We start from the raw sequence: 72,089 nt of genomic DNA, 5'->3' as shown, positions 1-72,089 counted from the left end.
CAAAGGTGGATCATTTATCAGACAGAATTTTGTCAAATTCAAGTTGGGTTAAGTATCTTGTTAAGTTGTTTAGAAATTGGTCGTTTATTATAAGGAATGTTATATCCAAAAAAGCCAAGAAGCTAAGTAATAACTTAAACGTATTTCACTCAATGTCAAGACTAAAGTGAAGTTACAATCCTTCTCGTTTGAGTTTTATGATAATTTATTAAGTCATGACAAATCATTCAAACGTGCACCCGTAAGATTAAGATCAGGGCGATAAAATGACTCGCATTTGGGGAAGATCGTATGTGTTTAGCATCGGGGACAAAAAATTAACTAAACTGTGTGTGAATATACTTTTTTCTTTGACACAAAATACTATTTATAGCCTTGTAAGGAATTGTGTCTTGTCAAATAGTCGTAAATCTATGGCATCATTCCAATGTACTGTTCGTTTGTCTTCTTTGAACTGACATATTTGAAATTACAACTGTAATAGCAATAACGTGTTGTTATGCAGCCAGATAATTTACAATTTCTTCCAACGCATTTCACATTTGCATCATGCATCTCCGGATACAAAAGCATTATCGGGGTACTAAGAACTCCATGTTTCATTTCCTGCTTAACAATGCGTAAACACTGGAAAGGGTGACCATGGAATTAAAGAAAATATAAATGAGAAGACAAGTGAAACACGCCCAGTCGCTCGATTGAGTGATATAATGAGAACAGAGCCTCTCTTCTACTCGATCTTCGACGAGCCTAAGGGGGATTTTTTAACCACAGGCATTATGGATATGAGTGTTCCGCCATGTCTGTGATCACGAGCCACGGTGTCAATATATCATTGTTTCATGTTTGTCACTTGTTATAACGTTCAGCCTGCGTTCTCCTTGTTCAATACGCTACGGAAATGACATCTGCGACGACGAACGGGGATCTGTTCGGGATCGGTGAGGTATGCGAACATATTCCTACAACTGGTTCTGTCTTAACGTTTATAAAACTCAGTAACAAATAATATTTAAATTTCAAACTGATTTAAATCTATTTCAAATTTGTTTTCTGAAGAAAAGGCAATATTTATTCAGTTTATTAAATGTTAGGAAGAGGTTAGGTATTTAATCTTCAATATGATATTGATAGGATCATATTTTGTTATGGGAATAACAGACTGATGTTGACAGTGGAACCTTCTGTGTGCACACCGTCATGGCCACCATGTGTATTAGGGGTTCCAAAAGTGCCCGAGTGTTTGTCACAAACCATGTTCCCGATTGGGTTGTTATGGAAATAACAATGAAATGGGTATGAAGTTACACTTAATCAGCCAGATCACCCTTCAGAGGTTCGGGTGAACATCAAAGTAGGACTAACCATCGTCCGTTTTTGTTTCCGCACCACGACAAAGGCGCAATACCACTTTCAAACACTCTCAGTCGACTTGAGATTACGTTTACGGTGATCTAGACTTAGTGGAGTCCAGGGCTCACTTGCACAAAGCGATCTTAGAGCTAAGATGATTGTAACTCCCATACTTTAACATAGGCTTACAATAGTCTTTGCGCTAAGATCGCTTTGTGCAAGTGGGCCCAGAGCAGTAAGGGCTTCTGCACACCATACCCGTTGATTTTTCTCAAGCTCTCAGCCAGATGTGTGCTTGGCCTATGCTCAATTATTTATCCCTTGCTGTGATATGACTGGACTACTGTGGCGTAAAATAACATTTATTCACTACTCTTCATTTTTAATCTGGAAGTCGCTTTCCTTGATGTGGTGTTCACCTGTTTGTTCAAAGGCTCAACTCTCCTCAACCCCATCTATTGTCTTGCTAGACAACATTTGGGAAAGTCCATATTGGAACCAAATCCACACACATGGTTTTTCACATTTAATTCCACAATCAATAATGAATTGTTCTGTTTTAATTTCCTTAACATCAAAGATAATTCTGATTTTTATTTGCATATACTTAATTTGTTTTGCCACTGTGTCGCGATGCCCAAGTAGAACCGAGCATCAGTTAATACATTGGAATGCAACTGCCCCATTGCTACCAGTAAGCCTCAGCTGCGCTAAGCCTCTGTAACGGAGCGGCCTTTATATGAAAAAGTGAGTGAGTGAGTGAGTGAGTATGGTTTAACGTCGCTTTTAACAGTATTCCAGTTATATCACAAGGTGTCAGCTTAATGTGGGAGGAAAGCCCGAAGTGATGCAGGTCTCAGATATTTACCACTTCGGTGAAACCCACGGGCACTGGTATGGTGCTGACAAACCTAGGAACATAATCGGGTCGAACAGGGATTCGAACCCCCAACATATGTTTCTGGCATGCCCAAGGGACGCAAATCTGCACAGCGAATCGCACCGCCTTAGACGACTGGGCCACCCGTGTCCCCTTATATGAAAGGACGCATTATGGAAATAACTATGACTGAGTAGCCTGTCGTCGCAAATCATCACATGTGATGCATGATAGTAAAAATACAAACTGTCACTTGCCGCACCCCCTACATATTCCCGGCAGTCACCTTCATCGTGAGGCCTCCCTCGTTGACAGTACTCCAGGGGCCGTCAAGCTTACCCTGGTTCCTTTGATTATTGGATATTTCAGTTGGAAGGGCACGGTCACTTTTGACGAGTTTCATTGTGTGATGTATTGCGAGTATTCATTATTATTATGCCAGGTTTTCAGGTGTGCGGTATATATACAATTCGTGTCACGATAATCACATAAGATCGCATCTACCCTTTAAAAGAATGAAGTATACATTAAACTGTGTTGATTTCAAACTGTTCATGTTTTCAAACATATTGTACATGGAAATCAAACTTGTTATTCTTCATCGACATTTTTAAATATATGTGTCATATTGAATGCCTAGGTGGGTGAAGAAATCAAAACTTTATCTCCGAGAGAATATTTTTATTCAACTACATACAAAGTACTGAGTAATTAAGAATAGACTTTCAAACGTAAAAACAGGTCTTCCCACATTGAATTTTAACCTTTACAACTCCATAAACGCAAAAAAAAGTATTGAAATCAATTCATATAAATAAATACGTCAACGATAATAACTTCACAAAATGCTTATTTAATCATCAACACAAACAACTGTAGAAAATTATGTCAGTGACATATTTCAGCACAATAACGGGGCACAAGCCCCATCCATTTTGTAGTCAGCTGATCAGGAAACAATAGTTCGTTAGTTAGGCGTGGCCTTTCTTTTCAGTATTTAGAAACATAAACGCTAAAACAACTGCTTAGTTAGTAAATCAGTTGTCACGGAATGACATGCAATTTATTTGTTTAATCTTATCACAGATTTTGCCTCTTCGTAAGAATGTGACCCCACCTGCTCAAAATTGATATAACATTATGCTTATGGTTGATGTACCTTGTAGATACAAACATGAGATCAGCTCCAAGAACAAGATTGGAGAACGTTTCCGTCATGGATCCGTAAGAGACTGTTGCGATTCGATGAATGGATTATGTGTCAGATTAATTAAATGCCACAGTTATCAAAATCCCTGCTATTATACCAGCAACGATGATGAAGTACACTAGTCTGAATGTGTCAGAAAAGTAGACATGTGACTTCGCAGACGTGTGCTTCTAATCGATTTGTCGATACATGTCAGCCAATTACAGAGGCGTTCAATGTCATTCGGAGTCAAAATATTGTATGTGAGTGAATTTGAGTGAGTTTGAGTTTACTGAGCTTTTAGAAATATTCCACCCACGTCATCACGGGGGACACCAAGAATGGGGTTCTCATAGTGTCGTCACTATATACACTAAGGGTACATCAATTATGAGTGAGTGAGTGATTCTACACCGTTTAAGCAATGTCACAGCGGGGGAACCCTCACAAAAAGAATCATAATACCAGATCCTGGAGACCTATATGCCAGATTTACGCTCTACAAAGTCCACAGGTTATTGTTGTAAGGCAATAAACAAAATCAATCATTTGAAATAGTTATCTCCCCTTTAGTAGAACGACATTTCGGATCGTATAGGCATTGTCTTATTTTGGACCTTTTGTATTAGCTTTCGAAAGTAAAACTTGTAATTGTTTGACTATAGACGATATTGGGAATATGCGCAGCACGTATGTTCGTGGGATAAGCAACTATTGGTTCTGCGTGTCATGCTTCTGTTCATTGAGTGAGTAAATTTGGATTAACTCTGCTTTAAACATTATTTCAGCTAAATGGGGGACGATAGCCCAAATAGGTCTTGATGAACAGTCGAGAATGGATCTGACAAACCAAGAATCACAAGGGGGAATCCTTTTGAGAACAATTTGATTGTTTAGGGATTGAATGAGCATTTTGTTGACATTTGCTCATAGCCAATATTGGATGTATAGACAAATGAAATCATATCTTCTTGTCACACCCTACACATCAGATTGGTTACGGTAAGCACAGCATTCGAAGGTGGCAGCATCCTCGGACCAACATTATTAACGACACAAGGGAAATGTGAAAACTAAACAAACCAAAGTGCGCATGATCTATGACAGTCAATACATCTGGCTCACATTTGATTCTTTTTATAGATACTTTTCGGAAATAAAGTGCAGGGCAAAAGAAGTATACACTTGCAAATTGGATTTGAAAAAATACATACAAACGTTATCAAGACGGTAGAAGGCTGAAACCAGTCACCGAAACGATGCAAAACTTAAGGCGCAAAGCACAAATATGATACCGGTACCAAATACATCGAATAACCATTTCTTGATTATTTCATTTTAGCCGCTATGAAGCATGGATGTATACTTTCTTTTGCCCGGTGTCTTATTCAGATATCAAATTTGCTAAAGGGAATATTTTATTCTATTTTGCAGGTACCCTACAAAGGCCGAGTCAGGATGAACAAATCCTCTGTGTTGAAGATACTCCTATCACTATCTGTGCTTCTAAACTTGGCGTTGATTGGATTCTTGCTCTGGACTCGATTTATGCCCTTTGACTATTGGTCAAAGGATGACCAACAAGTGTCACAAACCAAGCCTGTGATTGGTCTGAATGGTCATTCTTCTTCCACACCTCCATCAGTTGATCCGAACCCCAACGACGCCCATACAGTGCCTACAGCCCCGCCGTGTGGAGGGAACTCCAGCTCCAGGTTAAAGCCACCTTCATACAGTAATATATTCCAAGATCTGAGATCACAAGAGATCAAATCTGTGGAGCAATACTTATTCAAAATCAAAGATTTTGAATTAGTGGAGGCTTTTAAAGCAGAGTTAACTAGTAATTTTATCTTCAGTATTGAGTTACAAACGCCAAACAAATCTTCCGCCTTGCACTTTCTGGACAACAAGGGGAAGCCACCCGCACGCGAAGCTCTTGCTGTGCTGTTCCTGCCTTCCTTCAACCCGCCAGTCGTGGAGGAATATGTGGTGGGACCGCTACCCAAACCAACCTATCACTATCGAAACCCCAGGAGAGACAAGTCAATAGATTTCAGGATCCGTCAGTTTAACAATGTGGAGATGGGCCATGCTATTAGAACTGTTCAGCAAGCATTAGGAGCTAAGATTGAGCAATTCCTTCAAAAACATTATGGAGCACATTTTTTCGGTTGTGTTGAACAGTGTTTGACATTTACTAGCTCTGCTGTAAGTTCAGTCTTCTCGAAGGAGAGACGGCTGTGGATTAATGCTATGTACATGGTGGAATTCTCCACGTTACACGCCCTTGGATTCCAGTTCCTTCTTACCATGGTTGGTCTTGATTCTTCTAAATGGTACATTGAGAAGGTTTGGTACGCAGACAAACTATACGACTCTTTTGATGATCTGATTGACAAATACGAACGAGGAGAAACCCCTAAGATCAATCTTAGGTTTCCAAAAGTCCAGGTAGGAGAGGATAGCCTCGGCGGGTCCCTCAACATCAAAGGCAAGCAGTTCCCACAGGTTCCTCAGGCTGGACCCCGCCAGTATGAGCCCCATGGTCACCGATACACAGTCCAGGATGAACACGTGGAGTATCTTCAGCAGTGGTCCTTTAATTATAGGATGTCTTACGCCAGTGCTATTCAGCTTTATGATGTAAAATTTGGAGGACAGAGAATTGCATATGAGATAAGTCTGCAAGAAATTATAGTGTTATATGCTGGAGCTAATCCAGCCACCATGCACTCCCAATTGGCTGACAGTGCCTTCGGCCTGAGTCGGAATGCCCATGGTCTGGTTCCAGGAGTTGATTGTCCGGACCATGCCACGTTTTTGCCTGTGACCTTGTTTGGGGCTGACCATCCCGATCCGTTCAACTACCCAAACAGTGTTTGCATCTTTGAACATAACAACAATGTTCCTGCGCGACGACACAAGGCCCATAGCTACCGCAGCGGCTCATACTACCAAGGCCTCGTCGACAATGTCCTCATACTTAGAACAGTGTACGTCATGTACAACTATGACTACATCTTAGACTTTATATTTCACCAAAGCGGCGCCCTGGAGATTAAGGTGTTATCAACTGGTTACATCCTCAGCGCCTTCTATACAAATGAGGAAAAACCGTTTGGGTTCCGAGTGCTTGATGACACGCTGGGTTCCATTCATCATCATATGTTCAACTTCAAAATCGACGTTGATATCCTTGGTACAAATAACCGATACGAGACCTTGAACTTTAAAGTGGACAACGTCACCAGGAGCTGGTATGACAACGGACAACCCATTCCCCAACTATCGTTTGAACGTGACCTCAAACACACGGAGCAAGATGCAGCGTACAAGTTCAATTTCGATACCCCTAGATACCACGTGATCTACAACAATAACATGGAGAACAAGTTTTCGGGGAAGAGAGGGTATAGACTGCACGCGCATGGCTTCTCAAAACAGATGCTTCCTGAGGATAGTGGCGCCCTGAACACATACACGTGGTCACGTTATCAGATGGCCGTCACCAAACGTAAAGACGAGGAGCAGGTCAGCAGCTCCATGCACGCTATATTCGACAGTGGTGACCCTGTTGTGAACTTGCAGTCATTTATTGATGATAATGAAAATATTGTTGACCAGGTAATATTTTTTGTTGTTAAACAATCATTTATTTTTGGATAAGTTTACAATGGAGCCTTGTTTGTCTAAAATATTTACTCTCGCTAAATAATATTGAATAATACTGTTCATCAGGCGCGATTTATGACTGTCACCTCAGTTCATTAAGCATTGATTCATGGAGTCCTAGTGGTCTAAGTCGCGGTAACTCCGTATACAAAGTTGCATCTCTTCGAGGTACCAAAGTCTTTATGTTTTACACACCAAAACACCTTCTTAGTCACCAAATTTTTTCGCGTGTTAAAGGGACATGTGAAGTCATAAAATCACCCCCTTTATAAAGCATATAATAAAACAGCAAATATCTGTAAAGTAAACAAATCACCTATCAACTGCGAGAGCCAACACCACAGTGTCATTAACATAATATGGGGAAACCCCATGTGTGTATATGTCCGCATATGGTCATGTATATGTAAACATATCCAGGTATCAGGCGCGTAGGAAACTCAGGTAATAAACAAGACTTTAAGCAGTTTTTTTCTCAATCAACAAAATAATCAATATATACAGATGGAAACGAATAAGGGAAAATGAAAAATAAGGGGAAATATGCTTTACTGTCAGTACTTCGCACCAAATTCAACACGTCACAATCAATTGTTGAGATGTGTTTGTGTGCATTATTTACAACGCGTGTTTGGGAGACAAAGCTGGGGACACACGGTAGCATCTGATCTAAGCTGGTTACATACCAACTGTGGTTTACATGTGATCCATTTTTACCGGTTTCAAATCTCCAGGTTGCGTTGCAACATATTCAAAACACAATATGCGAATCCCTTATTAGCCTATAAATGACAACGGCTATTGAAACAATTATTTGTAAGAATTACTCATATCACCAGGTTATCCCTACAGACAAAACTTTCATAATGACGTCACAAATGCCTGAAATAGTTCCACTGGAAGGTTTGAACATTGACCGGGGGCTCAGATTGGCTAATCGTGAGCTTTAGCGCGAACGTCAGAGAAGACAGCTGCTGCGGGCTTTAATGAGAGTTATCTCCTCATGGGCATCATTTACGGTTAATCATTTGTTTGTCTAAGGAAGTCCCTCTGATACAGTGTCTCTGTTGTCAAGTACAATTATCCACCTCAGAACATAGTAAATCTACAAATAGCCACCTATGTCGTCTCCCCAAGCGAAATTAGAAGCAAATTTAGTCGACACACTTCTGCCCCAAATGTCGCTGACCAAACCAGTGGTGTGATGTGTATTGTCAACGCAGCTATTGAAGGGTAAAGTGTAAAACTATTGAAGCCGCGCTCACATCCCCAGACGTCTGAGACCACAGATGATGAACGTATTTTGCGTTATTAATTGCGACACTTGTGTCGAACCTCATTAAAAGTAGCAGATGATAAGAGCCATTTGAAACGGTGCGTCGAGTATCAGGCGGCAGTACATCCACTGCAGGGACATAGTAATACATTGTTGTAATTGTTGCCGGGAATCTAAACGCCAAACGCACAACGCACAACGCACAACGCACAACTTTACAGCGATTATAGTTTAACCCCAACTGTGGTGCTTTTAGGATAAAGCGTATCTAGAGGTGTTTAATTAATCCCAGCCTGATTGCAAGGAAAATGGTTAATTCTCGAATCATCCGTTTAAAAGATTACTCCATTCCCGAATCATTTTTATCTGTCAGTTTGAGGGTAATGGCATGATTTATTACGCCCTTCGGAGGGATCAGCTTTATCCCTTTAATGTGACAGGAATATATAGGATTCACAGTTCAAATGTTGTGTTCTTTAGTGTATCAAACTGATACCGAAGTACAGATTAATTTATCAACTTTTCAATGTAAAGGACGTCGTATGTTTTATGGAAGGAGCGGTTCTGCGACGAATATGCCATTCTTTCAGAGATGTTAAAACACCTAAGGGTATGTTAATCGGATCTGCTTCCGAACCAACTGCCATACCTCCGCGTGTGTCCGTCCGTGACGTGGCATATAGCGTACGTTTAGGAAGACGACTAAAATTTGTCAACAAACATGTCAAACAAAACAAGTATATTCGGTGTCATAGCAATGGTTCATAGCCAAAGCCGAAAAGATAGGCATGCAGCTACCGTTGATGACGTCAGAGTGACGAAAAAAACATAGTGGTCCGCATGCAACTTTTTCATACACGCTATTGTAACGACAGTCGCGCTTAAGTGTACCCTCATCATGTATATATGACCCTAACAACGCGTGTAACCTCCCCACGGCTGGTTGCAAGCACTCACTCGCCACATGACGAGGCCACCAGTCTTCTTATGACGTTATTAGGCATACGTCGCCATTGCTTTCCAAGACTCAGCTGTTGTCTTCTGTTAGGGAGGGTGTGGTCTGCGTCGAGCACGTCGATCCACATAATCCCAATGTTGTTGGGTCTGATACCCACTGGCCGCAGTCTCCTTGCAACTGTTTGTGGGCTCTGATACCCACTGGCCGCAGTCTCCTTGCAACTGTCTGTCGGCTCTGATACCCACTGGCCACAGTCTCCTGGCAACTGTCTGTCGGCTCTGATACCCACTGGCCGCAGTCTCCTTGCAACTGTCTGTCGGCTCTGATACCAACTGGCCGCAGTCTCCTGGCAACTGTCTGTCGGCTCTGATACCCACTGGCCGCAGTCTCCTGGCAACTGTTTGTGGGCTCTGATACCCACTGGCCAGTCTCCTGGCAACTGTCTGTCGGCTCAGATACCCACTGGCCGCAGTCTGTGGGCAACTGTTTGTGGTCTCTGATACCCACTGGCCACAGTCTCCTGGCAACTGTCTGTCGGTTCTGATACCCAATGGCCGCAGTCTGTGGGCAACTGTTTGTGGGCTCTGATACCCACTGGCCACAGTCTCCTGGCAACTGTTTGTGTGCTCTGATACCCACTGGCCACAGTCTCCTGGCAACTGTTTGTGGGCTCTGATACCCACTGGCCACAGTCTCCTGGCAACTGTCTGTCGGTTCTGATACCCACTGGCCGCAGTCTCCTGGCAACTGTCTGTCGGTTCTGATACCCACTGGCCACAGTCTCCTGGCAACTGTCTGTCGGTTCTGATACCCAATGGCCGCAGTCTGTGGGCAACTGTTTGTGTGCTCTGATACCCACTGGCCACAGTCTCCTGGCAACTGTTTGTGGACTCTGATACCCACTGGCCGCAGTCTCCTGGCAACTGTTTGTGGGCTCCGATACCTACTGGCCACAGTCTCCTGGCAACTGTTTGTGGACTCTGATACCCACTGGCCGCAGTCTCCTGGCAACTGTTTGTGTGCTCTGATACCCACTGGCCGCAGTCTCCTGGCAACTGTTTGTGGACTCTGATACCCACTGGCCGCAGTCTCCTGGCAACTGTTTGTGGACTCTGATACCCACTGGCCACAGTCTCCTGGCAACTCTCTGTCGGCTCTGATACCCAATGGCCGCAGTCTCCTGGCAACTGTTTGTGTGCTCCGATACCCAATGGCCACAGTCTCCTGGCAACTGTTTGTGAGCTCCGATACCCACTGGCCACAGTCTCCTGGCAACTGTTTGTGTGCTCCGATACCCACTGGCCACAGTCTCCTGGCAACTGTTTGTGGGCTCTGATACCCACTGGCCGCAGTCTCCTGGCAACTGTTTGTGGACTCTGATACCTACTGGCCACAGTCTCCTGGCAACTGTTTGTGTGCTCCGATACCCACTGGCCACAGTCTCCTGGCAACTGTTTGTGGGCTCTGATACCTACTGGCCGCAGTCTCCTGGCAACTGTTTGTGGGCTCTGATACCCACTGGCCACAGTCTCCTGGCAACTGTTTGTGTGCTCCGATACCCACTGGCCACAGTCTCCTGACAGCTGTTTGTGTGCTCTGATACCCAATGGCCGCAGTCTCCTGACAGCTGTTTGTGGGCTCTGATACCCACTGGCCGCAGTCTCCTGGCAACTGTTTGTGTGCTCCGATACCCACTGGCCACAGTCTCCTGGCAACTGTTTGTGGGCTCTGATACCCACTGGCCGCAGTCTCCTGGCAACTGTTTGTGGGCTCTGATACCTACTGGCCGCAGTCTCCTGGCAACTGTTTGTGGGCTCTGATACCCACTGGCCGCAGTCTCCTGGCAACTGTTTGTGGGCTCTGATACCTACTGGCCGCAGTCTCCTGGCAACTGTTTGTGGGCTCTGATACCCACTGGCCACAGTCTCCTGGCAACTGTCTGTCGACTCTGATACCCACTGGCCGCAGTCACCTGGCAACTGTCTGTCGGCTCTGATACCCAATGGCCACAGTCTCCTGGCAACTGTCTGTCGACTCTGATACCACTGGCCGCAGTCACCTGGCAACTTTTTGTCGGCTCTGATACCCACTGGCCGCAGTCTCCTGGCAACTGTCTGTCGGCTCAGATACCCACTGGCCGCAGTCACCTGGCAACTGATATCTGATATGCCGGCTCTGATATCAACAGATATCTGTAATTACTTGCCATTTAGAGATATCACAAATTCGACTGTACTATATCAATTAATGATTTGTTGATATCACACAAATGCAGATCTGAAATATTGCCGATGTGACGTTAAAATGTTTAACTTACTCACACATGCAGATTAAATATAAAACGGCGTCTCTTAAATACCCAAGCCAGTGACGCACAGGCTTACTTAACTGACAGAATAAAAGTGTCACTAAAATACTCGATCCGATAACCATTTATTTCGATTTTGTTACAGGATCTGGTTGCTTGGGCAACGGTTGGAATGCTCCACATTCCCCACACAGAGGATATCCCGAACACCCCTACAACTGGAACGGAAGCTACCATCACACTACTTCCCTACAACTACTTCCAGGAGTGTCCCTCCATGGGAGCACGTGACGCGGTCCGCATTGATGGACAGCCGGACTTTAGAGTGAATAATCACGGAATCCCACAGGATGTCAGTTGTGTTCCGAGTCATTTGACTAGCGAGGATATCTCTAAACAAAAGGACAGTATATTTATGGCAGCTGGGTGAATTTAGCGGATCGTGATAAAAAAAATCATCGTTCGTGTAAATATCAACATCATTTTTGTACATTTGTCACGTCAGTTTGGTATCGGTTCTGTTATGTTCAATTTTTTATCATTATTAAAGTGGTACTTGTATTTGGACTTCATTACACCTGTTTTCAGTTCGTGTGGTTGTGGCGTGTCTTCTGGAGTAAGTGAATTTGGTTTGACGCCGCTTTATATGTGGCAACAAAACCAAAAGTGATGCAGGCTCTAGGCGTTCACCACTTCGATGGAACCCACGAGTACGGGAATGGTGCTGACAAACATAACAACATACTCAGGACGAATCTGGGCTTCGAACCAACCATCAGAGATGTTTGGCATTCCAAAGAGAACCGCCAGAAACCTATAATTATGGGTTCGAATCCCGGTTCGCCCCGATTATGTTTCTAGGTTTGTCAGCACCATACCCGTGCTCGTGGGTTTTACCGAGGTGGTTAACGTCTGAGACCTGCATCACTTCGGGCTTTCCTCCCACATTAAGCTGACACGCCGTGATATGACTGGAATACTGTTAAAAGCGACGTTAAACCCTACTCACTCACTCCAAAGTGAACACACGTGTGTGTCTTAAAGGGATCGTTATTCCAATGTGCATGCGTGCCGGAATCAAACTGTGACACTTCATCCCTTTTATATTAGTGAAACTCACATTCAAACTGTGTCTCACAGGTGAGGTGAAATGGGGTTTAACGTCGCTTCCAAGATTATTGCACTTATATAGCGACGTGCTTGTACGTGTGTGTTTGTGTGGCTGCTTGTACTAGTCCGGACTGATGCCGATTTATGGTGCTAGCTCACTGAGATACCATGCCGCAGTTTAACATGAATATCCCACTCAGACATAGTATACTGACTTCGATCCGACCAGTCCTTGTTTTAGCCCCTTAATGCCGAGCGCCAGACAGGGGAACAACAGGTTCCATCTTTTAACGTATTTTGGTATGACGAGACCGGGGATCGAACCCCGGACCTTCCACTCTCCGGGCGGGCGCTCTACTACTAGACCACTGAGGCGATCGTGTCTCACAAAGGCTGGACAAGCTGTTAGTTGTGGTGTATATATTATAGAAAAAGTCTAGTCTCGACAGTGTTAGATGGAACTTTTTTACACTGCACACAGACAATCAATCATTTTGGAAAGAACATTGTTCAAGTTGAACAACGAAAAACTATTCTCTTCAATAAATAATTGGACAATGCAAACGTTGCAACATTTTGAAGGTGATGTTGTTAACAGTCTGTGGCGGTAAGACCAGCAAATCTACATGTTCTTTTTAAAGTTGTTTGTTTCATCAGACGATGTCATATGAGATTTATGACATTACTTTATCTGCAGTTAAATGTAAGCCCTTTCAACAAACATGCCTTGGATAATGAGGGAATGAAGTAAAACATTATAATGTATTTAAATGTTGATAATAAGAGTTAGCGTGAGGAGCAATTAGCAACCTTTCAAACAGTGGTCACATTCAGTGTTACCTGGAAGGAATTAATCCGGGATGAATATTCCCAAATGCAACATATTCTCGATTGAATGTACCCAAACACAACATATTCTCGATTGAATGTACCCAAACATAACATATTCCCGTTTGAATGTACCCAAACACAACATATTCCTGTTTGAATGTACCCAAACACAACATATTCCCGATTGAATGTACCCAAACACAACATATTCCCGATTGAATGTACCCAAACACAACATATTCCCGATTGAATGTACCCAAACACAACATATTCCCGTTTGAATGTACCCAAACACGACATATTGCCGTTTGAATGTACCCAAACACAACATATTCCCGATTGAATGTACCCAAACACAACATATTCCCGTTTGAATGTACCTAAACACAACATAGTCCCGTTTGAATGTACCCAAATACAACATAGTCCCGTTTGAATGTACCCAAACGCAACATATTTCCGTTTGATTGTACCCAAACGCAACATATTCCTGATTGAATGTACCCAAACACAACATATTCCCGATTGAATTTATCCAAACGCAACATACTCTCGATTGAATGTACCGAAACGCAACATATTCCTGATGGAATGTACCTAAACGAAAGCAATTCCCTACTGAATGTACCGAAATACAACATATTCCCAGGCACTGGGTATTTTTAGGTCAGGGAACTCTTTCGAGAGTTTGTTAATGATCGCGATCTATCAGTTAGTGTTAATTCAACATCTTGAAAATTGGGCCTTCATGCACAGACGATGCCATGCAGTTTATCTTGAATATTGGACCTTCATGCACAGACGATGTCAGGCAGTTTATCTTGAATATTGGACCTTCGTGCGCAGACGATGTCGGGCAGTTTATCTTGAATATTGGACCTTCGTGCACAGACGATGTCAGGTAGTTTATCTTGAATATTGGACCTTCGTGCACAGACGATGTCGGGCAGTTTATCTTGAATATTGGACCTTCGTGCACAGACGATGTCGGGCAGTTTATCTTGAATATTGGACCTTCGTGCACAGACGATGTCAGGTAGTTTATCTTGAATATTGGACCTTCGTGCACAGACGAAGTCGGGCAGTTTAATTTATCTTTAATATTGGACCTTCGTGCACAGACGATGTCAGGTAGTTTATCTTGAATATTGGACCTTCGTGCACAGACGAAGTCGGGCAGTTTAATTTATCTTTAATATTGGACCTTCGTGCACAGACGATGTCAGGTAGTTTATCTTGAATATTGGACCTTCGTGCACAGACGAAGTCGGACAGTTTAATTTATCTTGAATATTGGACCTTCGTGCACAGACGATGTCAGGTAGTTTATCTTGAATATTGGACCTTCGTGCACAGACAATGTCAGGCAGTTTATCCTGAATATTGGACCTTCGTGCACAGACGAAGTCGGGAAGTTTAATTTATCTTGAATATTGGACCTTCGTGCACAGACGATGTCAGGTAGTTTATCTTGAATATTGGACCGTATTGACATTATTTCACTCTCGGTGTTACACCCTTCACGTTGAAGTGGTAAACGTCTACGACCTGCGTCACTTCGGGCTTTCCTCCCACATTAAACTGAGATGCGGTGTTATAACTGAAATACTGTTCAAAGCGGAGTTAATATACATTGTCAATGCAAGAGAATAACCATCCTAGATTTTCTGACGAAACAGATTCCACTGGGAGTAAAGGGCAAATAGCTGTGGAAATACTCCTGCCGTACGACACTCACACACTCACACACTCACTCACGCATTCACTCACTACTCACCCACTCAGTCCTTGATGTTAGGTAAGCATGATGCAGAAACGACATGATATTCTACTCATGCAATGACTTATTTTCTCCATACGTATACCTCATGTTTCCTTCTTGCTCTTGGTTAGTCTTTTTGAAATGAGTGAGTGAGTGAGTGAGTGAGTGAGTGAGTGAGTACTTTGGACAGTATTTCAGAAATGTAACGGCGTAACAGCTTAATTTCAGAGGATATCCCCAAGTGTTGTTTACCACTGTGGTCAAACCTACGAGGACCACATGACGCTGACAAACCAAGAATCACAATCAAGTAAATCCTGGCATGGTTGCCCGAGGACTCAGCACAGCACTATTTGCGGCGCCTCAGCTGACCCAAAGTGACAGTGAAGATGATCTAGACGAGAGCTCACATCACAAAGTCTATCCTGACTCAGTTAATACAATTCGCCACGTTGATAATTAATTGAAGTTTCCTGTGTATATTCTGCTGGTGTCAAGATCCGTCTTTACAGATGAGATGCAGCAGACTACAAGCTTTGAACAGGAAACACATATCACGGTAAATACAATACCGAGTTAATGAATCCATGCTACCATACACTGCAGTCAGCAGTACTTTACTCTCAACGATAGGAATGCATCAGCTATATCAGAGCGGCATGTAAATAAATAATAGTCTGGATAATGTAGATAGCTGTAGATAGAATGAACAGCGGTCCATATTATGTCTTGCTACGATCTATTAGACCACACTGTGTCATTGTGACCATTCGACCTTCGTTTAACTTTCTGACCAGCATCGGTATTCCGGACCCACTCTGATCACAGTCCTGACGAAGTCCCATAACTCAGTGAGTGTGTATGGTTTTACGACGCATTTGGCAATATTCCAGCAATATCACGGCGGGGACACAGGAAATGGGCTTCACACATTGTACCTATGTCGGGTACACCACACCACCACACTTTACAAAGCCGCTTCTATCGTGTGTGACCACCACACTTTACAAAGCCTCCTCTACTGTGTGTGACCACCACACTTTACAAAGCCGCTTCCACCGTGTTTGACCACCACACTTTACAAAGCCGCTTCTACCGTGTGTGACCACCACACTTTACAAAGCCGCTTCCACCGTGTTTGACCACCACACTTTACAAAGCCGCTTCCACCGTGTTTGACCACCACACTTAACAAAGCTGCTTCCACCGTGTTTGACCACCACACTTTACAAAGTCGCTTCCACCGTGTGTGACCACCACACTTAACAAAGCTGCTTCCACCGTGTTTGACCACCACACTTTACAAAGCCGCTTCTATCGTGTGTGACCACCCCACTTTACAAAGCCGCTTCTACCGTGTGTGACCACCACACTTTACAAAGCTGCTTCTTTCGTGTGTGACCAGCCCACTTTACAAAGCCGCTTCTATCGTGTGTGACCACCACACTTTACAAAGCCGCTTCTACCGTGTGTGACCACCCCACTTTACAAAGCCGTTTCTATCGTGTGTGACCACTACACTTTACAAAGCCGCTTCTATCGTGTGTGACCACCACACTTTACAAAGCCGCTTCCACCGTGTTTGACCACCACACTTTACAAAGCCGCTTCCATCGTGTGTGACCACCACACTTTACAAAGCCGCTTCCACCGTGTGTGACCACCACACTTTACAAAGCCGCTTCCAACGTGTGTGACTACCACACTTTACATAGCTGCTTCCAACGTGTGTGACCACCACACTTTACAAAGCCGCTTCAATCGTGTGTGACCACCTTTTTTCCAAGCCGCTTCTATCGTGTGTGACCACCACACTTTACAAAGCCGCTTCCAACGTGTGTGACCACCACACTTTACAAAGCCGCTTCTACCGTGTGTGACCACCACACTTAACAAAGCCGCTTCCAACGTGTGTGACCACCACACTTTACAAAGCCGCTTCTAACGTGTGTGACCACCGAACTTAACAAAGCCGATCCTACCGTATGTGACCACCACACTTAACAAAGCCGCTTCTATCGTGTGTGACCACCACACTTTACAAAGCCGCTTCTACCGTGTGTGACCACAACACTTAACAAGCCTCTACCGTGTGTGACCACCACACTTTACAAAGCCGCTTCTATCGTATGTGACCACCACACTTTACAAAGCCGCTTCTATCGTGTGTGACCACCACACTTTACTAAGGACAATCGACAAAGTCGGTATACACGTATGTGACTTGCAATGTTTTTAAGGTCAACATTGCCGACATCAAATTGATTTATATAATATAAGATTAATTACATTTTAGAGATTGTCACAATGTTCGGTTTTCGAAACAGATATTAATTTTAATTTTAATAGATGTGTATACGTGCAGGGTGTTCGGCAATCTCGAGAGTTCCGTACACGATTACCGACATTGTCTCATTCAAGGGAACATTTATTGCAGCCGTAAGCTAAACAAGCTAACATCACAAGCCTCCAACACAGTTTATTGGCTATGTCGCTTGAGTGCATTAGAAAAACAGCTCGGGTCATTCTGTACAAACTGACATGTTGCTGTTGGAGTATTTAATCATTTTGATAATAAGATCAATGGCTCCGTGGCTATCTTCAATTTTACAAGGGCAATAACTGCAGAGGGTGGCTTTTGATTGGATCGAATGGTTACGGATTGGATAGATTAGCTATGGACCGGTAAGAATGACTGTGGATTGAAAAGAGTAGCTACGGATTGGATAGAACGGTTTCGGATTTGATAGAGTAGCTAAGATTGGATAGAATTACTTCGGATTGGATAGAGTAGCTATGGATCAGATAGAGAAGGTAAGGATCGGATAGAATAGCTATGAATTGGATAGAGTAGCTAAGGATTGGATAGAGTAGCTAAGGATTGGATAGAAAGGCTTCGGATTGGACGGAGTAGCTACGGATTGGATATAATGACTATGGATTGGATAGAATGGCTACGGTTTGGGTTGAGCAGCTATGGATTGGATAGAATGACTTCGGACCGGATAGTGTAGCTATGGATCAGATAGAGAAGCTAAGGATTGGATAGAGTAGCTACGGATTGGATAGAATGGCTTCGGATTTGACGGAGTAGCTACGGATTGGATATAATGACTATGGATTGGATAGAATGACTTCGGACCGGATAGTGTAGCTATGGATCAGATAGAGAACCTAAGGATCGGATAGAGTAGCTTTAGACTGGATAGAGTAGCTACGGATTGGATAGAATGGCTTCGGATTGGATTGAGTAGCTATGTATTGGATAGAATGACTTCGGATCGGATTGTGTAGCTATGGACCGGTAGGAATGACTGTGGATTGAAAAGAGTAGCTACGGATTGGATAGAACGGTTTCGGATTTGACAGAGTAGTTGGGGATTGCATAGAGTAGCTAGGGATTGGCTAGAAATGCTATGGGTTGGATGGGGTAGCTACGGATTGGATAGAATGGCTATGGATTGGATAGAGTAGCTATGGATTGGATAGAGTAGCTACGGATGTGAAAGAATGATATGGATTGGATAGAAAGGTTACGGATCGGATAGAGTAGCTATGGATTGGATAGAATGGCTATGAATTGGATAGAGTAGCAATGGATTGGATAGAGTAGCTGCGGATTAGATAGAGTAGCTATGGATTGGATAGAGCAGCTATGGATTGGATAGAATAGCTATGAATTGGATACAATGTATATGAATTAGATAGAATGACTTCGGATTTGATGGAGTAGCTAGGGCTTGGAAAGAGTATCTACGGATTGGCTAGAAAGGCTATGGGTTGGATAGAGTAGCTACGGATTGGATAGGAAAGCTTCGGATTTGGCAGAGTAGCTATGGATTGGATAGAGAGTAGCTATCGATTGGATGGAGTAGCTACGGATTGGATAGAAAGACTTCGGATTGGATAGAGTAGCTATGGATCAGATAGAGAAGCTATGGATCGGATAGAGTAGCTATGGATTGGATAGAGTAGCTATGGATTAGATAGAGTAGCTGTGGAGCAGATATGGATTGAATTAGTACCTACGGAATGGATAGAATGACTTCGGATTTGACGAAGGAGCTACAGATTTAATACAATGTCTATTGGTTGGATACAGTAGCTACGGATTTGGAAGAATTACTATGGATTGGATAGAATGGCTATAAATTGGATAGAGTAGCTATGAATTGGATAGAATGGATATGGATTGGAAAGAATAACTTCGGATTTAATAGAGTAGCTATGGATTGGATAGAGTAGCTATGGATTACAATAGAGTATCTATGGATTGGATAGAGTAGCTACGGATTGGATATAATGGCTACGGATGGGTAGAGTAGTTATGGGACGTATAGAGTAGCTAAGGATTGGATAAAGTGGCCACGGATTTGATAGAGTAGCTATGGACTGGATAGAGTAGCTACGGATTGGATAGAATGACTTCGGATTGGATGGAGTAGCTACGAATTGGAAAGTATGACTTCAGATATTATAGAGTAGCTATTGATCGGATAGAGTAGCTATGGATTGGATAAAATGATTTCGGATTGGACACAGTAGCTATGGATAACAATAGAGTAGCTACGGATTGCATGGAGTAGCCTCGGATTGGATATAATGGCTACGAATTGGTAGAGTAGCTATGGGTTGGATAGAGTAGCTACGGATTTATCATAATGGCTAGGGAGTCAGAATAGCTACGGATTGGTCAGAATAGCTACGGATTGGATAGAGTAACTACGGATTGGATAGAGTAGATATGTATTGGATAGAGCAGCCATGGTTTAGATAGAGTAGCTATGGATTGGATAGAGTAACTATGGATAGGATAGTGTAGCTATGGATTGGGTAGAGTTGCTATGGATTGGGTAGAATAGCTATGGATTGGATACAGTAGCTACGGTTTGAATAGAGTAGCTACGGATTGGATAGAGTAGCTATGGATTGGATAGAATGACTTCGGATTGGATGGAGTAGCTACGAATTGGAAAGAATGACTTCAGATGTTATAGAGTAGCTATTGATCGGATAGAGTAGCTATGGATTGGATAGAGTAGCTACCGATTTGATAGAGCTTTCGATGGGATGAAATACATGTAGCTCTGGGTTTGATGGGGTGGCTATGAATTGTTAGAGTGGTTATATGATGGCTACGTATCGGATACAGTAGCTATGGTATGGATAGAATTACTTCGGATTTTATAGAGTAGCCGCGGATTAGATAGAGTAGCTATGGATTGGATAGAGTAGCTGCGGATTAGATAGAGTAGCTATGGATTTGATAGAGTAGCTATTGATCGGATAGAGTAGCTATGGATCGGATCGGGTAAAAGGGCTCTGGATTGATGAGGTGGCTATAGATTGGATAGAATGGATTGGATAGAGTAGCTGCGGATTAGATAGAGTAGCTATGGATTTGATAGAGTAGCTATGGATCGGATAGAGTAGCTATGGATCGGATCGGGTAAAAGGGCTCTGGATTGATGAGGTGGCTATAGATTGGATAGAATTGCCCTGGGTTTAATGAGGTGGCTATGGATTGGTTATGGTGGTTATAAAATTGATTGGTGGCTATAGTTTGATTAGGGTGGTTATAAATGTATGGGTCGACAATTTTGAGCAATTTTCTTTCGCGTGTTGGCGTATCCAAAACATGTTTGTGCAACAAAATTACAAATATTGTATGTGCGCTTCGTTAGATTTCGCCGATTACATGTTACATGGAGAAATTTGAATTTGAAAAGTTTTCACTTTTATAATGGATAATGAAACCATATATATATATACTGAACAACAAAAGTTCCTGTGACATTGAATAAGATTTAATGCAAAGTTATGTTTTCTTACCAAATCTGAAACAATTTCGGTTTGCAACAGATAAAAGACTCCTGTAAGTGTTCAAATGGTTTAGGTTGCCGTACTGGCTTCAGAAAATGCGTGATTTCATTAAAAAAAACATGAACATGCCAAAATGTTAATTTACAAATCACTACCGTGTGTGTCCATCTGTGGTTGCGATGCAAACAACACATCTTCGTCTCACGGAATGGACCAGGCGTTGCACAAAGTCCCGTGGGATATCTGTCCACATTTGCTGGAGCATGTTTCCTGGAGTGTCTGCTGAACACGTGGCTGACGTCGAAGGCGCCGATCCATCTGATCCCACACGTGCTCGATTGGTGAGAGATCAGGGGAGCTAGCCGGCCAGGAGATGACATTCACGTTGTTTTGTTGAAGAGAATCTTGAACAAGTCGAGCACTATGAGGCCGGGCTTTGTCATGTTGAAAGGTAATGCCTGGGCTATGACGACGCAAAAACGGTAGAACAACAGGGCCGATGATCTCGTCGCGGTAGCGTTGTCCATTGAGATTTCCCTCTACCACTATCAAACGGGTCCTCTGTCTTGCTGTAATCCCACCCCATACCATAACGCTGCCGCCCCCAAACCGATCTTCTTCCATGACACAATGAATGACATAACGTTCACCTCGACGTCGGTTCACTCGAATCCGTCCATCGCTGTGGCTGAGGTGAAAACGAGACTCGTCAGTGAATAGAACTTGTCCCCACTGCATGGCCGTCCAACGTAGACGCTGTCTGCACCACTGTAGACGTGCTTGGCGGTGGTTTCCTGTAAAAAGGGGACGTCTGGCGGGTCTTCTGGCGACAATCCCTGCACATCTGAGGCGACGACTCCGGTTTGTGAAGATATTTTTCGAAGACCAGGGATGCTTCTTGCAGTCACTATTGCTCGCTGGAATTGATTCCGTAGGTGTGTTGTTCGAATCATGTTGTCTTGTCGATTATTGGTGACGCGTTGCCTGCCACTCCGAGGATGGTCTCTGACTGCATTCATTGCCAACGTTGCCATAAACACCAAATGGTGTTTCTGTGGACGTTGAATTGTCTTGCAACATCACGTTGACTCGATCTTGCTACAAGCATACCAATGGCTCGCAGACGCTCATTTTCGGACCGGCGTGGCATTTCGTAATGTTGAATAATTGCGTAATTTTGTTGTTTTTCTGAGTGGTTGTTGTCAGCACGATGATATATATATCAGGTGATAACATTAATATGTGTAGTGAAACGTGATGGACTTTGTGATATCCTTGTAATGGACGCACGTGTTTCAGCTAATGTGTTTTACACAAACAAGTACGCTGTATGAGCGGCCTCTATCTGTTCTTCTTTACGAGAGTGAGTGTGAGTGAGTGAGTTGGGTTTAACGCCGCTTTATACAGTATTCAAGTGATGTCATGGCGTGTCAGCTTAATGTGGGAAAAAAGCCTGAAGTGATGCAGGTGACCTACGAGCACGGGTATGGTGCTGACAAACCTAGAAACTAAATCGGATCGGATAGAGTAGCTATGGATTGGATAGAATATTATGAACTATATAGAGTAGCTATGGATTTGATATAATGGCTTTGAATTGGATAGAGTAGCTAGGGATTGGATAGAATGAGCAGGCGCCGCTTTAAACAGTAATCCAGTTATATCACAGCGTGTCAGCTTGATGTGGGAGGAAAGCCAGAAGTGATGCAGGTGTCAGACGTTTACCACTTCGGTGAAACCCACGAGCACGGGTATGGCGTTGATAAACCTTGAAACATTATCGGGGAGGACCGGGATTCGAACACACAATCATAGGTTTCCGGCGTGCCCAAGGGATGCAACTCTGCACAACGAATTACGGCGCCTTCGACGACTAGACTAGGATGAAGTAATTGAATATTAATAATGATAATTATCTGTAAGTACGTGCGTGCGTGTGTAAGTGCGAGCAAGAGGAGAGAGTAGGGAGAGAAAGGTTGTTAGTTAACGAAGAGGTGTGGGCAGGGTGTTAGTCCATAATTTTACGGTTATGTAACGGCCAATGCATATTCAATCCTGAACCAGACAAAGTAAAGGTTGTCAACACTTGCATAAATCCACACCGTCGGGATGTAGCGACACAGTCAGATCACACAACGTAGCCACCTGCTCCATGAAATTAGTCACTGGATTATCTGGTCCAGACTTGATTTTTTACAGACCGCCCTTATATAGCTGGAATATTGCTGGGTGCGGCGGAAAACAACAAACCGCCCGAAACCGACCACATGTAATTCTTTCATTTTTCTGCAAAATAAAAACAAATACGCATTTTATTATCACCCAGCAAATCCGTCATGAGTGAGCATTACCTGAAACAGTTATAAAGATACACGCTTTTAGTCATAATAATTTCACACATGTGTTCATGTGAAAATAGCTGGAATCAAATTTGTCATTGTAAAACCAGTGATTTTGCGCAGCCTGCTGTCTTCCACATAAATAACACCTGCAGACTGAAGCTGATCTGACTTAAGTACAAACGTCGTCCTACCCGTGCATAGAGTCCGAATAGAGTTCTGACTGGTCCGTTCACAACGCCTGATGCCACCCTAAGCGTGAGTCGCGCCACCTGTCATACGATCATGTGACCCTGAACGGAAAATTAAGACTATTCCTAATCAGTCGCCACGGCTGCGCAGTGCGGAATGTAAATGTGAGGTCGTTTTATCCTGAACGATTACTTGGGTATTTTAAATATAATTGTATTCAGATAATTTCAACGATGACAGAAAGTAAGATTTGATGGTGTAATACGATGTGGTCTTCACCTTTTCAACTAGTTAGCCATTTTACTTATATCTACTGAGGGTTTACCCACTCTCGGTCGTTTTACGACAGAGGTGAATACTGACACAGTGCATCTCATGGTATTATTAATTCGTCAGTTTTGATTTCATCATTGCTGAATGTTGTAGGTAAACAGTTTTTATCAAATGTTTGTATATAGTCTCTTCAGCCAAAACAGATAACAATAGCGGGGGAAACTATTTCAATAAGACACAATACGCTACACGATTGCAAACAATTTGTGAGTATTATCCTTCGATAAGTACATGCACAAAGGTATCAATTTGGGGTTAGTGTTGTTTGGGTCCAACATAATTATGTTACGTTTGTAAATGATGCACGAACGTTTTGATAAATGACTTTTATACCTAATGAAGACACCGTAAAATATGTTTGCAAAATTCCCTGACATGTAATTGAGAAACAAAAGTTACTCTACCCCATGTCTAGTGCTTTGCTTTGAAAAATTATAGTTAAAGCACGAGGAAGCGTGATGTGGGGTGTGGGGTGTGGGGTGTGGGGGTGTGTGGGGGGGTGTGGGGTGTGGGGGGCAGATACAGCTGCAGTAACCTTATTACCGTATTGTGCACGATGACATGCACGAACCAGGGTGAAGGTGTGAATATACATACAGACTACCGTTATCCCCACATCTAAAGTACACCTCTCTACTACCACGAAGAACAATCACGGGCACTCAATTCGAGTGCATGATGAGGCTGTTGAGATAAGCGGCTGTCACCCCACGTAATCAAGAACGCACGTAGGGCAAGCTGTCGATGTTTGTAATCAACACGCCTGTTGACAAGATTGCAATTATATGTGTCCACACGTCGTGGGAACCTTTGAGCCCTGTCACATCATGAAAAATTTAAAAAAATTTATTTCAACATGGTATCGTATGATTTGTGGGGTTTTATCATATATTTTTTCGTAATTGATGAAGTAGCTATACATATATCGTTGATTTGTTTATATCTGTTGGTACTATGCGTGTTCTATTTCTACTAAGGGCGGTCGGGTAGCCTAGTGATTAAAGCGTTCTCTCGTCACGCCGAAGACCCGGGTTCGATTCCCGACATGGGTACAATGTGTGAAGCCCATTTCTAGTGTCCCCCGCCGTGATATTGCTGAAATATCGCTAAAAGCGACGTAAAACCATACTCACTCACTCACTCTATTTCTACTATGAGGGGATTAGGGGGCAAGGATGGCCCAGTCGTCTAAGGCGCCGCAATTCGCTGTGCAGAGTTGCGTCCCTTGGGCACGAAAGAGACTTTTGATCGTGGGTTCGAATGCCGGTTCGACCCAATTATGTTTCTCGGTTTACCAGCACCATACCCGTGCTCGTGGGTTTCACCAAAGTGGTAAACGTCTGAGATCTTCATTACTTCAGGCTTTCCACATTAAGCTAACACGTGGTGACATACTGGACACTGTTCAAGGCGGCGTTAAACCCAACTCACTTACTCGTGGGGAATAATATACCCGCGTAGAATTAGTCCCATTAGTCTATGATTGTCGGCCAAAAGCGGATCGAATGAGGAGACACTGTGACTTGACTTGTCTTCTGTATGATGCGTATTTATTTACCCCGTCGGAAGTCCGAGTTAGAATAGGTCCCTCGCAACCTGTGCTTGTCGTAAGAGGCGACAAAAATGCATCGGATCAGCCAGGCTCGGTGACATGGTTCATTGTGTATCGTCGTGCTCTGATGGCGTGGGTTGGTGTTCACACTTTGGATTCACTGGATTGTCTGGACCAGACCTGTTTTGTTACAGACCGCCGCAAGAGACAGAGCTGGAACATTGCTGACAGCGGCGTTAAACAGCACTTACTCACATTTAGGGCTAAAGAGGAGAGAGGGATCGACCCCTGATGAACTATCGATCTGAAAATAACGGACAATATCGCTCGAGACAGTTCAAAACATGCAACTCGAACATATAAAATGTTTGGATAGTACAACAAGAATAATATCTTCATCAATCATTAACGTTAAACCAGTTTTACAAAATGCCTGATAAATATTAGCCACAAACCCTTTCCGTATTCACAAGAAATCTCTACTACAAGCAAAGTCGATTGTACGATTCCGACATTATCATGACCATGTGTTTAGCAGGTGTTCGCGAAAGGGTGAGTGGATCCTGCTCATATCACAAACACATGCAAAAGCAAGCCAATTGTAAACCTAAAAAATCACCTTGATACGTCACACAAATTGAAAATGTATTCCACAAATAGATTTACCACTATAGATAAAACTAATTGAAAACACAGCTATAGACCTCGATCTAATTATGCATAGTTCATTGACCATAGTTATTTGTTAATCAAGCCTGTATCACAATATTCACAAGTTCACAATATAGGACAGTTGTCGACAAAGCAATAAAAAAGACCACCTTCTTCGAATACACAAAATTTGAATTATGTTTCAATTTTGTTTACGATTGATGATTGTTTGTTTGTTTAACGCCGCACACAGCAATATTCCAGCTATATGACGGTGGTCTGTATATAATCGATTCTGGACCAGACAATCCAGTGATTGACATTATGAGAATCGATCCACCAACAGGGATACAATGACATGCATCAACCAAATCAGCGAGCCTGACAACCGATCCCGTTAGTCGCCTCTTACGACAAGCATAGTCGCCTTTTACGGCAAGCATGGGCAAGGCCGATTCTACCCGGGATCTTCACGGGTCGATTGACGAGGGAGTGTGTGGGTGAGTGAGTGAGTGCCTGTGATAATACCGGCTTTTTCGATAACAAATGTTAGCAATACAAAGAGCAGAGGTCACCAGCGAATAAATGGTCACATTGTAGTGGACTGTCGATCGCAGTCTAAGTCTACTGAAAACAATGACCTTGAACTAGAGCAAAAATTGGTCTGCTTAAATTTAGTATGGGTCAGGATAAGAGATTTCATCCTGTGGCGGTAGAGGTGTAGTGCGTCACTAACTGGGTAAATACAGAACAGGCGACTCAGAACGCCTACAGACCTGTAGATGTCTGTCTTATCGCTACCTCGTGTACGGTCTACTAACAGTTGTACTCGATTGAAGACAACCTCGCTCGCTTTGAATGTACATGTACCTCGTTCAGTTTGATCTGACTTGAAACGGAAAGCGAGTTGGAAAGGTTACGTCGATGTTACTGATTCTCATTTAGCAGATTATTTAAACGCTTGAGACGACCCACATACCCCAGTGGTCACATATCTCGAAGGGTCAATGACATCTGGTGACTCGATATCTTTCCACTTTCGAAAAGACCTACTTAACAACGACTAGTGTTGATATGCCGATCGTTGCAAGTCATGCTGACCTGCAGGTTGTCCACAGAGCGGTCGTCCTGGGTTAGTCCTGCACCATGACTGCAATATATTTATTTTATGAAAATACAACCAATCTAAAAGGTTAACACCATCTAAAATCAAGTTCAGCCAGCTCTAGCCAGCTCTATTGCACAAACCAGCTTCAGGAAAATCATATTGTTTTAAGTTAAGAGGAGAAAAATGAAGTGTGTAATAAAAGATTTCATAGACTATGTGTTATAAACTAATCTGGGGCACGCCGGCACAGTCGTAGTGATTCATTGTACAGAGTTGCGTCCCTTAGGCGTGCCCGGATCCAGGATCCTAGTTTCGCGCTGATCATGTTTCCAGGTTTTAAAGAGGCGATACACCAAACTGACTGATTCATCCACGGGTGAAGCATACCTTGTATGGTTGAGTTGAACGAGTCCTCTTTGCCGCGTCTTTCTCTGCTTGGAATTTGTTGTGAAAGTTACACCATAACACGGTGATGAGGTGAACTGGGAATTGACGTCGCGTTCAAGAGTATTGCACTTATATAGCGACGCGTAAGCATGTGTGTGTGTGTGTGTGTGTGTGTGTGTGTGTGTGTGTGTGTGTGTGTGTGTGCGTGTGTGTGTGTGCCCGCGTGCGTGCGTGCGTGCGTACGTGCGTGCGTGTGTGTGTGTCGTTGCTTGTAATAGCCCTGACTAATGCCGTTTTTCAAGCGCTAGCCCACTGAGATACTATGCCGCACTTTAACATGAATACTCACAGTACACTGACTCCAAGTCAACCAGTCGTTGATTTAGCCCCTTAACGCTAAACGCCAGGCGGGGTAACAACAAGTGCCATCGTTTAACGTCGTTTGGTATGACGAACCCCCGACCTTCCGCTCTCCGGGTGGACGGCTCTACCACGAAAGCGGTCCGGTTAGTACGGGGTACGCTGAAGACAATGTGCTGGCGGTGTCCAAGGAATGAACTCACAACTCAAGGTGACGAGGTGCATTTCACTGAACCAAGGACTGCGTGATTAAGGTATTCTCCGGTATTTCAATCAATGTCAGACAAGTCTGTGTGTCAAGCTGTTCATAAACAGGGGAAGACAAAACGACATAAGGTTAAGGCTGCCCGACAGTTGAATATGTGTATCTACAGGGCATAAGACACTGGGTCATGCAACAAAGATTGAACGTTGAACTAGATTTGCGTAATCTTCGTTGGTCTCTCACAAAACCTTGGCATGTCCAGATGTTTGAAACTAGAGAGAATCTCTGCGCTCCTTCTATCACATAGAACAGACCATTTTACCAAACAAACCCTTGAACAACTATTTTTATTTGAGAGACTTCCTGTTGAGCTAACTCTTCTTAAGAAACGTCAGAATTTCATGATTTAAAATGCATGCAAAATGGCATGTGTTTCTAGATATATGTTAGTGAGTGAGTGAGTATGGTTTTACGCCGCTTTTAGCAATATTCCAGCAATATCACGGCGGGGGACACCAGAAATGGGCTTCACACATTGTACCCATGTCGGTAATCGAACCCAGGTCTTCGGCGTGACGAGCGAACGCTTTAACCACTAGGCTACCCGACCGTCCCAGATATATTTCAATAACACGACGGAGATCTATGAATATGCATGATCCAAACGTTATGCTGATAAACATGCATGACGTCACAAAAAGGTGGAGGCATATATTCATTACCCTGACGTTATGCCGATAGACATGTATGACGTCACAAAAAGGCGAAGACATAATTATATACATGGGCCTATTGTTATGCTGATAGACATGAATGAGGTCACAAACAACGTTCATACAATGTTTGACCCTCACTCTATGAAGATTCATACTCCAATGAACTCACACAAAGTGAAAGTCAATTCTTATATTTTTTTATTCGCTATTTTTACCTCAAAGGATGTGAACCTAGATCTATACACAGTTATATTTAGGCCTAGTACGTGTGACTTCATGTTTACACTGACAGCCATATAACAAGCAGCTACGAGGGCTGGCTGAAAAGTTCTAAGCCTAACTGTGAAAGAACCGTTCCAAGTTGATGGTTTTCATTTATTTCTCCACATAGCCCCCTTCCAGGTTTACACACTTTTGCCAGCGATGCTGCAAGTTCTGGATGCCGATCAAGAAGAAATTTTCTTCAGCCACCCTAAAAAAGTCATTCACAGCGGAAATGACGTCATCATTACTAGGAAAATGGCGACCGGATTGTTCCTTTTTCATTTTGGGAAACAGGTGGAAGTCTGACGGGGCCAAATCGGGTGAATAAGGGGGATGGCCAATGAGTTCGAAGCCACAATCATAGATCGCTGACATGGCAACCACCGATTTGTGAACAGGAGCATTGTCTTGGTGGAACAGGACTCCTTTAGTGAGCATTCCCCGTTGCTTAGCTTTGATAGCTTCACGCAACTGTCTCAGTAGGTCAGCATAATATCTTCCATTGATAGTCTGGCCTTTTTCAAGATAGTCAATCAGCAGAATACCCTTGGAATCCCAAAAGACTGAAGCCATCACCTTTCCAGCAGAAGGAACCGACTTGGCTTTTTGGGGGGCTGGTGATTCCGGATGCTTCCATTGTTTAGACTGAATTTTGGTTTGTGGTCGAAAGTGATGAATCCAGGTCTCATCCATCGTTACAAATTGGGCCAAAAAATCATCGGGATCTGTTTCAAAACGGCATAAATTGTCACAGGACGTCAGGAATCTGACACATTTCTGATCCACTGTCAAGAGCTTTGGCACCCATCTTTAGCAATATTCCAGCAATATCACGGCGGGCACCAGAAATGGGCTTCACACAATGTACCCATGTGGGGAATCGAACCCGGCGTGACGAGCGAATGCTTAAACCACCAGCTACATCACCGCCCCAAGTTGTTAATGAACCTGTGGCTAATACAGGTGTCAGACATTATTGGTCAATTTGCCGATCATTGAAAGGTGATTGTAAAGATGTGTCAAATAGATATTGAGGGAAATTCATAGATTGCTGTAGACTGGCAATGTAGTCTAGACACGGATCGAGTTGATACTACGATAGATTGGAGGTTCGGTTTTTTTTTCCTTTCTTCTCTTTCGAAGTTCAAGATTAAAGGGTCTAAATAGTGAGAAACAACGCTTCTGCATTCATTCTATTTATGCTTGAGAATTCCCAGGGGTTTCACCAGGAATGTGGAAGTAGTCCGTCAGTGTTAACGTCATTTTAAGAATACAGTCACGAGAAAAACGTATGAACGTCAAAATGTGTCGTTTATACACTTCAGTTTCGCGGTCACGTGACCAACCTCTCGCCCAATGGAAGGCCGTATATCGTGTAAACTTCACAAATTATATATACATGACCCTATTCACAAAAAGACGCAGACATATATCCTAACGTTATGCTGAGACATGTGAAGGAGTAAGCATATACTCCGAAACGTTGTGTTCCTCATAATAGAGAAGTTTACATCCATAAATTCTCTTCCCTAATATTGTTCTGTTTGTCTTACCAGCACATACATACCACGTCTTGCAACCCATGGATGTCAAATGTTTCACAGGACCTACCTACAAAAACACGTGCCAAAATCATCGACAGAAGCGGACCGATTGTACACCCATCGTGACGGCGGCCAAGGCTGCCGCTTTTACCAACGACTACGTGGACGATGAAATATCGCTGTCCGAACATTTGCCCCTCGACAGCGTGCGCTCTGGCACGTGAATACTATCAACATGTCCCTTTTCGACCGTTATAATTTCCCATCAACAATAAATATGGCTACTTAAACTTCATTCCTGAGGTTTTCTTCTGTCGTCCACCCTTTACTACAAACCGAGGGCAATTACGCCATTGATTTGTGGACACAGTCCAGTGACTGACAGGATGACTGTCACTAATGACGTCGCCGTAATGATACGATTCCTCAGATGGAGGATACGTTTGTATCGTTTTCCTGACAGGTGGTGACAGAATGTCCGTAACTCCTAGGCCTGTATGCCGTCCGTCAAATGTGCCTCTAGAAGGACCATCTGATCATGACTGGTGACAGTCATTCGGCTACAGCAAAACTCCTTGCGAAGTGGTCATGCGTTGCTTCTTGATATACATGTATCTTACTAACGGCTTGCTCTCGCAGTTGTATCGTTAATCTTAGCATGTTATTTGTCACTGTCCAACGGTTTGGGTGTGCATCATGATCAGAACATCTTTTTAACCCATATCTTTGTCGGTTGGCATGCTGCAAGTGCAGCAAAAGTTTCACTTCAAACTTCAAACTGATCTGGGTACAGTAGCATATGCATTAGGGCTCAGTCAGGATTTTTACTGCTGTCCTTGATAGGACCATTCCCGATTAAAATTTGTCAAAAGTCTGATCAGGATCCTGTGGCGGGAAATTAACAAATTTGTAAAAAACATTTATTTAATCAACAATCAGATATTGTTCTGGAAGCGTCCCGATTCAGCCGTTTCCAGCCGAATTCGACCCGATTCTCCCGTTCTCTATCCGAATCTGATCCGATTTGTATGTTTCGAATGGTAACGACCGAATCTGTCCCGGCAGCGTCCCGATTCTCCGATCCGACCAAGATCCGACAGTGAATCGACAAAGTCGGTTCGCATTCGGCAAGATCTGGACGCAATCTGGACTCAAAATGACAAGAAACGGCAATGAACAATTTCTCAAAATCTCTGGACCTTTCCCGATCCGTAGGACTCTGTTACGAACATATACGACTGCGTTCAGACAATGATAGGACATTCCCGATCATTGGGGATGGTAATCCGACTTTTTTACTTTTCATGTCGGAGCACTGTCTGATCTCAAACGGGAGCCATAATCGGCACAGTGTGAACGCAGCCTTACTCGGCAAACTGTTGTGGTTGTGTTTCGGCGATTGATTCTCAACCATTTTGTAACACTATTCGGGGTTTGGGCCCAACGTGTCTACCTTTCATTTTGGTAACGTTTCTTTTGTCAGTTTTCATCAAAGGTTATGCCATTTATTTCCACCATCCACAATCTTAGTACGGTACATTCCTCCAGTAGTTGTGAGTACAAACTTGTCAAGTTGACCAATTTTCAGTCAATTTGAAGAAAACTTCACACTGGGTTTTGCTAAACAGGATGTTGTGAATAATCGTCTTTTATTACAAAAAATGTTTTATTATACTGCTATTTAAGGTGTTCTGATTTAAAATCACCTACATCCATAGAGTTATTATGTTTTTAGTGAACAGTGAGAAATGCTTACACAGCAGGGCCCACTTGCACAAAGCGATCTTAGTGTTACAACTATCGTAAGGCTATACTAAAGTATGGGAGTTACGACCATCTTAGCGCTAAGGTTGTTTTGTGCAAGTGGGCCCTGGAGTGTACAGAACATTCGGTTATACAAGAAGACAGTGTGGCTATCTTCAGCAGAAAACAGAAAGTTCTAATGAAGAAATCGCAGCCGATAAAGAAAAGGCAAGGTGGGGTGAAATGGGGTTTAACGTCGCGTCCAAGAATATTGCACTTATATAGCGACGTGCATCTACGTGTGTGAGTGTGTGTGGCTGCTTGTACTAGTCCGGACTGATGCCGATTTATAGTGCAAGCCCACTGAGATACCATGCCTCAGTTTAACATGAATACCCCACTCAGACACAGTATACTGACTCCGAGCCGACCAGTCCTTGTTTTAGCCCCTTTAAGCCGACGCGGCGGGGTCGAACCCCGGACCTTCCGCTTTCCGGGCGGACGCTCTACCACTAGATCACGGAGGCGGTCGATAAGGTGAGGTGAAATGAATTTTTACGTCGCGTCAAAGAATATTGCACTTATATAGCGACGTGCATGCACGTGTGTGTTTATGACTGCTTTACTAGTCCGGACTGATGCAGATTTATAGTGCTAACCCACTGAGATACCATGCCGCAGTTTAACATGAATATCCATCTGACACAGTATACTGACTCCGAGACGACCAGTGCTTGTTTTAGTCACTTAAGGCCGAGCGCCAGACAGGGTAACAACAAGTTCCGTCTTTTAACTTTTAACGTCTTTTGGTATGACGCGACCGGGGATCGAACGTCGTAGCGCGGTCGGCGGTCGATAAAGAATTGGAGAGTCATCAGCGCAATCGTTGGGGCTGGGGGTGGGGGGGGCGTCCATTGTGTTTGTGTCGTGGGCCAAGTGCACGCACCCTTCTTGTTACTAATGGGTACATTTGAGAGTGTGTACCTCTGTGAGGGTAGTACGTGTGCACTCTGAGTTCTGGTGTTCACGTAATGACGAAGAAGCAGAATGAATAGGACGCCTGAGACATGTGCATAATATTTGAAAATGTTTGGAATGAGGCCGTTTTGTATTCATCAGAACGGCCATAATATATAACTTGTACATACCTTTGTAAAATTACTCATTGTACGGATCACTTGCGACGACGACAAAATGTGTGGCCCTCCAAGCGCACTATATTTTACTCAAGGGAGATCACTGTTGATCACCCAATCATATGACCAAAATCCGATTACGTCACTGTCAAGAAGTTTGTTTCGTAGCTGAAGCGATCGACTGACTAGTCTACTTGAAGTGAAGACCAAGTCTACATATATACCTATTTACCACGGACAGGAAACTGTGGACAGTCTACATGGAGTGACGACCATGTCTACACGTACATATTTACCACGGACAGGAAACTGAGTCAAGTCTACGTGGAGTGAAGACAAATAAACATTGCACTTAAGCATTTACCATGGAAAGGAAACTGCGACCAGTCTAGACGGATTCCAGGACCAGTCTAAATCATAGCAATTATTTTTTTTTTATAAGCATTTATGTATAGGAAGAGACCAAATCTAAGTGTGCAATCATGTTACGAGGAAAGAAACTGATACATGTCAAGGCGGAATGTCCAGTCACACAACACATTGTACATTTACAGAGGTAGGGAAACTGATGTCAGTCTAGGCTCGCCTGATAAAGTATGTAAATACCTTGAACACACGAGAGGTGATCTAACACACGGGAGATCGTCACACCGTTAGCAGCGCCACCTAACGGGGAACGGATATACCATCTCTCAACATGAATCGGAATGAGGTAGGAGAAAAAAATAAATAAATGTATTCATTTGTAAATGAAAAGGTGTGAACACTTCATTAGATATACATTTGTACTTACTTGAGACATTCAGTAGAATTTGAAATAGGATAGAAACTTTTTTCTATGCTGCATATTACATTCCTATAAATTATTTTATTGGATTTTGTTTATTGCCCTGTTGCTAATGTATGTAATATATCTTTACATTATGTTACTCTCTTTAAAATATCGATCTGATCGAAACGATTAGCATATGTCCGATGGGGAAATTCCGCTATAAAGTGTCTTTGATTATGCGAATAGGCAGTTCATATAGAACTTATAATGATTTCTATTCGGTATAGAAATTGCTTTTATGTATTAATCTGTATTACCTACTGTGAAATATGGGAACTAGCATACTTTGAAATTTGCATATATGTAAACCCATGAATATACTTGGAGTCAGTTTGATATAGATTTATAATAGTAGTGTTTACCCATAGCAAAATATACTACTCAAAAAGAGAGCATATGAAAGAATCGGGTGTACTTTTCTAACGAGAGTTTCTAAATGTCGAATTTTGTATTATGTTTATTCATTTCTAATGTCAGATTATTTATCGTACTCTGTACAGCAGTATCGTGTGAAAGGATTGCGAAACCTGTTGAAAAGATCCAAATTATCAAGAATTAACCTGTTATCTTTTCATCAACGCTGTTAGTTAGTTGTCAAAGGTCAGTTACACCTTCGGGAAGAAACAGTGGTGTAAGGAGCCGTCAAGTACTGTGTTGAGTTGCGTCTCTTGGTCATGCCAGGATCCGCTGGTTGTGGACCCCAGAATTACAGATAAGCAGCGTATATGCGTAAAATACTCCCCAAAAATATTCAAAACCCAATTACTTTCATTAAACTTGCGTACAGAAACGCATGCATTAAATAAAAAAAACTTAAAGGTATAAAAACAGCACGCGTAAATACCCATTGAAGCTTTTTCAGCATGCGTACCAAGGAGCTAATTTCCGAAACACAATAACGAGCTAATTTACATAGTCAAGCCTATTTATTTAGAACAGCTATATACATCTAATTTCTTTTTTAATCTTAAAAAGTTCACTAAGTTTGGGAAAAACCCAATAGAGTGATGAATAGATGAGTGAAAAAATATTGGTTACCCAATGAAAAATGTAATAACCCAATTGAAATAGAAACCCTAGAGTAAAAACTCAATTGTTTAAAAAGTTAGCTGGAGCTCTGAAACCCGATTCACCCTGATGATTCTTGGTTTGTCAACGCCAAACTCGTGTTCGTGGGTTTCACTCCATCGTCAACTGTCTACGTCACGTGGGTTTCGCGGACCAGTCAGCTCATGCCCATGCTCCTAAGGCAAGGGAGTTAAATGACTATAAAAGTCCAGTTTCCACCCTTGCCGTCGTACCATGCAGGAAATATGGAGGGATATTTTGGCTGGATTAAGGAGTCAATGCATAGTCCAAAAGAAATCACGTAACAAAATCGTCATCCGTTTCATAAGCTGCCGTGCAAATTTCGGTCGATTGCAGGATTTGCAAAACATGTGTACCGCCAACTCGGTGTCAACAAATATTTTCCAAATCTTTTCATGGTTTTATTCAAGGTGCTCACGATTTGATCCACTTTGCAAAGTAAGACCCTAATATGACAATATAGATCTTGATGATCGGTCAGATCGCTCTGACTGGGCACCGCCATTTTGCTTGAAGCAAATGCAAGAGATATCAGAGCCGGAATTTGATTGGTAAATAGGACAGACATGGAAGTGACATAACTCGTAATAACCACTGGTGGCGCTACGATCGAATCAATAAATCCCGGCCTAGTTCGGCAAGGGTGGAAACTGGGCCTTTACAGTCAGTTAACACCCTTGCCTCGCGAAGATGTGGAAACTGGACCTTTACAGTCAGTTAACGCCCTTTCGCTCCCGAAGATGTGGAAACTGGACCTTTACAGTCAGTTAACGCCCTTGCCTCGCGAAGATGTGGAAACTGGACCTTTACAGTCAGTTAACGCCCTTGCCTCGCGGAGATGTGGAAACTGAAACTTTACAGTCAGTTAACGCCCTTGCCTCGCGAAGATGTGGAAACTGGACCTTTACAGTTAGTTAACGCCCTTTCGCTCCCGAAGATGTGGAAACTGGACCTTTACATTCAGTTAACGCCCTTGCCTCGCGAAGATGTGGAAACTGGACCTTTACAGTCAGTTAACGCCCTTTCGCTCCCGAAGATGTGGAAACTGGACCTTTACAGTCAGTTAACGCCCTTGCCTCGCGAAGATGTGGAAACTGGACCTTTACATTCAGTTAACGCCCTTGCCTCGCGAAGATGGCTCCTACCAAATGTGATTCAAGTGAAAAAACCCTTTGTTCTTCGGTAAACTGAGTCAGCCTGCGCTGACTTTATATGCAAAATAAGCAAAATGTAACACAAAGACGATTCTAAATGACCCATGCAAGGCGGTCGAACGCAAAACCACAACCTAATTTGTGCGCGCTGTGGGCTGTAGCGTTCGCTTGGTTTCAAATTGATACTGATCAATATAAAAATGAGATATATTAATTGTATTGCACACCTGCAAGGAGGCTGAGTTTATTAATAATATATGTGTATATATCATAATTATTTTTGTTAGTGGAGCCATAGACATATTTATAATCATATCAGTACACAATAGACCATACACTCAACAAAGCAAGGCAGCTGATTATTTCAAAATGAGTGTCGGATCTGAATTCATTACTGCGAACAGAACACGGGGGAAACGATCGAAGGTAACGTTTTTTTTATATATCCAACAACCTTTTGTAGCGATTGTCCACTGCTCTGTCACGAGGGATTGACGTTGTTAAGTAGTTAAGGGGCATCTCCTTTGTCATGAAGATATCTCTGTTGTTGTGGAGGTAGCCCTGTTGTTGGGTGAGGTAGTTATGTTGCTAAGGGGGTATCTCTGTTATAGGGGAAATATCTCTGTAGTTAAGGGAAATCTTTGTTGCTAGGGTGTATCTCTGTTGTTAGGGAGTTATCTCTGTTAATTGGGGTTGTATCTGTTGTTATGGGGAATCTTCCCTTGGCAAGGTGGTAGCTCTGTTGTTAAGGCAGGTAGTTATGTTGTAAGGGAGGTAGCTTTGTTGTAAGGGAGGTATCTATGTTGTTAAGGCAGGTATCTATGTTGTAAGGGGGGGTACCTTTGCTGTAAGGGAGGTAGCTATGTTGAAAGGGAGGTAGCTATGTTCTTAAGGGAGTGGGGTATATTGTTAAGGGAGGTAGCTCTGATGTAAGGGAGGTGGCTCTGTTGTTTAAGGGAGGTAGCTCTACCGATCAGGCCTCCATTGTACCCACCAAACTCCATTGTACCCACCAGGCCTTCATTGTGTCCACCCGGCCTTCATTGTGTCCACCCGGCCTCCATTGTACTCACAAGATCTCCATTGCACCCACCAGGCCTCCATTGTACTCACAAGATCTCCATTGCACCCACCAGGCCTTCATTGTGTCCACCCGGCCTCCATTGTACCCACTAGGCCTCCATTGTACCCACCAGGCCTCCATTGTACCCACCCGGCCTCCATTGTACGCACATGATCTCCATTGCACCCACCAGGCCTCCATTGTAACCATCCAGCCTCCACTGTCCTCACAAGATCACCATTGCACCCACCCGGCCTCCATTGTGTCCACCCGGCCTCCATTGTACTCACACGATCTCCATTGTACCCACCCGGCCTCCATTGTGTCCACCCGGCCTCCATTGTACTCACACGATCTCCATTGTACCCACCCGGCCTCCATTGTACCCACTAGGCCTCCATTGTACTCACACGATCTCCATTGCACCCACCAGGCCTCCATTGTAACCATCCAGCCTCCACTGTCCTCACAAGATCACCATTGCACCCACCAGGCCTCCATTGTACTCACAAGATCTCTATTGTACCCACGAGGCCTCCATTGCACACACCAATCCTCCATTGTACTCACAAGATCTACACTGCACCCACTAGGCCTCCATTGTACCCACCAGGCCTCCATTGTATCCAATCGATTTCCATTGTACCCACCAGGCCTCCATCGTACCCACCCGGTCTCCATTGTACCCACCCGGTCTCCATTGTACTCACAAGATCTTGATTGTACCCACTCGGCCTCCATTGTATCCACCCGGTCTCCATTGTACCCACCCGGTCTCCATTGTACCCACCCGGCCTCCATTGTACCCACCAGGCCTCAATTGTACTCAAAATATCTCAATTGTACCCACCAGGCCTCCATCGTATCCACTTGGCCTCTATTGTACCCACCCGGCCTCCATTGTGTCCACCCGGCCTCCATTGTACCCACCAGGCCTCCATTGTACCCAACCGGCCTCCATTGTACCCACCAGGCCTCCATTGTACCCAACCGGCCTCCATCGTATCCACCCGACCTCCTTCGTACCCACCCGATCAACATTGAGTTGTCACCCAACATTCCGTTCTCATTTCAATACATCACCATGTACTAGACGTGGTGTTTCTAATGTGTCTGTAACCTTCGACGTGACACTGTTATTTCTCAAGGTGTGGTATACAGACATGTGTCATACATCAGCCCATAGTGTTGGGGTTGTATATTGCTTGTCGACTCTGAATACGCGACCGCAGTATGTATACAAGTACATATTTAAAGACACGGTCTATTTGTCTGTACCTGAGAAGTTATCTCACTGACGATGCCAAGATATACTACAGTGTTTGGTAAAAGATAAAAATGATGTTTCACACGTCTAAATCGGTGATTACATGAGAGAAAATATCTCACTTGCATGCAATGCACCTGTTTCTATATGTAGACATAAAGTCTGAAAATGACCCCTCTTCGAATGGTGGCAGCACGGATATATTGGGAGATGTATACAGGCGTGTATGAACGTTCATTGGTGTGAAATGTTATGACTTGATTGACACATAATTAACGGAAATACATTAACAGTGTTAGTGAGGAATTTCTGCATATTTGAGCTGTGAAAAAGGCATTAAGCTGGCTGTGAATACATTGATTATTTTTTTTTTTTTTTTATTTTTTTTTTTTTTTTTTGTTTAACGCCGCACTCAGCAATATTCCAGCTATACGACTGTGGTTTGTAGATAATCGAGACTAAACCAGGCAATCCAGTGATTGACATCATGAGCATCGATCCACGCAATTGGGATACGATTACATGCATCAACAAAGTCAACAAGCCTGACAACCCAATCCCGTTAGTCGCCTCTTACGACTAGTATAGTCGCCTCTTACGACAAGCATAGTCGCCTTTTACGGCAATCATGGGTTGCTGAAGACCTATTCTACCCCCGGATCTTCACGGTCTCAAAATGCATACTTTATTGATATAAAAAGAAAATCATCATAATGTATCTGGAGTACATATAAGATCGATTGGTGTTATGCAACAATTCAGCTGGATATTGAAACAAAGGTTAAATGCCAGTTTGAGAATCGTTTCAGACTACAGAGAACGACTTACATGTTTCTAAATATTTTTATCTGAATATTTACTTATATTTCATATTTTTCAGTCTTATCTATATATTAGATAGTATCTAGTCATTTGAGAAAATTATATGCTTGCAATTGTTGTTTTCACAAAGTTGACTTACTTTCTAAAGTTTTTTTCATCTGAAAAATAACTTTGATGTTAGTGGATGAATCCTTCTATTGCGTTGGAAGGGATATTATATTATTACAGCACAGTTGTTGTTTTTGAAGTATTATGTTTAAATCTATCCCGGTTAAATATTATTTTGTGGAATACCTTGCTGCTTAATCAGTCTATTTCAAACTTAAGCCGGTTTAACAATGAATCATGGGCACTGTTTCTTAAACACACATACAAACGCGTAAGGCTTTCCGTTCTGTGGGTCTCCTCATGTGGGCCGGTGTATAACCTCTGACCGCCCGGAATCAGCCAATCAGCGTCGAGGAAATAGTCTGACGATAGATGAGGCCACTCGCGTGGCTCTGTCATTCATAACAACCGATAATCTGTTATTGCACCAAGTAAGTGTTTTATACTTTCGAAAATATAAACATTTGACACGTTGGAAAACAAACATTTGGCACATTTGAAAGCATGCTTTTGTAACTAAATGATACGTCGAATGAAATCAAGAGCGAGCGGAACCGCTTTAAACGTGAGTATTGATCACCTGGTGATTTTATTTCGAGCTGGCTTCAAGCTGATTTGAAACATAATGACATCTCTCAAACCACTGCAGTCAGGATTATAATGTTCCGTTATATAGCACAATAAAATGACTAATCATCATCATATAGTTGTTTACACGGGTATGGTGTTTTCATAAAGTTTTAAAACTAATTATTAGCTGTTTTACAATACATATTTACAAACCTGATCGGTATTTTTGTCTTAGCAGATCTAAGCTTGTTGTTACACCTTCCAAGAAATGTACAAACAAATCGTCTTCTTTTTCATGTATCAACAGCTTTTTGTATGTCTACACACGTCCCATTGCATTATGTTGTTCGTTTAGTTTGTTGACACTCGACTAAATGGATCGGATAGTCAGGCTCGGTGTCTTAAAATGCTCGTTTGCATGTCATCGTATTGAAGATTGGTGCTCATGATGTCAATCACTGGACTGTCTGGTCCTGACTCGATTAACATCATAAGCCGCCCTCATATAGCTGGAACATTGCTATTAGCGGCGTTAAGCAACAAACAATTGAATATCATTTCGTTCTGTTCTAATTAATTAGTCATTAAATATGATACGTGGGTAAATGTCGATGTACCTGTAATATGATCTTTGATGAATAATTCAATTTATAAGGGGATGTTGTTAGACGCTGAGCAGGGGTTAATATTTAATTTACATTACACTTTTGCAATGTAACCGTCGTAGAGGTTTTAATCGTGTTTGTTTCATATATCGTATGCCAAGATTTGATAGTATGCTGAACGTATCTGAACATAAAATATTTTAAAGCATCTTAGGATACATGAGTTGTGAAAAATATATATTTTGTGCAATCAACGATGTTCAACATATATGATTTTATGTCAGATGTTGATCCCTAAACACACTCTCTATTTTTAGCGTACAAACCCATTGGACGAACCATACTCTATAAATAGATCCACACTGCAATCATACGCAAATAGAAACACGTGTAACGAACCCGAGTGCGTTAACATGGCTTGTATTTCTGAAAACCTAAGGGTTTGCCTTCCCAGTTATCCCATCTAATATATTTTACGTCATAATCAAAATACAGTGTCTTGTTCATCTTGCCAACAAGAAACAAACTGATCATCGAAGGGAAACAACTGTCATGACTGTAAGTAAGAAGCTATTAAATACTACCATCTTACAAACATATCTTATGTGTATGAACTACATCAAGCATTGTTTCAAATTTAACAGGGTGTTTTATCTTTGTGGTTATATCCATCTTCAACGAAATAAAACAAAACTTCTTTCATGTGGCATTATTTTCATCTTTAGTTGATATACTTTTCATTTATCACTTCCTTCATTAGATATGTTATCTGTAACGTAGAAAGTAGTATATTGTACATGCGTCCATTTTGACATGAAGCAAGACCTTCAAAAATGGAATCACTCTCTAATTATTGTATTACTAACGATGATCACGTAAATTCTTGACACTTTCATGATGTCATATACGCGCCTCAAAGAGAAGGAAACTATACCTTAACCACAAGCACAACCACTTTGGAAGAAGACACTTTTCTCTTATCGGTACGTTAGTGATTTACAGTGTTCAGTTTTCGATCAACACTATGATATTTAGGTGATGGCGTTATACTAAACAAAAACGACTCTCTGATTGCTGTAATTAGAAAGACAAACACCTAATATGAGGATTTTTGGTATACCAAATAAATTTATCAATGATGTGAAATCATACATGCCCATTTCAGGTTGTTGCTTTGGTATGCATCACATTTTTTTTAATTCATTCGTTAATCCGATATAGCTCAATAGTTATGTAAGCAACACAGACTTTCCCTTTGTTGGTACTGTAGCATATATCGATACTTATTCTTAAATATCAACACAATAACGTATCCGTGTTAACTTAACTTTTCTAATCCCTCAACTAAATCATTATTTGATAAACATGTTAAAGACCTGTGAACTTGAACTTTAATTTTTATGAAGCTCTAATATGAAGGTAGATAATGGAAAGTACTAGCCACTGGATAGGCTAGTGTTAAGTTCTGACCCTATGTGACTTGAAATAACTAAAGAACAAAATTGAAATGAAAACTCCTAAGATTTGGATTTTGTTCAATATTCATCATATAAGTGACACTTGGTTTGGCATTATTTATTATTTAAAAGCTTATCGTGCTGATTCATTTTCTTTTGCAGCTTCTTCCTTTTTCTCCAATTGTTCCCACAAGCTCTGTGATGCTGTCTCGTGTGTTCAAAGTACATGGGCACTTCTGTGCCTCTCACCCATGGGAAGTGATCATCGGCACAGTGACCACAACACTATGCCTCATGTCCATGAGTGTCTTCACTGGCAGCAATAAGATCTGTGGCTGGAACTACAACTGCCACAATGAAGAGGTAATGGTAAACAATACTACAGTATTTACCTTATCAAGCAGCATCTCCAATAGTAATAAGCACCCCCTGGCCATAGATAAATCTGTAAGATCTATTTAATTTACTAATACTAACCCAGAAAATTTACATGACACTCGGCACTCAGACGGTCCACATTTTCATATCATGGTCTATATTACAGATCTTTTTTTTCTTTTCGGAAAAGGGAACAGGGTAATAGCGGTATATAACTAGCAAGTAACTAATCAAAATCGTTTTAGTTTCCTCACTTTCATGGACATTCGGATGAAGTCTCTGATTTCCACTGCCCAGAATTACTTGAGTATGATTTTCATATACTGTCGTTGGTGGCAAATTAAAGAGAATAAACACGATAAAGAAGTTAAAGTTGAATAAGCCACCATCCCCTTACTTACAGAATTGGAAATACATGAGCAGGGATAAAATATAATGTCACATTAGGCTTAAAAAATAATAGTCTTGGTTCTCAGGCACTGCCCGCATCATCTGCCACACGTTTCGTTTTTATTGCCATTTTAAATTATTATTTTTAAAAATTCCTAATATTTAAAAACGATCCGATCCAATAGCATGCAGTTATTTCCCCTTACATGGGCACTGCTTTACTGCACATCTTGTGTTATGGTAATGGTGGCAATAGGAGTTTGTATGTTTGTTTATAGGGAGGCTGTTTCCCAGGTTGATGGTACACAACTGTTTATTTGGTTACATACTAGTTTGAACAAGCAAAAATAAAAATGAACCACCGCCCTACCACAGTAAGTCATTACCTGAAACCAATTCTTGTATTTTTTTAAGCCTTATGAATGTCCTTTATCTTAACAAAAAAACATTACAAGAAGTGTTGTCAAAGAACTAATTTTGTCTGTTTTCAGGACTGGAAGAGCTCTGATATGATCATTCTCTCCATTACACGTTGCCTTGCTGTGATGTACATCTACCTACAGTTCCGCAACCTGCGGCGCCTGGGCTCCAAGTACCTCCTGGGTGATTATAATCTTGTGCAGCAGAGCTTTGTGACAGGTTCATATCAATAGTTCATGCCAGTTTCTCTCCTGTGGCCTTGCATGGTGTTGTAACAACTTTTACTTGGTAAAGCATTTCATTTTACCCGTTTCATTGCACTCAGTCACTGCTTGTAGTGTAGACACAATGACTAAAAACTTAGAAGAAATTTTTTTATCTTTATATAGTTTATTGTCTTGATTTTGCTTATCACAATTGGATTGTATTTTTCGGTGTAAATTTTTTCTTGGCAAAGTATTTCGATTTTAATTTGCTTATCCTGTTTTCTCAATTAGATAAGACACAAAGTTGGATCAAAATCCTTACTGCAGCAGTGAAATATCTTGTAGATCTATATCTGAGTTTAACAGCATGGCAGGCGTCACACCCTCTCTGCTCAGCTCAGTTCATAGTGGACTCTCTATTCTTGTGGGGATTCCAAATCAAAAGGATTCCCACTCCCAGGTACTCCTAGGTACGCCATGCTTGTCATAAGAAGGAATTCTGGGTTAGAATAGGACCCTAAAGTACTCACGGAAATGAAAAAAAACTGTTTTTCTCAATTTAAAAATTCGACACAAAGTGTTACGTAGCTGTAAATACGAAATGACAAAACAACTCGAAAAGTACTAGTCTGGATTTTCTAGTTTGATCTCAGTGAACAATACAAAATGTACTTTACAGGAGGTAATTTGTCGTCACTTTCAACATTCAAAAATAAAACTAAGTCCAAATTGACATAGCAGAAACAGACTATAGGCATTATGCACCTGTTCTCACCTGTCGTCAAGGTGACCTATCTTCTTACACCTGGTTATGCCCTGTTTCACAATAGTCTGTTTTATTCACTTTTTTACACACTTATACGTGTTAAAAGTCATAAAAACATTTGATACGCTGTATTTGTGCCACGGCCCAATTAGTAATAATTTAGTTGTTTGAATATTTACATATTTTGTATATTAACTGCATTTATTTAAGATCTGAGGTCGAAAAAACAGTTTTTTTTCATTTCCGTGAGTACTTTAGCAACCTATTTGTAAGAGGTGAGCACATGGATAGGTAGGTCAGGGTCAGTGACTTGGTTGATAGTATGTCATCGTAACCGTCAGGGTGGATCGCTGCTCACAATATCAGCCACTGGATTGTCGACTGGTCCAGACTCATTTATTTAATGGTCAGTGGTCACCATCATGTTTCTTTATTATTGCTTATTCTGGCGTTAAGCAACAAACAAACAATTTATCATTGTACCTCAATCATTCATTATGCTGTTAACTGTGGGTTTGTCTGGCCCACAGTCTACATGCCACTATGATTCAGCTGGAATAGTTGTTATTGCTGAATGTAGCAGCAACTTGACCAACATTCACTCACTCAGAACATATATCATGTGCCCAGAACATGTTGATGGTGCTGTTTTAGCACAAGTATACAACTACACAGAAAGAGTCTTGCTTCGTTGCTCCAAACTATTCTGTTAGAGGGGCGGTTGGGTAGCCTAGTGGTTAAAGCTTTCACTCGTCACGCCGAAGACCCAGGTTCGATTCCCGACATGGGTACAATGTGTGAAGCCAATTTCTGGTGACCCCAGCCGTGATATTGCTGGAATATTGCTAAAAGAGGTGTAAAACCATACTCACTAACTATTCTGTTAGATTTAGTGAGATATCATGATATGGTAGCATGTTTAATCATGTTGATCCTCTCGCAAATAATGCATAGACTGCTGCAAATAACTATGCTTGATGTCAGTGGATATTTGGTTGTCAGGATAAAAAGATAGTTCCATGTGATGTTTGAGTTTGTTGAGAAACATAATGATTTCTATTAGCATTTATTAATATGTCTGTTTAGCATTATTAGAATGAGTGTTAGTGCCAAATTAGATGACGATAAGGTTGATGTCATGTTGGATATGTTCGATTACTGAATTGGTTGGTTTGAACAGAGAGTCCACTGCGTTCTGAAATATTCTTTCTTTCCTGCCCTTTTCTATACCTCCACATGCAGATGTTGCCTTCATGTTGATCTGGTTGTGTTGTCTGTACATGTGGTACATGAATGCCTGGTGGTCAATGAAACCCATATTAGGCTAAAATGTTGTTGTTGGTTCTCAGGCATACCCCATCAGAAACACCCCACGTGTCTGCTGTTTGTGTTAACCTGGTTAATATGGTTATACAGAAATTCTACCATAAATTTTAAAAATGTTCAAAATCAGAGGTTTCAAGTCACAAATTACTACCTCTGATTTCATGGCCACATCATCGCGCAAGCTAATATTCGTAGAAAAGTACTTCAGTTACTGTTGGTTGGCAATTTGAAATAAAAGTATGCACTGTTATCATGATTATAGGTTACAAAATGCTGTATTATTTCCCATTATTTCTACATCGTTTTGAGCCCCCCTTTAGAAAAACTGCATTGATCATGACCGCCCTCCTAGAAAACACCAATTGGTCGACGTTAACAGTCTTCAGCTATGACGTCACTTCTAGTGTGACATCGTTCCGACCTTATGTCACAAAACAATTGGAATGATGTCAACAATGCCGTCCGGATGACGTAGACAATACACTGGTGCACATGAAATAAAATTTGCACTAGTGCTCATATGATTTTTATGAACTCAGATAGTTCTTACCCTATGAGTAATAATATAGGCTACAAAATATTCTAAGTATGCATGTGGAAGTAAATTTTTTTAGAAAACATGATAGAACTACAACCTATGCATCACTCGAAATCTTTGTTAAGCCCCAAAGAGATGTTAAATACTGTCATGGTAGAATGGAGATAAACATACTGTATTTTCAAATATAGAGCTAGGTTAGATGTAGATATAATTGAAAACGCAGTATACTTATCTTTTTAAAAAGAATTATGATGCTAAAGAAACATGCTTCTATAACTGTAAACTTAGTGTAAATACTGGAAATTATTGCCTGAGAACAAGTGTTTTGGTGTTGAGCCTTTGTTGATAGAAATTTGGCTTATTTTCATGTTTATCATGTTTATAGTCAAAATAGTCAGTTGGCCTTTGCAGATAGAAAACTATGTAGATTAACTTGTCAAATTCGTTTTGCACTAATCATTGAAAACCAGGTCTGATATGTCCATCTGTGTGTTGTGTGTGAGCGTCATGTAATGATCTGCATGCTTTATCTGTTACCTGTCACTGTCACTGTCTCTCACTGTCTGTCTCTCACTGTCTGTCTCTCACTGTCTGTCTCTCACTGTCTGTCTCTCTCTTAGTAATAAGGGGAAGGCTACTAGTAAAGTGACCACACGGACGATCACCGTTTAGGAGATATCATTTACTGAATGATTAATTTTTGTGTGCTATATGAGCAGTGGTAGAAACTAACAGTTTTAGTCCCCTAGTCGTTATAATGATAACATATAGCCAAACACTTAGGAATGGCACATTTCTGCTTTTCCTTATGATACCTTAACTATTGGGCAGTTTGGCAAGGACTATAGCAGTAGTGCCAATTTCTAGTGCTGCATAAGTGAAAAGAAATTTCATTGATAAATCCCTGCGTCGTCAGAGTTGAAGCTTTCCTGGTAATTATTATATTACTTTGGAGGGACGACATTGTAGATTTTGGATCCACTAGAACTCAAAAACAAACAGGTGGCACCTTGGCTTGTAGCCTTCCCCATACCTAGCATTCCTTAGCAGTATGTATATTCCTTAGCAGGACAAAACTCATTCATCAGAAATATGTTTCTGAGTTATACTTCATAATTTCCATTTCAAGTAATCATAATAATCATGCTGTGCACTGGATATTCTTAACATGTTTGTGCATTGTATTGACATGATTGTGTAAATGTAAATTAAGCATTAATGGGAACAAGCAAGGCTTATTGAAGATAAATAGCCATGATAACAGATCCATGATTCTAATAATAATTTCAAAAGGTAATATGTATTATGTGTACATCATGTGTACATGGTCCTTCATCACTGTTCATGTGCAGTTCTTAGAATTGTATGTCTTTCTACTTAGTGTGGTGTAGTACTGGTGTAGGTTGATGTAGAGTTGTCTCCCTTATTCAGGTATATCTGGAGTTTTCACCATCTTCTCAAGCTTCGTGTTCAGTGTTGCCATCATCAACCTCCTTGGAAACAACCTGAAAGGACTTGAGTAAGTATTCAGTGGATAATGAATGTGGATACCCCTGGTTTATTTTGTTAATGTTGTGAAATTAGAATTGATAAAAACATGTCACACTTGCAGCAGGTATTCTTTTGTGTGTGTTTTTTACACTTACGCTGAAGAAAAATCAGCGTGATCAGTATACATATGTAAATTATACCAATATCGGATCGTCTAGGGTTTCATGACACTGTGCATAACAATTACTAGTTAATATTGTTAACAGCTAAGTCTTGTTGGAAGTTTTGCTAATTAACTCCTCTTTTTTTTTTCTTCTCCAGTGAGGCTCTGCCATTTTTCTTGCTGTTGATTGACCTCTCTAAGGCGAGTGCCCTGGCTCGCTTCGCCCTCAACTCCTCCACACAGGATGAAGTGAGAGAGAACATCGCTAAAGGCATGGCCCTCATTGGTCCATCCATCACCCTGGATGCCATTGTGGAAACTCTGGTTATTGGTGTAGGGACACTATCAGGTGAGCTTAGCTGCATCCAGTGATGTTCCTGGAATTGGTCAGTGAATTGGGGCGGTCGGGTAGCCTATTGGTTAAAGCGTTTGCTCGTCACGCCGAAGACCCAGGTTTGATTCCTGACATGGGTACAATGTGTGATGTTTATGGTGTCCCCCGCCGTGATATTGCTGGAATATTGCTAAAAGCGGCGTAAAACCTGCGTAAAACCATACTCACTCACTTACCCATGTGAAAATTGAAAATGTTTCGTTCCAAAAGTTGAACACAATTTAACATGATACATAGCAAGATTACCTCTGTATTTAAAAAAGGGGGTTCTAGGTGGTCTAAATCACATGGGTGTGCCAGGATCCTCTGGCCTGTTTACATCTCTGAGTCGCTGTGATTAGCGTGATTAGTGTCAGTCTATGTCGGCACCAAACCCATGCTCAGTGATTGTACCAGAGTGAATAAACATTTATCTCCTGCCTCACTTTATATTCTTCTTCACACATTAAGCTGAGAACTGAAATACTCAAAAGCAACATTAATCCCAACACACTCAAGAAGACAAACAAACTTGTACAAATCTTAAATATCTTTACCATGTTAAGAGTGAAAATATGATTTATAAAAATAAAAGATCTTTTTCAACATTGAGCTGATGATGTTTCACGAACGTAAATGGTGGCAAATTTGAGGACCACAAAATACTGTACATGTATAACTAACTTACTCCTGGAGAGTAAACCTCTTTTTACTTTCTCATCGATGATATTTTTTTATGTCATTGTTAAGTACCAAAGCTGACACCAGTAACTAAAACAGACATAAAATGCTGAAAAACTTTCCTTAAAACATATACATGTTTAGTCTCCAAATACTTCTGCACCACCCCCAGCAATGATTTCCAAGCGGACATATTTCATCCTCAGTACATGCAGTAACTCATGTTGTTTCAGGTGTTCGTCAACTAGAGACCATGTGCTGTTTTGGCTGTCTATCTGTCATGGCTAACTACCTTGCCTTCATGACCTTCTACCCGGCCTGTCTGGCACTGGTCCTGGAGGTAAGACAACAAAGCCTTGGACTTCCTGAAGAGAGTAGTTTGACTGTCATAGCTATCACCTCCCCATATTCTTTCCTATATTCAGCATGTACATGTTCTTTTAATTTTGTTTTAGTTCTGTGGTGGAATTCTTTTTAATTTGTTTATGAATAGTATTAGTTTGAACTTTTTGGATAAAAGATTTAAACTTTTTTTTAGGAAGCATGAATCCCAAGCAGTGTTCAAAATATGCATGGTGGGTCCTGGAGATCTTCTCCTGTGGCATTTAAATCTACGTCTTCTACTAGGGACCAGTTAAATCTGGCACTGACCCCTGACTTTCATGTTTAACTTTAAACACTGCTGAGTTATAATTTGCTACAGAAGCATTGTTGAGCCCCTGTGAAGATCTGGGTTAGAATTCTGGGTCTTCAGCAGACAGTGCTTGTCCTGAGAGATGACAAACAATCGGGTGGTCAGACTTGCTGACTAGGTTGATGCATGTCAAATTATCCCAATTGCATAGGTCAATGATCTTGTTGTCAATCACTGGAATGTGTGGTCCAGACACAAGTATTTACTGACTGCCATCATATAGCTGGAATATTGCTGAGTGCTGCTTTAAACAACAAATGAGCAAATAAAACAAACACAATGAAGAATATCTGCCCCCACCTTCACAACAGTACAGACAACCATGTGATTGCCACCATGTGTTGTAGCTGACGAGGGTACGTAATCACGGCCGTCCCATGTGGCAGCTGCGGCAGCTGGCCCAGATCCTGCAGCAGGAGGAGGAAGAGACCAAGCCCAACCCCGTCACCCAGAGAGTCAAAATCATCATGGTGAGGAGGGTAGTGCTCATACACGATTCCATCCCATACTACTCATAAAAAGTCAGGACAGATTAACTATAGTAATATGAAAGAAATGGATGATGCTCAATATTTTTAGTGGTATATGTAGCCATCATGAAAAGGAAAACTATATTATGCATAGAAATATCAAAGGAAGACCTAGCTCAGGCTTAATTGGCAGTCATTTGAGGCCATTCAAGCAAATTCCGGGGGAGAATAGGTCTTCAGCAACCCATGCTTGCCGTAAAAGGGGACTATGCTTGTTGTAAACGGCGACTAATGGGATCGGGTGGTCAGGCTCGCTGACTTGGTTGATGCATGTCATCGATCCCAATTGCGTGGATCGATGCTCATTATATCAATCACTGGATTGTCTGGTCCAGACTCGATTATTTACAGACCGCCGTCATATAGCTGGAATATTGCTGAGTGCGGCGATAAACAACCAACCAACCAACCAAACCATTCAAGCAACACCTTCCCAGTATGATTTGTCATCTTTATGTGTAAGGTGTGCATTTAGCCAATAACAACAAAAAAAAAATTGTAAAGAAAAACAAGAAATCTCTTCCCTGTCTGTAGCTGATCACACAATCAATATTAACCATGGTAACCTCTCATAGTGTGTCATGACACAATGGGACCTCGTGCTATTTTGTTTTGAAGTCTCTCATTTGATTTAAATTGGTTTAAGTTATAATTATAGTGCAATTGAGAGTTAAAATGTCACAAGTTCAGACATTTCTTTTCTTGTATTTTACCAAGTCTGCAGGGTTGGTGCTCGTTCATGCCCACAGTCGGTTGGTGGCCGGAACGGACAACGCTGACCCCCAGATGACCTCAGTCATGACCCCAGCAGAGAAGGCTTTAATGGACCAGAGAATCAACCCTGATGTGCCACTGTGGCAGTTCTATGTTCAGCGGTGAGTAGGTCAGATTGTGTTGTCTTGAACTGTTTCTTTGATATTACAGGCATTCTTCTACAGACCCCTGGTCCTTCCTCCACCTAGTCCTTTGTGCATTTGCCCAATCAGCAGAATCTTTGTAATTATGTAGTGGTAATATGTAAATGCGTGAGATACTGCAACAGTCAAGCCTGGACCCTCCTCTTCCCTCCCTTCATCCGTTGTAGGTTTGTATTTTGCAACCTCCACAATCTCCTGCTATTTGCTCTCTCCCCTCGTTCTTGGCTGTGTATGCTTACCGACATTAACTGTCTGAGATCCCCCATAATTACGTCGTGGTGATGTCCAATTTGAATACCATTTATTTATTTTGAAGTGTCCACTGTCAATTCAACATATGCCTGTTTGAAGTTCAAATTTGTCCTCAAACAAGCCATCTCATTCAAACAATTACGTTGAATCTGAAACTGTTCGATACAAACAATCTTGTAACAATGAAACTTTGTATGAACTTTCCCTGTTATTGTATCTCCAATATGTGCTCACAGAATTCTGATACATTATTTCTTCATAATTCCATCTGTTGTGTAGTGGATAGAGCATCTGTCCCTTGTGTAGTGGATAGAGCATCTGTCCCTTGTGTAGTGGATAGAGCATCTGTCCCTTGTGTAGTGGATAGAGCATCTGCCCCCAAAGTAGAAGGTTGGTGGTTTGATCCACTGGCTGCGTCATGCCAAAAGACATTGATAGATTGTACTTGTTGTTGCCCTGCCTGATGCTAGGCATTAAGTTGAGAAAAACAAGGACCAGCCTGCTCGGAGACAGTATACTGTGTCTAAGTTGGGCTAGCGCTATTAAACCATCATAAGTCAAGACTGGCACAAGTAACGAGACCCGTGAAGATCCGGAGAAGAATAGGTCATCAGCAGCCCATGCTTGCCGTAAAAGGTGACTATGCTTGTCGTAAGAGGCAACTATGCTTGTCGTATGAGGCGACTAACGGTATCACGTGGTCAGGCTCGCTCACTTGGTTATGTAAGTGATATAGTCTTGAATGCAACGTGATAGCTCATTTCACACTGACATGCGTTATTATAATATTGCCTATATCATGTGTATGTCACATGTATTTCATGTAATTATCTAGATCGTTGCTGTCAAATCACTTTGACATTTTTATCCCCCGCCCCAACGAAATTGGCGGGGGATATAGAAATGGGTTCCGTGTGTGTGTGTGTGCGTCCCAAAATTGTTTCCGGAGCATAACTCAGAAACTGTTAAATATTTCTCTACGAAACTTTGCATGTCTTTCAGTTTCAGACTCATGCTGAACTGGTGCCTTTTGCTATTTAGGAATTTTACAAATTTTTATTTTTTACGTTTCCATGGCAACAAGTTGGACTTAGGTTCTACAGGGGTGGTGTTCGTTTCCAGAGCGTAACTCAAAAACCGTTAAATACTACAAAACTTTGCATGTCTACCAGGCACATACTGAACTGGTGCCTTTTGATATATAGCACTTTTATTGTTTATGTTTCCATGACAACACGTTGTTGGATTTAAGTTTTAATATAGGATTGGTTTACTTAAGGAGTATAACAAATAAACTGTTAAATATTTCCTTGCCAAACATTGCATGTCTATATATAAAGAGTATACTGAACTAGTGCCATTTGATATTAAGGAGTTTTAGAAATGTTTATTTTAGGATTTCCATTGCAGCTATTTTGACATCTGCTAAGAGAAATGTTGGGTCAGTTACTTGGTTTGGGACCAAACATGTTAAAACTTTGTCAACTATATGCTTGTTTAGTATAGTTTTAATGAGATCAAATTGGATGTGATTAGTTATTAACCATGTTATCGAAGTTCAGAAAAACAGTCACATCAAGCGCCAGCTGGATTCCAAACAAAGGATCTGTGATGAAAGTGTTGGGTATACATTCTAAGTTACAGCTTGCAATGTTGACAAATTTAATGTTTCAGAATGTTTTTGGGAAGAGCGGATTATGCAATGACACTGGTTTTGGCAATCGTCCTCACATGCAAGTACATATTCATGGACACTGACGTTGATCGTGAGGTGGATGATATGCTGAAGACAGCCTCGCCTGAGAAGATTGTGGCTGACATTGGCACCAATACCACCAGTGACTCACAGACAGAGGGTGTGTACAGATACTGAAGTACTTGTCATTATTATCCCCCGCCACGAAGTGGAAGGGGGACATAGGAATGGGTGCCGTTCTGTCACATTTCGTTTCCGGAGCAGAACACAAAAACCGTGAGAGATATCTTAACCAAACTTGGCACAAACATAGGTCAAGTGGTGAACTGGTAGCTTTTGATAGTTTGCGATTTTTGAAAACATTATTTTTCAAGTTTCCATGGCAACGACGTTGACTTAGACTGAAAATGGTAGTAATCCTCATTTCTGGAGCATATATTGAAAACCATACAATATTTCTTCAGCAAACTTGGCACATAGATAGGTCTAGTGGTGAACTGGTGCCTTTTGATAGTTTGGAATTTTAAAAAAGAATATTTTTCGTGTTTCCATGACAACGACTTTGACTTAGACTGAAAATGGTGGTAGTCCTCGTTTCCGGAGCAGATCTTGAAAACCGTACAATATTTCTTCACCAAACTTGGCACATAGATAGGTCTAGTGGTGAACTGGTGCCTTTTGATAGTTTGGGATATTTAAAAACATTATTTTTCGAGTTTCCATGGCAACGACTTTGATTTAGACTGAAAATGGCAGTAGTCCTTGTTTCCGGAGCAGATCTTGAAAACCGTACTATATTTCTTCATCATACTTGGAACATAGATAGGTTTAGTGGTGAACTGGTGCCTTTTGATAGTTTGGGATTTTTTTTTTAAAGTTATTTTTCGAGTTTCCATGGCAACGACTTTGATTTAGACTGAAAATGGAGGTAGTCCTTGTTTCTGGAGCAGATCTTGAAAAACGTACTATATTTCTTTACAAAAAGGCTCAGTGAACATAGTTCACAGGAGCTAATGCATTGCACACACCCGACATGTCATATTGGCGGGGGATGTGAGTATTTCATGCTTGTTTTGGATGAGAGTTAGTTGTGAAAATAAAGAGTGTAATATTCTTCTTTTGCATCAAAATCTAATGATTGGCTCCGATACGGTTCCTCTGTGGATGATGGTCTGAGGACACATCCATAGAAGGTTGTGGCAGGTAAACTTTTAGATATGCCAGTTAGTATTGAGGCTTCTTAAGTATTAGTATGAGTGAGCAATGCATTCTGACAAGCATACTGTGAATCATGGAATTAAATTGATCATGAACTTCATTGAATAATACGAGTGTCTCTTGTTCACATTAATTCTTACGCTTTTTCATCTGGACATTTTGGAGTATATTGTCATCTCAAGTTCACTGCACACGGCAGAAAGAATGATGTACATGACCTAAAATATTTTTATAGTTTAAAGGCAAAGCTACTTCGCATTAATTTCATGATGCATTTTAGGACAGATGTCGATAGATTTGGTGACCCAATAATTTCAGGATTTATCTGAGTGTCTGATTTCTGTATCTCAAAAATATGAATATGGTCAGGATGTTCCGAATGCAAAAACATAAAGCAGTGGATATTTTATGCATTGTTGTGGATGTTTCATGCATGTTGTTTCTGAGCACCATGGCATCCACCCAAAAGGGTTTCATCCAGTGTATGTATCTGTTCTGTGGAGGTTTTTATTTTGCTGAGATCAAAATTTCCAAATTGAGTTGGTAAAGAATTGAAGTTCAATTGTCTTTGAAAGATGACATATAAGCTCCAGAACTCCAGGTTCACCTGATGTGACCTTCTATGGAGAATCTCTACACACAGATGTAATGCATCAAAGGAAAACTTCTGATTTTAATGCCATTGTAATGTTCTTGTGCGTTTTGTAAACACCTTTACACCCCTTATAACTTGAGATTTTTCATGCTTTAATACCTTTCACAGATTTTCCAAATGTAGCTTACTTTCTGTTTTGTTATCTTTATTGTCCCAGTGTGTTATTCATCATTCAGTACTCTCCGACTTCTCTTCAGACATGCTTGATTGAGTAAACTGAATTGTGTCTATGGTGCCCAGGTTCAAATTAAGCATTCTTTAATAAACAATTATTGGGCTCTTTTACAAGTTTGAGGGTTGTTCAGGGTTGTTTTGTGACATGGATATTTTATGAAATCTCTTGGAGATTTAGGCACATCTTGTGATGTGTCTTCCGATGTTGATAGAAATTCTTGGGAGTAGCCATGATTTTCATGTTTGGTTTTGTGAATTCCAGCTATTGAAGGAGTGACTAATGGACAAGTCAGTAATACGTTCAAACCAGGTGCATCCTTCATCATCGGGGAATATGATGACAGCTCCGATGATGAGAAGGAAGACAAGTCAACTCAGACGGAGGTGGATGATGAAGCATTCAAGCCGCTCCAGCTGCTGCTGAAACCCAAGCAGCCTCGCTGTCTGGAGGACTGTGTATCCATCATGAAGTCAGAAGTAAGTATTCTGTGTGAGAGCCCAGTGGCAATTCTGATGAGAACAAGTAGCCATATCCCCAACCTTGTCGTGATAATGCCGAATATAATGAGGGGGTTGGGTGGTTGTACTACATGTGTAACCTGTTTGGTCATTGTACCCTGATTGAGTGGACGGAGCTTGTGGTTTCTCTGGTCCAGGCTAGATTACCCACACACTTGTGGGATAGGACTTGAATACCTCTTCCTGAGGTACCTGACTATAAAAGTCCAGTTTCCTCCCTTGCCGAACTAGGCTGGAAATATGGAGTTGTCTTTGGCTGGACTAACGAGTCTATGCATAGTCCAATCAAAATCACGTAACAAAATCGACATCCGGTTTGAGAGCTTCCATGCAGATTTCGGTCAATTGCAGGATTTGTATAGCATGTGTACCGTCAACCGTGTACAACTGTGGAAACTGTACTTTCATAGTCAGTAACTCCCTTGCCTTGGGAAGATGACTAGAATACTGCTGACTGCCTGGCCGGAGCCTGTGCTATCACTCACTGATTTCTCTGGTCCTGGCTAGATTACCCACACACTTGTGTGACAGGTCTTGAATACTGCTGACTGCCTGGCCGGAGCCTGTGCTATCACTCACTGGTTTCTCTGGTCCTGGCTAGATTACCCACACACTTGTGTGACAGGACTCAAATACTGCTGACATTAACATAAAAAACATACTTTATCATTTGATGAATGTTTGGTTTTTCCATATATTTGTACTGTTTTTATCTACATTTCCTTAGAAAATCAGCTTGTATTAACAAAATTATATTGAAGTTCTAGAGAAACACTGCCCAAAAGCCTTTTGACATGTTTCATTTGAGTCTCGTTTAAGTCCATGTTGCATGACTATATTAGGTTTCTTTATGATTTGGGGGGCACGGGTGGCCCAGTTGTCTAAGGTGCCGCGATTCGCTTTGCAGAGTTGCGTCACTTGGGCACTCCAGAAATCTATGATTGTGGGCTCGAATCCTGGTTCACCCCGATTATGTTTCTAGGTTTGTCAGCACCATACAGTGTTGTGGGTTTCACTGAAGTGGTAAACGTCTGAGACCTGCATCACTTCGAGCTTTCCTCCCACATTAAGCTGAGACGCGGCAATGTAACTGGAATACTGTTAAAAGTGGCATTAAACCCAACTCACTCATTCAATTCTTTATGATTTGTGATTTTTTTCAAACACCTGAAATAACCATGTCAACAAATCCATACTGAAGTACGCAAAATAATCATGTAATTACACTGTCTGGCTATAAAAAGTGTTCTTTGTATATCTGGACTTATGTTTGTAACTTATTTCATTAATTTTATTCAAAATTCCTTATAATATTGTTTTTATTAATTTCGGCGAAATCGTGTGTGAAGCGATCGGAAGATCGCACAACTCACCGTTATTAACAGCAACCACGGTCAGAATACCGCTATTGACGCCTTGAAACGAACTTTAGTTGACAGAGAATGGATACATATATCATAAATGACATACTTTGACTCGTTAAAAGTCATATTTGTTTTTGTTTGACGATTCTATGTCAACATGAAATTCTCGCGATCACGTGCGCGTGAGCCTTGACGGTGACTGGTCAGACTGGTTCCATGTAAAAATTAATATCCGGGAATAGCGATCAGCTGCTTCGCTAAGGGTTATTATTATTTTAAATATGTTTAGTAAAAGCTGCATATTATTAAGAAAATAATGGAATATATTATTCCTGATAAAAAAAATAGTTTCAGATACAATAGTTGCCAATCCTTGCATTAAAAATCCTATAAAGTTATATCATTGGGTGTGTCTTGACCGAATCACCGGTCGATTCCAAGAAAACGTGTGTACAGCTGATTGCTGTTTCCGGCTTAGTTTAAGAGAAAATACACAAGGTAATCTTAATCCCTAGATATAAAACAATGCCTAGCAGAACAATAAATACTATTTAAACGGTAAATAAACATGTCTGGTGATTTTTTATCTCAAATTTCGAATTTGTACTGACAAAGTTTCTCAGCACCCGTTCGTTTGCCGGACTTCGCTGAAAGGGTACGGTGTAATTTTTTCTGCGCATAATATTCAAATTTCTTTTTTTCCAAAATATTGAACCCGCTAGAGGGGATGCGCATTATACATGGGTGCGCACTATACTCAAGAAATTACGGTATGTAGATCCTGTTGGCCAAAGTGTGCCCTTATAATCATTGTCATACCTTGGCCTTTGAATCTGCCTTAAAAATACCTTAACCTTGGCAACCATTGTTCTCTGTGTCAACAATTTTTGAAGTAAATTTGGATCTACACATCTCACAATTGTAATAATCAGGAGAATGGTTAAATCTGACAAACAGAGAGGTCTCAGGCTTTCAAAAATCATGCAAGTCCACTGTCCCGAGACTAAATTGTGCCTATGACAAGTACATTGACTAGTAACATTTTAGGGCTATAACTCTGAACCAGTTCTTAATACTTTTGCTACACATTGGAGCTGAATATAATTGACAGAAATATAAGCATAATAAATATATCTGTCACTGGTATACAGCAGACACTGGCTCTGTTGTAGGAGGGCCCCGGGGTGCTGTCTGATGCGGAGATCCAGCTGCTGGTGGAGAGGAAGCACATCCCGGCCTACAAGCTGGAGAATGTGTTACAGGACCATGTCAGGGGCGTCGCCATCAGGTAGGCTCACCATTGTCTGAACCACGTGTCCATTATGTACAGTATGATGACTATCCACAACAATATATACATTGTTCTCGCGTGGTCAGACTCTGCGATTTGTTGATTATCATCGTACCCTGATGGCAGAGATTGTTGCTCACAATATTGATCATTGGATTATCTGGTCTCAGACTGCTATGAAATACCTGGAATGTTGTTGAGTGCAGCATTAAGCAACCAACAAAGAAACTATACACTGTTCAGAGACCTGGCTTCTGCTCAACAATATCGGAGTTAGCTGGTGAAGTCTCATACTGCAGAGTCAAACCCTCGATCAGTGCAGCCTGACCTCATGTGATTTGGGTTAGAATTGCTTCCTAGCAATCTATGCTATACGAGCTGATCGGGTGGTCAGACTAGGTGACTAGGTGATGATTGAGTGTCAGTGTGGATCATTGCTCATAATATCAGTCACTGGTTTATCTGGTCAAGACTCTATTATGTCAGGCTGCAGGAATATTGCCAAGTGCAGACAGACAAACAGTGCAGACTGATGTGTGTCTGTGTGTGTGTGTGTGTTGGGGGGGGGGGGGGGGGGGGGTAATGAAGTTATTATCACCCACCTTTGATTATGATCATGTTTTGTGGATCTGATTTCCAGTGTACAGTAGTGTATTCTGTGGTGTAGTATTGTAATTATGTTTTGTTGATATTCCAGACGACGGATGGTTTCTGAAAAACTTGCTGCCACAGATGCTTTGGAGAAACTACCATATGAACACTATGATTATAAATATGTAAGAATATGATTTGATCAAGTTTTCATTGTTTTTTCATAGCTAAGCATGAGAAAATAATATGAAATTTGTATTTGCTCTGTAATATTTCTTGTTGACTTGAAAAAAATATTGGCTTTGCGATTCTAGAAATTAAGTAATGTCTTGATTGTGTTATTACCAAGGATATTGCAATATATGTGTTGAATGTTTGCTCAGGTGGAAGGAGCCTGCTGTGAGAATGTGATCGGCTACATGCCTTTACCAGTGGGTGTCGCAGGACCACTGCTCCTGGATGGCGTCAAGTACCAGGTTCCCATGGCAACAACGGAAGGATGTCTAGTTGCCAGCACTAACAGAGGTTGTCGAGCAATTGAAGTGAGTAACTCCAAGAAAAGTGTTATTTAGACATGTCAAGTTAATAAATGTTGTCACTGACACTGTGTTGTGAGGTGATTTTCAACTTGAATGGTTAACCTAGATATTGGTACATACAGAAATATAGTGTGAAATCAGTAAATGACTAACAATATCAATGAATGATGAGAAAATTATATTGGAACACACAGTTTGAGGTACACCATGAAAACAGCAATACAATGGGTGGAGTACGTGGACAGCAGCAATAAGTAGCAAGCTCTATGATATGTTGGTGCACTCTCAAGAATTCAGATGGTAGACAATCCACACTGGGCAAGTAGCTAAGACACAAGTCAGGTCGAAAAAGGTTTTGATTCACCCTTGTGTTGCTTTTATGTAGGTACAGCCAGCCCAAAACTTGATGATAGATGCCTACCATGTTTGTGTACAACAACCAGTGGACAATAACTATTAGTCATTTCTTGCCAGATATTTTACTAGTGCTTCAATCATTTACTGGCACTGGCAATTACTACAAATTTACAAGTCTCTACTGCTACAGTAGACCCAAGACTTCAAGCCTGAATCTGATTGTTTACAGCAAAGTGGAGGAGCCCACAGCATGGTCATCAATGAAGGCATGACCCGTGCGCCTGCCATCCGATTCCCTACTGCCAAGAGAGCAAGGTCAGTAGTAGGTCAGCCCCGTGGAGACTTGAGTTAGAATACCTATCCAACAGTCTATCTCTTGAATACATAACACTTTTTATGGATAGCAACTTCTTTGTCTTTGTTATGATGTTACAGAGCTACTTCTTGCTCCTTCATCAGGTGAATGCATTGTTGATGTTGATGTTGTGTCAAATAGGAAGCATGTTGCATGCATTAGAAAGCCATACATTTTGAAACTCTTCTTAAACCTTGTCTTCCATTCTCTCAAACTGTCATGATTACTGACAAGATTAGCCACTTACAGTACATTCCATTGTATGTGAGGGTAGGGTTCGTTTCCGGAGCATAACTCATAAACCGTTCAATATTTTTTCATCAAAATTTGCAGGTCTGTCAGGTACATGCTGAACTGGTGCCTTTTGCTATTGAGAAATTTTAGAAATGTTTATTTTTTTACGTTTCCATGGCAACAAGGTGGACTTAGGTTCCAAACTCATCTTTTTTTTACAATTTCTATGACAAGTTCCACCTCGGTTAAAAAAGGTTAGGGTTTGTTTAGATTTAATAATGTCATAAATTCTGCAACAGGGGCGGGGGATATAGCCACGTTAGTGGCATACATATCATTCCTGATGAAGCAGCAAGAAGTAGCTTTGAAACATTGTGACCCCCCCAAAAAAGAAGTTACTATCCATAGAAAGTGTCATGTGGTCATGTTCCCCCAACACAGTCTATGGCTAGTCATATTTGGTATCTGTTTTTGATCAGGTAGGCTCCATGACTTGGTTGAATGGGAGCTTTGATATCCTAGCAGCATGGGTTATTGCTTAAGCGATGATCCGCTGGCTTGTCTGTAGTCCTGCGACCCGTGAAGATCCGGGGTAGAATTGGTCTTCAGCAACCCATGCTTGCAGTAAAAGGCGACTCTACTTGTCATAAAAGGGGACTAACAGGATTAGGTGGTCAGGCTCGCTGACTTGGTTGATGCACGGTCATCGATCCCAATTGCGTGGATCGATGCTCATGATATCAATCACTGGATTGTCTGGTCCAGACTCGATTATTTACAGACTGCCGTCATATAGCTGGAATATTGCTGAGTGCAGCGTTAAACAACAAACAAACCAACCAACTGTTGTCCTGCACCATGACTGTGGAATAAATGTATTTTATGATAACAAAACTAATCTAGATATATATATATATATATAAAAGCAAGTCTAACTCACTCCAGCCAGCACATATGAAATCAGCATCAGGAAAATTATTTGTTTTTATGTTAGAGGAGAGAAATATATTAATAGAAATGTACTAACAGATTTCATAGACTATATGTTAGTCAGGTTTGTATGGACCAGACACAGGCCATTGTGGTTAAGCTGAAATATTGCTACTGCATCTTAATCTACATTCATTCACTCAGTAGTAGAACAAGCTGGCAGCAGTCAAAGTCAGTAAACACATCTTGGAATGTCTTTTGTTGAAACTGAGTATGTGGATTGAATATACCCAACAGATGTTTGTCCAGCACTTTGTTCAATGGTGAGGAAAGAGCAAGCTTAGTAAACCATTTCCAGTTTGTTTGCAACTATGTCTTTGTGTCTTATTGCTAATATATTTCCACAGTGAGGTGAAACTTTGGATGGAGGACAAGGAGAATTTTGAGCTCATCAAGGAAGCTTTTGATCTCACAAGCAGGTAAACAGTTCTTACTGATGATTCATTTAGAATATGTACCCAGTATCCCAAGACAGGTCAGGCTTGGTGAAATGGCTTATGGCGTATCCTTGTCGTATCCTTGTGCAAGATTGCGTGATAGTTTTTCACAGACCACCATAATTTGATGAATGTCATCTTATCCCAATTGCATAGATATAGCTGGGATATTGCTGAGTGCAGAATTAAACAACAAAGAAACAAAAAACTCACGTCACTCCTTGATATACCTCAGTAGGGACATGGATTAGAATAGCCTTAGAAATGTATGCTTGTAAGAGGTGGCTTATAGGGTCGTGATGGCAGGCTTGGCTGGTACATTGCATTTCATAATACCCGGGCAGCTTGGATATTGCTGTATCAATCATTGGTTTGTCTGACCCTGAATGGAAAATGTGAAGCCATCAAAATATTGCTTGAAATTTCTGACCGGCATTAACCAACGCTTACTCTTTCATCTCGTATACAAAGTCAGGCATGGAGGTAATCTTGTTCTCTGCTCGCCATATTGGTTGGATTCTGAACATTTGGACGTTGGAAGCTGTTCTTGTCCTCTGTTGTCATACTGGTGCAGTACAAGCTGTTAACATGCTACTTTTGTCTTAAGGGGAGCACAGGTGGCCCACTTGTCTAAGGCGGCACAATTCGCTGTGTGGGCACACCAGAAACCTATGATCATGGGTTCGAATCCCGGTTACCCCTGATTATGATTCTAGGTTTGTCAGCACCATACCTGTACTTGTGGATTTCACCAAAGTGGTAAACATCTATGACCTGCATAACTTTGGTCTTTCCTCCCACATTTCCGCTGACATGCCGTGATAAAACTGGAATAATGTTAAGAGCAGCATTAAACCCAACTCACTCTGTCTTAAGTTACCCAGTGGTAAGAATTGGTCATAAGAGGCAACCAAATGGATTGAGATGTCAGGCTCGAGGACTTAATAGATGGCGTGTCCTTGTACACTGATGGTGTGGACCATTGCTTACAATACCAATCACTGGATTGTCTGGTCCAGACTTCATTATTTACAGGCCGCCACCATCACATAGCTGGAATATTGCTAGGTGTGGAATTAAACAACACACATACACACAATGTAAAGTTTCCTTATATGGAAATTATTACATTCCTAGACTAACCTAGTATGTTATTTGCTCACTGTGGTTGCTATGTTCCAGGTTTGCTCGTCTGCAGAGACTTCAGATCGCCCAGGCCGGACGCCTGTTGTATGTGAGGTTTGTGGCCAAGACTGGAGACGCTATGGGCATGAACATGCTGTCTAAGGTACGTTGAGGACGGGCGACATGAAGCCGGCACGCTTGTGTTTGCTTGACATGAAGTTCTTTTTGTTTTATTGTTGCTGTTTAGTGCTAGTACCAACTTACAGCATGATTTATGTTCTCAGGGAGCTGAAAAGGCCTTGAACATACTGAGTGAAAACTTTTGTGACGTGGAAATTCTCAGTTTGAGCGGCAACTATTGCACAGACAAGAAACCATCGGCTATCAATTGGTGAGGAAAATAGGATAACGCATAGTTGCCAACTGTCCTGTATTTTTTCATATTTGTTAGAAATTTGCAACTAACGATTTCATCCTTAATTCATCAAATAAGTGAAGTGATGGTCTTTATTTAGCCTTACCCCGTCGGCTACAAACACAAGCACGTCTTGTTTATCGACTGGTATGAAGTCTATTTATAGTTCTGCAACTGTTCTATTGAGACACTCCACTTGTATTATCGGAAGTTGTTGTAGTCGATATGGAAACTATTATCAACATTATTGTCAGGCTTTGATGTCATGACCAGATTTGGGAAAGTTGGCAGCTATGATAACAGAAGAATAGAATGATTTTTGAATGATGATTGTTTTGCTTGTGTGACATAATTTTGATTTTCAAGCACCACTATCTCAGAAAAGAATTTTTGATAGGCAGAACTTTGTTCCCACTAAACAAAAGGTTTTGCCTGAGGAAGCATTTGTTATGGCATGACCTTGATACTTTGGGGGTACAGGTGGCCCAGTTGTTCAAGATGCTGCAGTTCACTGTGCAGAGTTACATCTCTAGGTGTGCCAGAATCCTGTGGTCATGGGTTCAATTCCCAGATTTGCCCATATTATGAGTTTTGGTTTGTCAGCACCATGCTCTTTCTTGTTGGTTTTAAGTACTGGTAAACATCACAGAACCTACTCACATTAATATGATATGTGATAATATAACTGAAATACTGTTCAAAGCAGCTTTAAACCCAACTGACTCACTCATTTGAAACTTGTAGGAAAGTATAATGAATTTAGTTCATGTTCTACACATAACTGTTGTATTTCTAGGATTGAAGGCCGTGGGAAGTCCGTTGTATGCGAGGTCGTCGTCCCTGGCAATGTTGTCAAGAACCTACTCAAGACGTCTGTCCCAGCCCTTGTTGACCTCAACATCACTAAGAACCTGATTGGGTCTGCCATGTCTGGCAGCATCGGGGGCTTCAACGCTCATGCTGCCAATGTCGTCACTGCCATCTTCATTGCCACTGGACAGGTAATTAGTCTCTGAGTTCAGCTCCTTACAGACCAAGACAGCCTCCATGGTCTGAAGGCTCGATCTCATACCAAAAGACATTAAAAGATGGTACTTGTTGTTACCTAGCCTGTGTGCTCAGCATTAAGGGGATAAAACAAGAACTGGTCAGCAGTAGAAACTAACAGCAAAACCCTTAAAGGGCAAATTTCTACTAGCCCTTATGATATCTTGACTATTGGGCAGTTTGGCAAGGACTACAGGAGTAGTGCCAATTTCTAACTCTTGTGGTCAGCTCAGAGTCAGTACATTGTGTCTGAGTTTGGTGTGAGCCTGACCACCCAATCCCATTTTGTAGCCTCTTTGGATCAGCAGTGGGGTGCTGTGTCTCCAAGGGGCAAAGTGAAAACTTACATGTAACCTTATTTTATTTTGTGCAGGATCCTGCCCAGAATGTGGCCAGCTCCAACTGCATGACGTTGATTGAAGCAACAGGCCCTCTACATGAGGACCTCTACATAAGCTGCACCATGCCGTCAATAGAGATCGGAACTGTAGGAGGCGGCACGGTCCTTCCTCCCCAGTCGGCCTGTCTGCAGGTGGGTTCACTATAAGATGGGATGTGGCTAGGATGAACCTGATGGTAATATGCAGGGGAGTGACATTAGTGTTTATTATCCCCCGCTGGATATAGGAACCAAGTTTGTCTGTCCGTTATCGGCTTCTCAAAGGGGAAAAAAACTATTTAAGTTGGAGAAATGAAATTGTACACACTGATGTTAGTAGGCACGGTCTCAATTGAGTTAGAAAATTGTTATCTTAAAATAATTATTTACAATGTTATGGTCCTTGCTCCGTGTTTTCAACTTGGTGCATGCTGGTTGAATTGGGGACAAGTTTTCTCAGAAATTACTGAAGTTGCATGAACTAAAGTTTGCACATTTTATCTAAGAGATATTTGTCAAGACTGAGTTCGAAATCTGGTGCCGTAAATGATGTTTTTCCAGAATAACATCCCTAGATTTTGTTCATTTCACAGTACGTCCCTTGATCCATGTCCTTTTTTTCTTTTTTTTTTGTGCATAGTGTCTGCAATGGGGAAAGTAAAATCAGATGTTCTCATGACATAATGCCACCCCAGGGCCTATCTCTTCTCAAGCATATATAGAACTCTTTTTTTTATAGTTCACATTAACTTCCATGTTGTTCACTACTTTATGAATAAACAAATACTAGTGTGCCACGTGGCAGGGGGATAGTGATAACTCGGCTTTATTGAATCACCGTAAAATCCCACTGTAGTTATCATGAATTAATTGATGAAAGGTGGGGAGGTGGTCCAGTACTTGAAGCAATATCACAAGGGACAAGGATCCTAGCTTCTCATATGGGTGTTGCAGCATCCAACTGTACTCACTCTATGCAAGTAATAGCTTCAAAATATCAAAGCCAGCATACTTCTAAAACTGACATTTTTAAGGTATTACATGCTGGTTAAAGATTTGAAAACGTGTTTCTCTGAAATATCATTCTACATGTTCTAATTAGTATATCATTCATAATTGATAAGTCCTGGAATTGGATTCAATTCCCTCTCTATGTAGTACAAGTTTATGGCAATATTGCTTGAAGTGTCTTAAAGCTCTTGGACTCGGCTGGTGTCCCGATAATTCCACATAGCTTCTTTGACAGATAAATACATATGAACCTTCATGTGATAGTTTGTTGTCAAATTTTAGTTGCATACAACAGTTAAACACCATGAATAATAATACATTATGTCATAATGTTTCAGATGCTAGGGGTAAAGGGGTCATCTAACTGCCCTGGCGACAACGCTCGTACCCTTGCCCGAGTTGTATGCGCCACTGTCCTGGCTGGAGAACTCTCCCTACTCTCTGCACTGGCTGCTGGTCATCTCGTGAAGAGCCATCTTACTCACAACAGGTGGGTGAACACTCAATCCACTGCTGCTGTGGGAGATGCAGACCATCTTTGTTAGTTGATGTGTATATGAGTTAACTTCAAGAAAGTGGATCTATGAAGCGAGTATGAAGAATATTAAATCACAATATCATGCCACATTGAGCAGGGGGGTCGCTGAGATGAGTGGCAGATCTCTGGGTGCAAATGTTGCTGGTAGAAGCAAATATCCAAATGGTCATCTTAAAAATTGTGCACACTGATTGATTAAATTAAGAATGGCATAATACTTTAAGTTCATGTTATATTAATGAATGTTTTGAATGGATAACTGGCTTTGTAACCTCCTCCATGGTTACTCCGGGTTAAAATAGGTCCCCCCAACTTAATGAAGCTAGTGGTCACTTGTGTGTCATCATACCCCAACAGCATGGATCATTGCTGATGTGTCAAACATTGGATTGTCTGTCCCATACTCAGTTGTTACCAGGAAGCTGTCTCTTTGCTGGGTGTGATGTTAAACAAACAAACAAACAAACAAACAACAAAGCATAGTAACTTCAGTTACTCCGAAATGACTTGGCACTCTTCAAGGATTAAAACAAGGACTGGTCGGCTCGGAGTTGTACACTGTGTCTGAGTAGGGTATTCATGTTAAAATTGCAGTATGGTATCACTCAGTGTCATTCTTATGTTGCACTTATTACGATGATCATCAATGATTATCAGTGATGATTGTCAATAAGCTTGCTGTCTCTGCTGTTCCAGGTCCAGTATGAATGTCGCTGGCACTGCCACCCCATCACTTCCTCAACAACTGAAGACAGAGCCTGTCCCCAACTCCTGCCTACACAAAGCATCATGATGACGCTCCCCCATAGGTGTGTCGGTGTGTTCTACTCAGCACTAGTCAAAACCTGTTTTCAAAGTCAAAATATTCGACTTCCTCTGAATGTAAATCACATCCTGTCTACTATTTCCGGCAGATACAGTATTGACCATCTGTGAGGTGGTTGTCAGGGTAGTGTGTATTATGGTATTGTGTTGTTAACACCTTCCTGGCAAGCTCAAGCTCAATGTAAAAACGGTGTCACTACCTGGTAGCAAGGCCAGCTAAACTGGAAGGGTCCATTAGGCTCCCAATCAAGCCTTTCATGGATACATCCAATATGTTATATGAAATCCTGCATTTGTTTGTGAATTGACATTTAGAATTTTGCTACAGGAATACTAGTGGTTGTGTTATTAGCACGGTGTACAAAACACGACTCTTCTGAGCTGATACAAGCTGTTCTCTTGACCTTCTATCATTTCTGCTCAGCTTCCATTCTCGGTGCTAAGAAATCTGGTTGTCCAACATCTTCCAGCATTTTCTGTCATGCTGATTATAGGTGCTGATGTAAATGAAACCATTTGTATTGTTCTGAACATCAAGTTCAGGTTTTGTGACAGAACCTCTATCCTTTGTGTATTGCATGTATTCTAAATTCAGGCTACAGACTCGACCACGAGCATGAAGCCTAATTCTACAATGACTGTGTTAGATCAGTAGAGTTTGCTATTTATGACCCAACAATAAGAGTCTACTCCATCCAACCTACGTCTAAATGTTTTTAGTCATAGTTCATGTTTTGATATTGTTTGACTGGAACATTCTACCCTGCCGATGTGTTCTAATGTATGAGCTTAGATGCTCCTGATGGGGATATCTTATCCCACTCAGTCACTTACTGACGAACCAATGACAATCCATATCCTGATTAAGGGTTGAAATGCAATCTCAATATGATGGTGGTATTCTTAAATTATCTAGTTGAGTTTAATGTGTTCAGCCGAGATATGTGCAGTTTTGAATAGTTTGAATGAGCCATATTTGGGGTATTGTACAGCCTTTGAATGTGTGACTATGCTTGTTGTAAGAGGCGACTAACAGGATCAGGTGGTCAGGCCGGCTGACTTTGTTGATGCATGTCATCGTATCTTAATTGTGTGGATCGATGCTCATGATGTCAATCACTGGATTGTTTGGTCCAGACTCGATTATTTACAGACCACTGTCATATAGCTGGAATATTGCTGAGTGTGGTGTAAAACAACAAACAAACAAAACAAACCATGTACCAGCATGGGGGTAGTTGTTGAAGTACCGTTACACCAAAAGTTATCCTCAATGTCAAACTAAGATGGACTAGTCTTATCTTATCTCACTAGCCAGGTTTTCCAGGGTCACAATGGAAATTTGTTTGCCAATACCCAGCCAATAGCTCATCTTTGTTTTGTTAACTGACCAACTTGACAACTAGGACAATCATCATGACAAAGAAAGTGTCAGACTGATTGTCTTTGAGAGAATTACATTCTGTGCTGTGCTGTGCTGTGCTGTGCTGTCCATAGCAACTTGTTGAGTATCTTTTTTTTATGATGAATGTTAAAAAATATAGGGCAGGTTATTAGCAGACCAATGTTTTTGAGGAATGCCTAATGTATCTTTGTTGAAAACTGCTTCAAGATTCAGTGTTCGGCATTAATCAGTCACGTGTCCACTCCCTGGACATACTGCCTGTTAAGATGATCAGTGCTGTATGTATAAAGCCTTCTGCAGTGCTAGAAACTAGCAGTTCTAGCCCACTAGTTCTTATAATGATAACACATAGCAAAACTCTTATAAAGGGGAAATTTCTACTAGTCCTTAGGAATACCTTAACTATTGGTCCATTTGGGAAGGACTATAGGACTAGTGCCAATTTCTAATGCTGCTTCTGTATGTCTCATGATATCTGAAGACACAGAATTGTATGACGGAACACCATAGCGTGTACACCATGGAGTATTATGGCATTTATGAGGGCATTCATTACCTACTGAACATCAGATAACAGGTTTAGCATTACATCCGTGACTGATACTGTATCAGCTTCTAGAGTATCAGGATAAACATCATGTTTCATAGCTTGAGACGACTCAGTGAAGCAATGAGCATTAATCTCACATGTCATCCTGTTCTGGACAGTGAAAAATGAGTTAGTCGTGTTCATTTATTTTGATTGGTTGTTACATTGTTTCAATAAGACATACTAAAGCTAATATGCCTCCATGTACAAGAATAGTTGGAAATATTCATGAAGAAAACACTTCTTTTGCCAAAAATAAGCACCTCTTCTCTGTTCAGTTTTAAATTTTTTTCCATAATTTCTTCATTGTTTCGTTGTGAAAAGGTGTGACTGAAGTTTCGGTTATGCATCGTTAAATGTATTTTCTGTGTTAAGGTGTTTTTTCACATTGAGAAGGATGACAATCTTCCGCAGATTTTAGTGACCACAAATTTTGTTAGAATCTGATGGCTTCCCCCATAAACACCCCCAAATTATGGACCAGGCTCCATTGCAAAGATGTTTCAGCTGAAAAGGAAATATCCATTCTCATCTCTGCATTGAAAGTGATCAGCATTTTCCCCCAATGATTGTCTTATACCAATATTTTCCCCATGGTTTTTAGAGGTATAGTTGTAAGGTCAAGTGAGGAACTGAAGCAGAGTTTTCAGACAGGATCATTCTCAGAATATCAGTTTTATTAAATAACTGAAAGATACAAAAGGCAAAAAAATCAGGAAGTGAACACACCAGGTCGTGATTATAATGACCAAGGCCCAGTTTCTTGTGGATACCCAATGTTATGCTTGTATGTTTTTGGTGTTGTGATTATGAACATTAAGTGTGTAATTATCAAGGTACAACTGTGATATTAGATATGTAGCCATGGTTACATCTCCATCCTCATTGAAATATGAATCCTTGCTATTCGGAGGACTCAACTGCACAAATAACCTGAGCAGTGTAATGGTCGCAGTTGCTTCCCCTGTCATCATGTTGATTTAGGAGTACCAGAACAGGCTTAATGGATATTGGTGATGGTGGTGAAAGGCTGACAGAATGGCAGATAAAGTGATTGTGTATGTGTAATAGATCAAAAAATAATTTTGTTTTGCCGTTTAATTATTCCATCCTAGTACCAGCTGTTCATGTCACATCTGTCTCAAGCCTTTGTTTTGCAAGGAGACATGTCCATGTACATGTGTATGTGTTTTTAGATTACATGATTCTGTTGGTATTGAAATGTTGATTTTGTATTTGTGGAAATTGACATGATATTATTATAATATTGAAATTGGTATGATTATTTTTAACATATTCTTTATTTTCCAAGCCATTTCCAAGATTTAGCCTGATTACTCTCCACACTAGGTTTTTACTCTCTAATTAAGCTGATATGAGTGAAGTAATGTTCAAAGTGCTGTTGTAACACACTTAATAGTGTGACTTTGGAAACAATGCCTTACGTTTGGTTATCTTTTGGGATAAATGTATTGATTCATTTCAGGGATTTATGAAGTTACCATTAACTCAATATTAAAATATATATTTTCAAAGCTGTTCATCACAGTTGATTGTGAGCATCATTCTTCAATGATGTGTGGATGGTTTTAGGTTACGTGTCAGTGTGCAGGTATGCTATGTATATTTTGCAAAAGAGAATATATTTTATACATGTACATTTTGTAATTATGTGAAAAATGACAAGTGTATTTATTATGTATTATTCCTATCCGCATCAGCTCTGTGCTTACAGATATATTTATGAAAATCATAACTGATCTGTTTAATGAAAATAAAATATTGATCATCCAAAGATAATTGTATTTTTATTGAACTTACGCTGCAGAGATCTGGTGAATTATTTAGAAAAATAAGTAATAAGACATTACTCTTAAGTTTTGAAAATGCTCAGGGAAGGTTTAAGCCTCATAGGATTCTTACTGGACTGTGAACATGAAAGTCATTAAACTGTAACATTCTTGACGGGCATTTCATTATTTAGGAGGGACATTAGTCCTGCACCATGACTGTTATTTTCTTCATAAAGTATATATATTCCAATCTAAAAACGCATACAAAAGCAAGTCTAGCCAGCTCTAGCTAGCTCTATGAAATCAGCATAGGGAATTTTTTTAAAACATTTTTTTAGAATCAAGAAGGATATTGTGTAATATAAGATTCCATAGACTAAATGTTAGTCTAGATGGATATATACTACAACAAAAAAAGAAAGGGAAATAATGAATTCAATGTAACCATGTTGAGGTGTATATTTACAATACCTTGGCGTTGCATCTGAGCGCAAAATCTGATCACAATGAAATTTCACATCATGCATGAAGAGCACCATGTGATGCATGAACAGCACCATGTGATGCACGAGCACACAGAAGCCTAAGTGTGTGCGCCTACATGGAAACTCACAATCACAAATGCCATGAGCTAAGAATGGAACAGGCTTAAAATGCTTCGGAGACAAAATCTCCATGAACAGACAAAATGGCGAATTGCGGGTACGACAGATGGGGGCGGGGGGACGTCAATATCCTAAGTTGCCCGAATG

General features: G+C 41.3%; 2 protein-coding genes across 4 annotated transcripts in view; both read left to right on the top strand.

Moving 5' to 3' along the window:
• The window catches only part of LOC139468244 (putative amine oxidase [copper-containing]), a 21,236-nt gene extending 9,085 nt beyond the window's left edge, over window positions 1-12,151 (top strand). Inside the window, exons 2-3 of the mRNA XM_071250086.1 lie at window positions 4,857-7,049; window positions 11,785-12,151. Of these exons, the coding sequence (XP_071106187.1) occupies window positions 4,857-7,049; window positions 11,785-12,069 (2,478 nt within the window). The 3' untranslated portion in view covers window positions 12,070-12,151. The remainder of the gene's footprint in view (window positions 1-4,856; window positions 7,050-11,784) is intronic.
• Window positions 12,152-41,616: 29,465 nt separating this feature from the next.
• On the top strand, window positions 41,617-71,326 carry LOC139468514 (3-hydroxy-3-methylglutaryl-coenzyme A reductase-like). Of its 3 annotated transcripts, none has more exons than XM_071250644.1 (21): window positions 41,617-41,763; window positions 42,825-43,025; window positions 43,922-44,033; window positions 48,121-48,208; window positions 48,502-48,692; window positions 49,631-49,737; window positions 50,439-50,561; window positions 51,339-51,496; window positions 53,465-53,646; window positions 55,796-56,010; window positions 58,589-58,704; window positions 59,405-59,483; window positions 59,682-59,840; window positions 60,424-60,509; window positions 62,121-62,192; window positions 63,393-63,498; window positions 63,620-63,726; window positions 64,547-64,751; window positions 65,171-65,329; window positions 66,526-66,677; window positions 67,422-71,326. In XM_071250644.1, exons 1-21 carry the CDS (start codon window positions 41,758-41,760, stop codon window positions 67,516-67,518), a joined length of 2,721 nt encoding a protein of 906 aa, XP_071106745.1. In that variant the 5' UTR covers window positions 41,617-41,757; the 3' UTR covers window positions 67,519-71,326. The 3 variants fall into 3 exon arrangements, with proteins under 3 accessions (XP_071106745.1, XP_071106660.1, XP_071106832.1); XM_071250559.1 differs by having other exon boundaries at window positions 43,922-44,069; XM_071250731.1 differs by lacking the exon at window positions 41,617-41,763 and adding an exon at window positions 42,004-42,188 and having other exon boundaries at window positions 43,922-44,069.
• The last annotated feature ends 763 nt before the right edge of the window (window positions 71,327-72,089 follow it).

The sequence above is a fragment of the Haliotis cracherodii genome, unplaced genomic scaffold (assembly GCF_022045235.1).
Source record: "Haliotis cracherodii isolate W230 unplaced genomic scaffold, xgHalCrac1.p SCAF_1, whole genome shotgun sequence".
NCBI classification, from domain to species: Eukaryota; Metazoa; Mollusca; class Gastropoda; order Lepetellida; family Haliotidae; genus Haliotis; species Haliotis cracherodii.
This window is presented reverse-complemented; position numbering and strand designations above follow the sequence as displayed.

Coding starts and splice junctions, on each gene's coding strand:
- LOC139468514 (XM_071250559.1), top strand. Junction 51,497..53,464: donor TGGCAGTTCTATGTTCAGCG/GTGAGTAGGTCA, acceptor TTAATGTTTCAG/AATGTTTTTGGGAAGAGCGG. Junction 59,841..60,423: donor GAGGTTGTCGAGCAATTGAA/GTGAGTAACTCC, acceptor GATTGTTTACAG/CAAAGTGGAGGAGCCCACAG.